The 72,089-nt window shown below is 32.9% G+C and overlaps 2 protein-coding genes, 1 long non-coding RNA gene and 1 other non-coding gene across 8 annotated transcripts; 3 read left to right on the top strand and 1 right to left on the bottom strand.

The window, feature by feature from the left end:
* Window positions 1–14,043: 14,043 nt before the first annotated feature.
* On the top strand, window positions 14,044–15,281 carry LOC121230273 (uncharacterized). Its single transcript, XR_005928244.1, has 3 exons — window positions 14,044–14,486; window positions 14,586–14,705; window positions 14,790–15,281. It is a non-coding gene; the product is annotated as an uncharacterized lncRNA (long non-coding RNA).
* Window positions 15,282–26,078: 10,797 nt separating this feature from the next.
* LOC107917873 (short-chain dehydrogenase/reductase family 42E member 1) lies at window positions 26,079–29,683 on the top strand. The gene is made up of 5 exons (XM_041114674.1): window positions 26,079–26,446; window positions 26,679–27,021; window positions 28,133–28,404; window positions 28,552–28,748; window positions 28,971–29,683. The coding sequence occupies exons 1-5, from the start codon at window positions 26,257–26,259 to the stop codon at window positions 29,409–29,411; spliced, it is 1,443 nt and encodes a 480-aa protein (XP_040970608.1). The 5' UTR covers window positions 26,079–26,256; the 3' UTR covers window positions 29,412–29,683.
* A 300-nt stretch (window positions 29,684–29,983) lies between these two features.
* On the bottom strand, window positions 29,984–36,631 carry LOC107917874 (AT-hook motif nuclear-localized protein 10). Of its 5 annotated transcripts, XR_005928230.1 has the most exons (7): window positions 36,381–36,558; window positions 35,168–35,801; window positions 34,089–34,141; window positions 32,457–32,588; window positions 31,373–31,534; window positions 30,738–30,893; window positions 30,513–30,557 (listed from the first exon to the last, which is right to left on the bottom strand). XR_005928230.1 is itself a non-coding variant. In XM_016847247.2 (6 exons), the coding sequence occupies exons 2-6, from the start codon at window positions 35,679–35,681 to the stop codon at window positions 30,324–30,326; spliced, it is 1,095 nt and encodes a 364-aa protein (XP_016702736.1). In that variant the 5' UTR covers window positions 35,682–35,801; window positions 36,381–36,631; the 3' UTR covers window positions 29,984–30,323. The 5 variants fall into 5 exon arrangements, 4 of the variants coding, with proteins under 4 accessions (XP_016702736.1, XP_016702741.1, XP_016702738.1 ...); XM_016847247.2 differs by lacking the exon at window positions 30,738–30,893 and having other exon boundaries at window positions 29,984–30,557; window positions 36,381–36,631; XM_016847252.2 differs by lacking the exon at window positions 30,738–30,893 and having other exon boundaries at window positions 29,984–30,557; window positions 35,168–35,694; window positions 36,381–36,535.
* Window positions 36,632–69,094: 32,463 nt separating this feature from the next.
* Window positions 69,095–69,201, top strand: LOC121207556 (small nucleolar RNA R71). The gene has a single exon (XR_005902632.1). It is a non-coding gene; the product is annotated as a small nucleolar RNA R71 (small nucleolar RNA).
* Window positions 69,202–72,089: the final 2,888 nt, after the last annotated feature.

Raw genomic sequence — 72,089 nt, 5'->3', positions numbered from 1 at the left:
ATACACAAATTTCAGCCATGGGTATTTTTCCAAATATGAACCCTAGGTTGAATTATTGCTAGAATAAGCTTAATCAAGTTACCGGACTCCAAAACGTAAAGATCATTAAAAACGGGGCTTGGAATCACTTACTATGAAGCTTGAAAGTTGAAGAAACCCCAGCTATGGAGGAGAGCAAAAATCGGCAGAAACTAATGAGAAGATGACCATTTTTGTGTTATTTTTCCCTATTAATTCATTTAATATCCAAATGACAAATTACCCCTCCTTGCTAAACTTCAAACATTCCTTCCATGTCCTAATTTTTGTCCATGAACTTAAAATTGGTCAAATTGTTATTTAAACCCTCCTAATTAATATTCCAAAGAATTCATACTAAAAACTTCTAGAATGCAAGTTTGCAAATATTCAATTAGCCCAACCTCAACTTAAGCACTTTATGCATGGAATTTCATCACGAAATTCACACAATCATGCAATCTACCATAACCTTAAATAATAATAAAATAAATTTTTCTACCTCGGATTGTAGTTTCGCAACCACTATTCTGTTTAGGCCCTATTTGGGATGTTACATTCTCCCCCTTTTAGGATTTCGTCCCGAAAATCTTACCTGTGAAGAGATTTGGGTACTGTTTTCGCATAGCCTCTTCGGGTTCCCATGTAGCCTCATCTACCCCGTGTCTATTCCATAGTACTTTCACAAGTGCAATACTTTTATTCCTTAATTGCTTTACCTCTCGAGTTAGAATCTTTACCGGTTCTTCACCGTAAGTCATGTCTGCTGAATCTCAACCTCTGTCTGAGAAATCACATGTGACGAATCTGAACGATAAGACGTAGCATAGACACATGAAATACATTATAAATCTTCTCTAATCAATCGGCAAGCTAACCGATATGTAATGGTCCGACTCTCTCAATTACTCAAACGGTCAATAAACTGACTTGTTTGCCTTCTTGCCAAATTAGAACTTTTCACGGGATACTTTCAAAAACTTTGTCACCAACTTGATACTCGATCTCTTTCTTTTTAAATCTGCATACGACTTCTGCCTGTCTGAAGCTGCTTTTAAACAATTTCTGATAACTTTCACTTTTCTTCTGTTTCTTTAACTAGATCAACCCCGTAAATCTGGCTTTCTTTAAGCTCTGTCCAATATAAAGTGTACGGCATTTACGTCCATACAAAGCTTCATAAGGTGTCATCTTCAAACTTGACTGGTAACTATTATTATAGGCAAACTCTACCAATGGTAAGTATTTTCCCAACTACCTTGAATTCTAATACACAACATCTAAGCATATCTTCAAGTACCTGAATAACTCTCTCTGACTGACCGTCGGTTTGAGGATGGAAGCTATACTAAAACTCAACTTTGTGCCCAAAGCCTCTTGTAATTTCTTCCAAAACCGTGAAGTAAATCTTGGATCTCTGTCTGAAATGATCGATAATGGTACCCCATGTAGCCTGACTATCTCTGAAATATACAATCCGCCAACTTTTCAAGTGAATAATCCATACGAACTGGGATAAAATAAGCCGACTTCGTTAACTTATCATCACAACCCATACTGCATCTTTCTTTCTCGGTGTAAACGGTAATCCTGTCACAAATTCATAGTAACTCGATCCCATTTCCATTTCGGAACTAGCACAGGCTGCAATAATCCTGAGGGTACCTGATATTCGCCTTTACCTGTTGACAAATCAAGCATCTAGAAACAAACTCTGAAATATCTCTTTTCATTCTACCCACCAATACAATTTCTTCAATCATTATACATTTTGTACTGCCTGGATGAATAGATAAAGGACTGCTATGTGCTTCTTGTAAAATCTTCCGAATAAGCTCATCATTCTTTGGTACACATATTCTGTCTCTAAACATCAAACAACCATCAGAACCAATCCAGAAATTTGATTCTATGCCTGACTCACATTGAGCTCTTTTAGCTTGTAACCCATTATCATCTTTCTGAGCTCACAAATCTCTTCAAGAAATACCGGTTTAGCTCTCAATTCAGCTAAAATAGAACCATCATCTGACATGGCTAAATTGGTATTCAAAGCTCGCAATGTAAATAAAGTTTCCTACTTAGAGCGTCAGCACTACATTTGCCTTACTGGGTGATAATCAATCACTAACTCATAATCTTTAAGCAATTCCAACCATCTTCTTTGCCTCAAATTCAAATCTTTTTGAGTCATCAAGTATTTCAAGCTTTATGATCGGTAAATATCCGGCACCTTTCACCATACAAATAATGTCTCCAAATCTTCAATGCAAATACAATAGCAGCTAGCTCTAATCATGTGTCGGTAATTTTTCTCATGTGGCTTCAATTGTCTAGAGGCATAAGCAATTACCTTTCCTTCCTGCATGAGTACACAACCGAGCCCATTCAAGGATGCATCACTGTAAATCACAAATTCTTTACTCGGTTCCGGCTGTACTAAGATAGGAGCTTCCGTCAACATGCCTTTAACTTGTCAAAACTTTGTTGGCACTTCTCAGTCCATTCAAACTTAACATCCTTCCGTAGCAGTCTCGTCAACGGGGTAGCTATCATGGAAAATCCTCCACAAATCGTCTATAATATCCGGCAAGACCAAAAACTTCTAACTTCTGATACATTTCTAGGAGGCTTCCAATCAACAATGGCTAAAATCTTGCTCGTATCAACCTTAATACCTTCACCTGAGACAATATGTCCAAGAAAACTAACTTCTCGTAACCAGAACTCACTTTTGCTGAACTTGGCATACAACTGATTATCTCTCAGAATTTGTAAAATTGTTCTCAAATGCTCTGCATGCTCGTCTCATCATGAGAATAAATCAAAATATCATCAATGAACACAACTACAAACTTATCTAAATACGATCTGAAAATTCGGTTCATTAAGTCCATGAAAATGGCAGGAGCATTAGTCAAGCCAAATGGCATCACAAGGAACTCATAATGACCATACCTAGTCCGAAAAGCAGTCTTCAGGATATCTGACTCTTAACTCGCAACTGATAGTATCCGGATCTCAAATCTATCTTGGAAAACACAGTAGCTCCCTTCAATTGATCAACAAATCATCAATTCTAGGCAATGGATACTTGTTCTTTGCTGTTACCTTGTTAAGTTGCCGATAATCTATGCAAATCTCATCGATCCGTCTTTCTTTTTCACAAATAGCACTGGTGCACCCCATGGTGAACTACTGGGTCTTACCAAGCCTTTATCTGTTAATTCCTGCAACTGAGCTTTCAATTCTTTCAATTCCAATGGAGCCATTCTATAAGGAGCAATAGAAATGGGCGTGGTACCTGGAATCAACTCAATACCAAACTCAACTTCTCTAACAGGAGGCAAACCTGGTAGTTCTTCCGGAAACACATCGGGAAACTCACATACCACAGGCACTGATTCAATTTTCATTCTGGATCTTTAGTGTTTAACACAAAAGCAAGATAGCTTCATACCATTTTCTCAACATTTCTGAGCAGACATAACAGAAATTATAGGAAATAAACTATCTGACTCTTCTGAATTAACCCGAAGAATTTCACCATTTTCACACTTCAACTCAATGAATTTCTTTCCACAATTCACTATCACATCATGTGTAGTCAACCAATCCATACCAAGAATCACATCATACTCATCAAATGGCAATAGCATGAGATCAGCCGGAAAACAGTAGCCTCTAATCATTAAAGGATAATTTCTACATACTTTATCTACTAATACATGTTGCTAATGGATCGATACTTTAATCACAAATTCTGTAGATTCTATAGGCATACTTATACTAGGCATCAATTTCATACAAACATAAGAATGAGTCGAACCCGGATCAATCAGAGCAATGACATTAATATCATGTAGAGAAAATGTACCCGTAATCACATCGGGGAGGATGCTCTTCGCGTGCACGAATAGCATAAGTCCTTGCAGGGGCTCTAACATCTGGTCTCACAGCCGAATCTCTAAAGGTACCTCTGTTACTTGCTCCTACTCCCGGTTGCCTCGGTGATCTGCCTCTAGTAGGAGCATTTTCGGATCTAGCACTCTGTGTTACTTCTGGCTAGCCACTTCTGGACATTCTCGTACAAAATGATCTGGAGCACCACATTTATAGCAAACATTTCGCCTGCCCGACAAGGCCATAATGAAGTCTACCACACCGTGGACACCCTGATCTACCCTGTCTGACATTACCTACACTCATAGTCGAGGTGGTCTGAGCCTTCGGATCCTTAAATCTGCTACCTCTATTCTGACTAGATTGCTCTGCCGAAAAGCTAGATCTGGTAGAAACTCTTGGGCCTCTTGGATGTAGCCTGAAATGATCTGCTCATTGTCTCTTCTTTGTATCTTGTGTCTCTATCTCAACTTTGCCTTTTCTTTTTAACAGCTCCTCTGCCTTACAGGCTCTCTCAACTAAATAACGAACTCTTTTATTTCTAGGACACCCACTGACAGTCGGATATCATCACTTAACCCATCCTCAAACCTTTTACACATGATAGCCTCTGTGGACACACATTCTCGAGCATATTTACTAAGCCTGACAAATTCGCGCTCATAATCGGTCACTGTCATAGTACCTTGTTTCAATTCAGGAATTCCTTTCTCTTCTGGTCAATAAACCTCTGACTGATGTACTTTTTACGAAATTCCTCCTGAAAGAAATCCCAAGTGACCCTCTCCTTTGGTACAACTGATACAAGTGTCTTCCACCAGTAGTAGGCTGAGTCTCTAAGAAGTGATACTACACATTTCATACATTCCTCGGGTGTACAAGATAATTCGTCAAAGACTCTGATAGTATTTTCTAACCAAAATTCTGCTCTTTCTGCATCATCTTTTGTTGCTCAGAACTCTTCTGCCTCTTGTTTCCTGATTCTATCAATTGGTGGCTTTTCTCTTACCACTGTACCTGTGACTGGGGAAGCTTGAGCTACATGGGTAGCCTGAGAATCATGAGGGGGTGGAGGTCTAACTGCCGGATTCGTACGAACGAACTCGGTAAACAAATCATTCAAAGCTCGGAAGAGAGCTTCTCGAGTCACTCCTCCCTGATCAACTATCACTGGCCTATTCTCAGATGGCGCTGCCCCTTCTGTGGGAGCAGGCACATTACTTTCTACATCATCATCACCAGTTCGTCCGGGATCCATTACTATAAAACAAAATATTTAAAAATCGTCAGGAGTCGTCACACTATCAAAATACAAGTATGGCATGTATAGCTAGACTTTTTCTCACACTAACTGTTCCGAGAACCGACTAAACCTGCTCTGATACCAATAATGTAACACCCCCACGCCCGAAACCATCACCGGAGTCAAGCTTGAGGTGTTACTAAACTTATCTTACCTTTTAAACAACTCTAAACCACTTATTTAATTTTTGGAATAAACTATTTTTCTGCGTCATGGTTGCTTAAAAATTCATTTCTCGAGTTTCAAAACTCAAAATTAGATCCGTAAATTTTTCCTAAACTAGACTCATATATATATCTACTAATTTTTTCTAGAATTTTTGACTTGGCCAATTAGTACAGTTTATTAGTTAAAGTTTCCCCTGTTTCAAAACTCAACTACACTGACCTCTTCTTACTACGAGCCATGTTTCTTCCTGTAAAAATTCATATGACTAAGCCGTTTGTTTTTCTAAAACTAGATTCAACAAGGATTCTAACCATATAAATTAAACCTTCTAATTAGTTTTTACAATTATGGTGAATTTCAAAGTTGAAACAGGGGATCCAGAAATCGCTCTGACCCTGTTTCACTAAAACTCAGATATCTCATAAAATAATACCTTTACCTATTTGCTTATTCGATAAGAAAATATACATAATAAGATTTAATTTCATATATTATTCATCTTCAAACTATGTTTCTACAATTTTAGTGATTTTTCAAGTTACGTCATTTCTGTTACTTGAATCTATTTTTAGGTTACTTTCACATTTTCATAATTTTCATGTGATAATCATCAATCAATCATACATATTAATAATATGTATATCATCGGCTATTTTATTAGCTAATCACTAGCAAGTATTTACACATCATTCATTGTTCATATTATACCAAAAGTAGCTAAGTTCTATACATGCCATACCCAAAACAAAACGTCTAATTATACCGAGTTATTTCTTTGATAGTGTGATCGGCCTCTGACGTTTCCTTCGATCCCCGAGTGACTAGATAAGTACTATAAGAAGAAGAAAATAAAGAGATTAAGCACTAGGCTTAGTAAGCTTACAAGCAAATAAATCACAACATTCAACATAATGGATAATTATGCATAATATCATCTAACATCATAAATTTCTTTACTTCTCAATTTCTATCTTCTTCTTTATTCCCTTACCTTCTTTCTTACCTGATCTTTCCTTTTTCATAAGTATAATCTACTTTTCCTTTGCTGTTAATTCACTGTAATTTAACTCGTATCCTGACCTGTTGAACCACTCGGAATACTAAGGATACTAGGGTCGTTCCTGTCTATCAATATCCTGCCAATGCCATGTCTTTGACATGGACTTACATGAATTATTCCTGTCTCCAATGCCATATATAATATGGACTTACATGGCTCAATCCTGTCTTCAAAGCCATATTTCTAATATGGACTTACATGACTCATTTCTGTTCTGTCCTGTCAACCCTAATATCCTAACATTCCTAGGGTTCAACCGGGGCTTTCTAACACTTTTCCTCTATCACTCCATCTTAAATTCGACTTTACATATTTTCATAACATAAGTATATAAATGCTGGAAATTGACAATAATAATGTAAAATAAAAGAATATTGCATTTATTTACTGTAACTTACCTTGATACAAAATGTGACTAAACTTTACAATTTAGTCCTTTACTTTTTCTTTTACCCGATCTACTCCCGAAATTCGTTCTTCTTGATCTATAATAGCAAATTTAACTTATTTAATATTCACATTTATTAAAACAGTCCTTGACCCAAACTTTTGCAAAATTATATTTTTACCCCTAAACTTTCACATATTTGCACTTTTGCCCCAAGGTTCGTAAATTAAACTTCATCCTATTTTCTTATGTTTTATGACATGCTGATCATTTTTCCCTTCTATGGCAATATCAAAATCACACTCTAACATATACTTATGACTATTGGTATTTTTTTCTAATTTAAGCCCTTTTACTCGTTTTCACTTAAAACCGAGTAGCATAAGTTGTTTAACATAATTTAAAACCTCATATTCTATCACAAAACACCAAAATACACAAATTTTAGCCATGGTTATTTTCCAAATATGAGCCCTAGGTTGAATTATTGCTAGAATAAGCTTAATCAAGTTACCGGGACTCCAAAAACGTAAAGATCATTAAAAACGGGGCTTGGAATCACTTACTATGAAGCTTGAAAGTTGAAGAAACCCCAGCTATGGAGGAGAGAAAAAATCGGCAGAAACTAATTGAGAAGATGACCATTTTTGTGTTATTTTCCCTATTTAATTCATTTAATATCCAAATGACCAAATTACCCCTCTTTACTAAACTTTCAAAAATTCCTTCCATGTCCTAATTTTGTCCATGAACTTAAAATTGGTCAAATTGTTATTTAAACCCTCCTAATTAATATTCCAAAGCAATTTCATACTAAAAACTTCTAGAATGCAAGTTTTGCAAATTATTCAATTTAGTCCCTAACCTCAACTTAAGCACTTTATGCATGGAATTTCATCACGAAATTTTCACACAATCATGCAATCATACCATGAACCTTAAAATAATAATAAAATAAATTTTTCTACCTCAGATTTGTGGTTTCGCAACCACTATTCCGTTTAGGCCCTATTTTGGGATGTTACATTGATCCTGACCCTCAAGTTCCTTCTTAGTAAGGTCCAGAAGAATTCCTTATTATAAGAAAATATAGACTGAAAGATTTAAACCTATCTCTTTTTTTTCTCCAATCCAATGACTCATGAAAGAGCATTCAATCGTAGCTTCTTAGCTTCAATTGCCAAGTTGTTAGGACAAATGGGTATGAAGAATTATTCCCTAGGAAGGTTTTATGAATGAAAGAATTAATGGAAAAAAAGGTGTAACACCCCTCGTGTAACACCCCCTAACCCCAAATCGTCACCAGAATAGGGTTACGAGGCATTACCGAACATATACACTATCATTTATACAAAACCGAACCATAACCCAATACATGTTTTAAAGTGGTTCGGGACTAAACTGACAACTTTGAAACTTTTTCCTTGAAGATAGGGGCACACACCCGTGTGGCTTGGAACATGGCCGTGTGGCCAACCCGTAGGGTTCCCATGGCCGTGGGGCCAGGCCGTGGGCAGATCTAACTTGCACATACGATCGTGGGAACAGCCCGTATGACATAAACAGAGAGCCACACGGCCTGAGCACACGCCATGTGACTTGGCCGTGTGAAAACATGATTTTGACCATTTTAAGTTATTTTCACATGCTAAACACAACTAATTCACACCCAAACATTTACTAATAGTTCTTAAATCAAATATCATTCATTATGTCATTCAAACTTAGTAAATATTCATTCATTCACTTCAATACCTCTTAAGGATTATGTACCACAATTCATATCAAAATTATACTACATTATCATACTAGTCAAACTCATGTAAGTTTAACTTCCAAAATATGCATATTTCATACCATGCTTCAAAAAATTTCATGATTATTCACTATCATGTACAATTAACACTTTAACAACCTAGGTACATGCCATTTACCAAAAGAAAGGTACTTCACCACTTTGAGTTCGGGATTGGCTTGGATGCTGAGTTCTTAGCTTTCTTTCGTACCTAGTCCTGTGCACGGAAACATACCGTACACTGAGTATACACTCAGCGGTATTTCGATAAACTAATACTTAAAACAATAATAAACCATGTATATACATTGTAACTTAAAGCCTTATACATTCATTTCATAACTCTTTCATGTAGTTAAGCAATTCATATTTATATATATGTATATGTATATATTTATATATTTCTTATCACTTGATATCTTTCAACCTTGTATACCAGTCACAGTCACATAATCAATAGGAAACAGTCTTCAGTACTTTCATTTACCCCTATTAACATAACTCGGACCTAAACGGATACGCGGATCCAACCCACACACCGGGGATAATATACAGTGTTTCATCGGCCGAAACCGAAATACACCGTAGGGTAACAGTAACAGTCATAGTCAAGTACGAAGTACCTCTTGGGAACGAATCCGGAACAGTCACAGTAGTCGACACCTATAGTGTCTCATCGACACACAGTCGGAATATCCCTGAACACTTCCAATCCTATGGCATGCCAATTGTATCCGACTAGCCCGACACTGTTAATAGGGTATTCAAATTGTTTCATTTCAATATAGAAACAGTAACAGTTTCCATCATATCATTCATTATACATTCTAACTATTAAAAATAACAATTACATTGTATTAAATCATTAAGCATAGTTTATAGAAATACAAATCGTAATTCTCGAGTTTACTCGATATTCTCGTTCTCTTTCTCTTTCCCCTTCTTTGACGATGTTTCCAGCACTACGTTAGCTACGAGTAAACAATTTAAAAATTATCAACATACTATATCACCTTACACATTTCAATTTCTACACAACTTTTGCTTAAATTCCAATTTAGTCCTATCATCATAACCATTCTTTTCTTCAAAATAAATCCTATATTTTCATTCAATTATCACTTTAAACCATTCCAACTCTTAAATTTTCAGCATAAAACATTAATTCTACAATTTAAACAATTTAGTCCCTATTATAACAAAACTTATATCTATCTTTACAATTTAATCCTTCTCCCACTTCTAATTTGAATTTCTATCAATTAAACCAATAATTCTTCCATTCATTCAACTTAATCAACATATAAAAATTCAATAAATTTCTAAATTTCAACATAACTCAAATAGTATTTCTTTCTAGGATTCCACAGACACAAAAATTACAAGAAAAGGGATTAAAATGACTTACCACTTAAAGCTTGAACCTTAAAACCCTATTTTACCTTTCTTTTTCTTTCTTTCTTTCTTTCTTTCTTTCTTTGTTCTGTTCGTGCCCTTCTTTTTCCTTTTTCTTTATGTTTTTATTTCTTTTATTTATTATAACTATTATATTATATCATTATTATTATATTTTAAATTATAATTATTATTTCTTAAATATTAAGTAAATACATATATATTCATACATTTGTACCAATTAAAATAATACACATGTATTTATACTTACCACACACTTGTCGCTTAAAGCTTATTTGCTAATTTAATCCCTTGAATTTTCTCTATTCTACAATTAAACTTTTACACTATATTCAATCTAGCCCTTTCATTAAATTAGCCTTAATTCAAGCTAATTCACTTAACCAAAGTCTAATTAACTACACTACTAGCTTCGTAAATATTTCTAATAAATATTTACGAATTCATTTTACGGAAATTATGACCCAAAAATTCAATTTTCCGATGATCTTAAAATTTGGGTCGTTACACCTCGTCCAACTCGACCTGGGGTTCGAACTACAAGATGCTACATCCATTGCCAGAGCAACTACAATCAATTCATAGTATAATAATCATTTGCACATGCAATTAAATGTCAAACACATTCATTTATGGTTAAACAATCAAAATCGAGTCTTAATCGAGCTCATGAAAGCTTTTTTGTCTACCCGAGCATGAAATAGGACCAAATTATAAAGTTTTAAAAATCAGGGCCGACATCCTAATGTCATATCTTCCATATCGTTACGTCACCAAAATAGCATGTCACGTCACAACCTCAAGCCACTTGATGTCGCAACATCACTTACTTTTGGCCGATGTTACGACAAGGTACATTGGTCGTCGGGCGTAAACCCTATTTTTGGCAAAAATGAACCATTTGGTACTTATTCAAATGTTTTGACCAAAGTCTATCATTACATACATTCATATATCATAATCATCTATGTAAAAACATATAAATTCAACCTAGAACAAATCAATAAGACATCAAGTATATGCTTATTCAATGGCATCATATGTATATAGTCAAAACTAAAACATGTACGATTCATCTACTCATTCACCTACCATCTCTTCTATATGTAGTTCTTAGCATATTTCAATGACATATTCAAGTTTAAATCATCAACTAAACAACATCAGGCATAGCTAATCCATACACCATTTATTACATACCAAACTTTTAAAACAACTCAATATTTGCCACAACCATCAAAACATGCCAAATTAACAAGATAGTGACCATTTCTTTAACATCTTTTCCCTATATACATAACACAATCTCAAAACTCAAGCTAAACAAATAATTATTGAGTTGGTAATAGGATAGTGTGAGCTTCAAGACGATTCGTCTTGACGAGTTTCGCAAGGTGATGATCTAGAAGGAAAAGGGAGAACAAACTATATAAGCATATAAGATGCTTAGTAAGTTCAAATGGAAACTAGAACATACCTTGATCATCTAGGCATAATTAACTAATCCATTTAGCAATATTTCTAACTATCCTTTGGCACATTGTGACATATCTATACATATAATAACATCAATCAAATGCATTAGATGCATTCTCAAATCATAAATAATTCAAACCCTAATCAAAGTCATGTAATCATCCATACATTAACATTGTCAAATACCATTTCATTTTCCATTCACTGGTTAAATTTCCATTTTCAAACAATTGAACATCGCCCAATAGAACTTTAGTAAGACAGACTCAGATACACAGGAATGAAATGCTCACATAAGCTGACAATATTTCAAGGTTGCTCACACAAGCTGACATTATAACCAAGTTAATCACACAAGATGACATTATATCGAGGTTACCCGTCCGTGCTAAACCTACAATATGTTTAACTCGAGAATCTGCAACAAATTTTAGATCTCATAATAACATGTAAATCCCTATTCAATTACGTGTATAACCCTAATGGCATGTCATACGTTTCCTAACATTTTACTAAGTTCACTCGGGCATCACTTTCATATAAATGTCATTATCCATCCTTGTACATGATTTCATTTATCAATACAAGTTCTATAAAAAATCAGTATTCATATTTGCACCCTGTACCACTTTGATACAACCAATACTTACAAGAAATTACAATTTATTCCTTTTAAGACATATGTGCCAAATTCCTTTAATTATACTCAATTTTAATATATATTAATTTAAAAATAATACATAAATAAAATAAAATAAAGTGGTAAGTTTCCATATGAGCTTACCTGGTGAAAGCACTAAACAAGTTGAATCTTCATGGACTAATCAACAATTTCAGCTTCTTCACGATTATCTCTGGTTTGATCCAATTCTTGATTGATACAATTGTCTCATTCAATTCATCAATACCAAACATTTTTACATTATGCTATGACATAAATGAACCCAAATAATCTCATTTTTGAAATCCCTAAATTTTTACATTTTATTCAATTTAGTCCTTAAAGTCAAAATAGCCATATCTTTCAATTTTAAGCTTTGGTTTAAAAACTGACTTCAGTTACATTGCTCAGGGGTCCTTTACGCTCTATTTATACCAAAACTTTACCTCAATTTCACATTTTATTCAATTTAGTCCTAAGTACAAATATATCAATCAAAATTTACAATCTAGTCCTTTTTCATAATCTATGTTTAAAATCTATCAATTTAACACCAGTGTATTCAAGAAATAAAAAAAAATAAAACTATTAAAAAAGAACTTTAAAAATTTTGCAAATTGTTACATGTGCTAGCTAAATTAAGTTTCCATGACCTCAAAAACATACAAATTACAAGAAAAGGACTCGAAAATACTTACCAATTAAGGACCGAATGTAAAAGCTTCAAAAATGGCTTTTTCTTTAGGTGTTTAAGCTTTGGTAGGTTGAAGAAGAAAAAGATGAACACATTTCCACTTAATTTGATTATATATAATTTAATTAAAGCCTTAATCACTTAATTAAATTAACTTAACCATATTTATATTAACTTAATTTATCATTAACAATTATAAGTGGAATCTTCCATCATCAAGCACTAATTCATATTAAAAAGAATAGCTTATGCATCATTTTGAACCTTTGACTAATTGTAATTTAAGTCCCTAATTCTTTGGTCAATTAAAAACTTATAACAATAAGACTTTTACAATTTAGTCCCTGCTCCTAATTTAACTATGAATTCAACAAAATTATTAGACCAAACTTTAATATACTTTTATACCAACTCTATAAATATTTATATTTAATATTTACGGACCCGGTTTTCAAAAATGATGTTTCAAAATTATCTTTTCCAATATCACTAAAAATCGAGTTGTTGCAGAAGGTCTATATTTTTAAAGCAGTTAAAGGAGTTTAAGGGATGGATGAGGAGCTTAGAAGATGGGAAAATTGGGAGTGAGGAAGGAGATGAAGTTGTGGAGGTTTTGTTGTGACTCAAGACGAGGAAATGAATGGTTCTTATAGTTAAAGGGATGGGAGAGGGTAAGGAAAGAGATGAAGAGCAAGAGGTGTAAATATTATTAAATTATATTTTTATTTAATTAAAATGCCTGGTTAATTTTTTAATGGAGGCTCCAATGGTTGAACTAAAAAGGCTAAAAAAAATTAATATTTAGATATTACTTCTTATAAAAAAAAGTACTTGAGTGGAAAAAGTGCAGGGTAATTTTTTATTTAGGCTTAAATAATAAAGTGATACTTAAATTATACTAGTTTTCTAAAATTTGTACTTAAACTTTTTTTTTATTAGAGCAGATACCTAAACTATTAAACTTTTATCCATTTTACCCAACTGTTAGTCTTGTTAAAAAAAAATTCGGCCAATTATAAGTTGTCACGTAGATCTCTTTTTATTTAACTTATTTTCTTATTTTTTTTTCTCATAATTTTTTTTACTAAATTTTCTTACATTTTCTCATCAACCAAATACTCAAAAGAAAATTTGTCTATTTCATAACCGAATAACCAAAAAAAAAAAAAGGACACCAATTTGTCTTTGGTCTTTTTATTGCATTTTTGAGTTTTAATTTCAATCAAAACTTGGTTCATTTTGGTTTAAAAAATGTCTTATAATCTTTCATCAACTTCGGATTACTCTTCCTTCAACTATAAAATTCCCGAAATGGTTTCCACTGGAACAATCGATTATAGCGTATTGTCTGATCTTCCCAGTTATGATCTTCAAGCTCTGTTGAACAATAAGGGAAACGAAGAAAACATAAATCAGCTTGAAAATCTGTCTTTATCGAATATACTAGTTTCCATCTCTGTCTTCTTATCGAAGTCCAAGGGAAAGGGTATGAAAATTTCGATTTTGCTTACAACGATGAAAATGTAGCAAAGTTCTTACACAGATGCTGCTTTGATGGCAATTCTTTGCAAAATTTTCAAGGTCCCGACAACAGCTTTTTTCAGGTTTGCTTCATATCTTTATTACCTTAAGTCCCCTGTTTTATTTTTTTTTGTACTCTGTTTTTTTTTTCTGAAATTTTATAACTCTATTGTGCAATAAAGAATTTGTTAATGGAGGAACCAGGCTTTAAAATAGGACGTTACAACCCAGAAGAGAGACAAGAGAGGATTTCAAATTATAGAGCTAAACGTAATCAAAGGAACTTCAACTAAACAATTAAGGTTTGTAATTATCTTTTTTTTTTGTCATTTTGTTTGATTTTGATTATGTTCTGAACTTCTAAAACATGTTGTTTGGGTTTGCAGCTAATTCATGGAAGCTTTGTATAAGGAAGCAAACAAATTTGTTTTGGGTGTTTGGTTGATGAGAAAATAAAAAGAAAATTTGGTAAAAATTATTTGATAAGAAAAAAATATAAGAAAATGAGTAAAATAAATAGAGTTTATGTTACACTGAATTTTTTTTTTCTAATGGAATTAACAGTTAGAGTAAAATGGGTAACGATGTAATAGTTTAGGCATCAGTTCTGACTAAAAAAAAATTAGGTACCAATTTAAGAAAATTAGTATAATTTAGATATCATTTTGTTGTTTAAGCTTAATTTTAAAAATAATATTTATTAATTTTGTAGAAAATTTTAAGATTTTTGCTAACTGGAATATCATTTCAGCATACTTACTTACATGTCAGCTTTTCACTGCTTTTGTCTACCCGTCAATAGTCAAACCAATCAATGATAGTTTTTGTTAATTGAAAGGACAAATTATTTTTTTAATCATTTAGAGATCGATTGGGTGTAATTTTTTCATAAATGCTTAATTAATTTTTTTATTTTTTTTGCTAAAAGTTCTTTTTATCTATAATATATATAAAAACATGAATTTGAAAAAACTTTTAAACTGACAAGTATACCTTTTATTTTCCATCGTATTACTAAATTGATATTTAAAAATAATTATAATCCAATTTTAAAAAAATTTAAAAAATATCGTAGTAGTCATGTTAAAACAAAAGTTGTGATAATCATAATAAATTTAAATTTATTTTTTGGAAAAAAAACATATAGTATAATAAAACAATTGTGATATTGTGAGCTTATTTGAATTTTTAGTTGAAGTCTAGGATTAAATTGAACTTTGATTTGATATTAAGGATTAATTTTAATTTTCATCTTTAAGTGAGGAACTAATTGTACAATTAACCTTTTTATTTTAATTTTTTTAACAATTTTATTATAGATTTTGATTATATCTGCTCTTGTTGACCCAATGATTATGACATAGGAGGATAATACGCTTCAGTACACTCGAACTCACGTGCTCTTATATTGACAATAATACCCATACTAATTGAGTTAAAACTCAATCGACAAGTTTAATTAAAATAGTTTTGTGCATGTGGGTTGGTGGGTTCTTTTATTATTATTATTATTATTATTATTTAGATTAAGATTTTATGCTATTAAATTTTCTTAGGATAATTATTAAATTTTATTATTAGAACTATACTAGGATGTTTATGGACTTTATTAATAATATTATTAATTAATTAGGATAATTAGGAGTTAGATGAATTAGTATTATTTTATATACTTATTTTCTTATTTTTCTTAGGAAAATTTACATTTATTTTAGATAAATAGCTTTTATTTATTTTTAATTTTTAATTTGTAGATTGGTTGAATTATTAAATTAGATTAATCTAAGATTCTTAAGTTTTTTTTTACTATAAATAGCGAGTTAATTCGCATGGAAAAGAGAAAAAAAATACAGAAAATCTCACTCAAAATCGGAGGTCCTTAACTCGCAATTTTTCTTTTTTTCTCTTTTTCCCTCTTCTGCCGTTGCACCATTCCTACACCATCATTGCTCGATTCGGTGAACCAAGTGCTGTCGTCCCAACTTCCCATTTTATTTCTCTCTTCCTCGCCTTTTAAAATTTCAATTTCAATCTTTGAGATTTTTTTAAAATTGTGTCCATCAAATCAATCTTTCCCATATTGTCGTAAATTCTGAAATATAGTATTTTATGTGTCTTGGTAAAATCATTTTTATTTTCAATTGTTTTTTAGTTTGAGTTTATGTATATAATGTGTATTGCTTTTTATAGATGTATGATTGGTATCATTAATATATTTATAATTGTTGATTGATAAATTTAATTTGATGTATTGAATTTATGTATTTATAACTCTTATTTATACAATGCATGATATAATACGACAATGATTTATGATGGTAAATTTTATTTTTTAGGATAATAAACATGATAATTTTTATGAATATATTGAGGTTAATAATTTTTTTATGTATTTTTTTATATACATTTATGCATAACACTGTGAATTATCTTATGTATTATTTTATAACATTCTTTATATATCGTCATATGTACTTCTATGTACATTTTATGGGTATTTTTACCTATGTAATTATGTATATTTTCACTTATAAATTTGTATTTATTTTTATGTATAATTTCATTTGTAATTTTTTTAAAAAAAAATTAAAAGTTGTTTATATTGTGTTAAACAAGTTCTCTTAAAACAATTTCTTTTTTAACTATGAATACATGAACTATTATTAAAATTGTTGCATGTTGATTTACCTTTTTTTTATTTTAAAAATATTATAATTTTAAATTTATATATTATTTAAAAATTAAAAGAGAATACAAATATATTAATTAAGAAATAAATGGTTGAAATAACATGCAAGCCCATGATCATTATAGAAGAAGATGCCTCCTATTGGTGTTGAAATAAATTGAAAATATTCTTACAAAATCACTCATTCTCCCCTGTTCCTTTTGGTTTTCATCATAAAAGGTATCCTAAAAACAGTATTTTTAATTATTTTACATACTAAATTCTCTTTAATTTAGGATCCACAAAGTTAAAATTTGAAATGTTTGAAAGAGTTGATTAGAAGAGGAAGCAGTGAAGAGCATGATAGTATTACAACACTAGAAAAATGAAAATGGAATGTTTGTCTCCAACTTCACTATACGTGACTATCAATACTTGTTTTTGAGTGTAGTGTTGGAGAGGATGGACGTGGCAAATGCATGTTGACATGAACAGGATGTATTTAGGTATAGAGAAACTACCCTATTTTACCAAATTTAACTAAAAAAATTTAATATTTATAAAAATGATTCAAGTTCAAAAACAATCTCTAAAATGATCTGAAATGAACAGTAGAATGAGATTTTGGGCACCCAATGGCCGGCACCACATAGTATTTTGGACCTATGATTGCTTGATGATTGTGTCCGACTAGTAATTTGCACCACACTAATAAATTTTTTTTTATTCTAGTCTTCTAATAGCGACCACTACACTAGTAAAAAAAGAAAATTTTTTTAGTTCTGACCTTCTAATGGTGAGCACCACACTAGGAAAAAAATAAAAAAAAAATGATTCTGGCCTTCTAATGGCCGGCACCACACTAGTAAAAAAAAATAGTTCTGACCTTCTAATGGCCGGCAATACACTAGTAATTTTTTTAAATTACTGGTTTGGTGTAGGCCATCAGTGTAGAAAAGTAAAAAAAAAATTGCATTAGGACACGAAAAAAGTCTCTGGTACCAGCCATTAGAAGGCTAGAACCAAAAAAAAAAATTGTTTTTAAAAATTACTGGTCTGGTGCCGACAATCAATGTAGAAAAATAAAAAAAATGCATTGGGACACGAAAAAAGTCTCTGGTGCCGGCCGTAAGAAGCCAGAACCAAATTTTTTTTACTAGTGTAGTGCCGGCCATTAGAAGGCCAGAACCAAATTTTTTTAAAAAAAAATACTAGTCTAGTGCTGACCATCAGTGTAGAAAAGTAAAAAAAAATGCATTGGGACATGAAAAAAGTCCCTGGTGCTATCCATTAGAAGGCCAGAACAAAAAAAAATTTACTAATGTGGTGCCGACCATTACAAGGCCAAAACTAATTTTTTAAAAAAAATACTGATATTTTTGTATACCAGTATGATACGATTAAAAAAAAATATACCCTAGTGTCGGTCATTGGGTTCCCAAAATAAAAAAAAAATCAATTTTTTAAAGCATGACACAATCATAGGGCCAAAATACTAGGTGGTCCCGGCCATTGGGTGCCCAAAACCTCATACAACTGTTCATTTCAAGTCATTTTAGTAATTGTTTTTGAACTTGAATCATTTTTATAAATATTACAAATTTTTTAGGTCAATTTGGTAAAATAGCCGAGAAAGTACAAGTGGTTTAAGACTTTTAGTCTGCTCACCGCCACCTTCACTTTATCTGCAATTTTTCATATTAAATGCTATGTCATAATCATTGAAGGTAACTATAATTGATTCCAAATTCATCTTTTCCAGACACCATGATTATTTTAGTTGGGTTTTGAATATCATTATCTCCCATATCTGCAACTACATGATTCATACCAGTAAGGACTTCAACTATCTTATCATAACTGCAGCTTTATCTGGTTCACTAAGAACGATTTGGGTTTATATTTACGGTAAGCAACTTTTATGTAGGTGACAAAGGTAGCATTTTGAATTGAAACTGCAACACTAACAGGATTTAGTTGAGCATAGGAATGAAAAAGAGACAAGATCTAATTTGGTCATTCCTTCTTCTCACCATAAACCATCTCCCACAAATGCTATCAAAACTGAAACTTTTGCTTGGAGTTTGTCATGTATCAAAACCATGAAATCTTTTAAAACTAGAGATTTTCATTCATGTTTCTATTTACACAATAATATTTGAAAGAGGGTATAAAAAAGCAAAACCCAATCATATTTTACGCTGCTCCATTTGTAGGAGAGAGGTGCTAATTATTGGATCCAAATTGGAGTTTTTTTTTTCTCAACGAACAAAATAAAACAATATTGAAGAAGATGAAAAAAATCTATTTTTATAATAATAACCTTTTTCAACAAAAAAGAAAAGAAAAGAAAAATATAACCACGTGTGACTTTTTAATTGGGGAAAAACTATTTTCAAACCTTGGTTAAAAAATAGTAAAAAAATATTTGAAGAGAGATTCAACATTTTTCAAAAAATTTGATGGATTTTTTAAGTTTTTGTGTGAATTAATACTGTAAAAAATAAAATGTCATTAATGACAATGTATCACAAAGAAAAGAGAAAGAGAAATAAAAAACACACAGAAAAAATCACTGGCAGAGGAGAAGATAATTTACTATGTCTAATTAAAATTTTTAATTACAAGAGTAGTAGACTATATCTATTTATAGGCTTGTAAAACCATATTCTAATAGGAGTGTAGTAAGGTTGAAACACATTATTTTAATCAATATCAAATAGATGAAGAATAATAATATTGAAAAATCCTATTCTAAAATAAAAGAAAAGAAGTGTAGTTCTATATAGATTTTACTTTTATTTTATTTTACCACTGTATTTTATTTAAATTAGGATTCGGGTCACTCAATTCTAACAATCTCTGCCTTGACACAAATTCTCAATGAACAAGTTTTTTATTGGAACTCTCAACGAACAAGTTCTCCATTTTTTCCATAAAACCCCTTAAGGGTTTTACTTCAACAATGAACACCAATCAAGTTTAAGCACTGCTCAAACTTGGTTATGGGAAGTGACTTAGTCGTCATATCTGTAGGATTTTCATTGAGTACTAATTTTGCTCACAACAATATCACCATAAGCAATAATATCACAAATAAAATGATACCGAACGTCAATATGTTTTGTTATCTCATGAAACATTTGATCTTTTGTAAGAAAGATGACATTTTTGCTATCACAAAATACTGTACTGATTTGAAGTTATTCATTGAGTTCACTAAAGAGTCCCTTAAACCAAATTGCTTTTTTATAAGCCTCAGTAATCACTATGTACTCAGCTTCAGTGGTAGACAAAGCAACTATAGTTTGCAAAATGGATTTCCAATTGATTGCAACCTTCGATTGTGAAGATATAACCTGTGAAAGATCTTCTTCTATCAAGATCTCCAGCAAAATCAGCATCAACATACCCAATGACTCCATCTCTAATTCTTCCAAACTGTAAGCAAACATCAGTAGTACCTCGTAAGTATCTGAAAATCCAATGAACTGCTTTCCAGTGTTCTTTACCAGGATTCGACATGTATCTGCTAACTACACTAACTGCATATGATAAATCTGGACATAAACAAACCATAGCATACATAAGAAATCCCACTGCACTAGAATATGGAACATGTGACATGTACTCAATCTCATCATCTGACTGTGGAAACAAAGCAGATGAAAGCTTGAAATGGGCTGTTAAAGGAGTACTAATAGGTTTAGCACTCTGCATATTGAACCTACCAAGAACTTTTTCAATGTATCCCTTCTGACTTAGGTACAATTTACTTGTTTTTCTATCTCTGAGAATCTCCATACCAAGTATATTCTTTGCTAGTCTCAAATCTTTCATCTCAAATTCTTCACTTAGTTGGGCTTTAACCTTTCTTATCTTTCATTTATCTTTCGTTGCTATCAACATGTCATCAACATAAAGGAGTAGATAAATAAAAGAACCATTACTGTCTTTCTTAAAGTAAACACAATCGTCAAAGCTATTTCTTTTGAAACCATGAGAAGTCATAAAGGAATCAAACCTCTTGTACCACTGTCTTGGTGACTGTTTCAAACCGTAAAGGGACTTTTTCATTAAGCAGATATGGTCCTCTTTTTCTGAGACTATAAAGCCTTCTGGTTGTTGCATGTAAATATCCTCCTCAAGTTCTCCATGCAAAAAATGTAGTTTTTACATCTAACTGCTCAAGGTCCAAATCATGAATGGCCATAATACCGAGCAAAGCTCGAATCAGACTATGCTTTACAACTGGGGAGAACACATCTTTGAAGTCCACACCTGGAATTTGACTGTAACCTTTTGCAACAAGCCTTGCTTTATATCTGGGTTTTTTAACTCCTAGAGTCTCTTTTTTATTTTTAGACACCCACTTACAACAAACAACCTTTTTACCTTTAGAAAACTTCACAAGATCCCATGTTCTGTTTTTATGGAGTGATTCATCTACTCTTACATAGAAAACATCTACTTTTCTAAGTCTTTACAACTAACCGTCTCAGAATAATTAGATGATTTTTGGTTTGCATCTATATCTTCAACCACATTTAAAGCATAAACAACTAGATCAGCCTCGACATACTTCTTTGAAGGTTTAATTTCTCTTCTAGTTCTGTTTTTGGCGATAGAGTATTATGGTGAAGAAGCAACTCTATTTTGAATTTCTGTACTGGCTTGAAGATTCGACTCTACTGTAGATTTTGGATTAATCTGATTCTCCACCTGCATTTGATATTCTTTATTGGAAGAGTCTTTAAAAGATAAGTTAGGTAGCATAACAGTTTCTTCAAAAACGACATCTCTACTAATCACAACTTTTCTATTTTCAGGATACTATAACTTATACCTTTTTACACCAGCGTTATAACCAAGAAAAACACATTTAATAGATCTTGGTTCCAATTTTCTATTATCAACATGAGCATACGTAGGACACCCAAAAAAATTTAAATTAGAATAATCAGCATGATTACCAGACCATACCTCTTGTGGATTCGTTTTCTCAATATAAATGGATGGATATCAGTTGATCAAAAAACATGCTGTAGAGGCTGCTTCGGCCCAAAATGACTTCTGTAAGTTAGCATTCGACAACATACATCGAACCTTCTCCATAATCGTTTTGTTCATTCGTTCTGAAATATCGTTTTGCTGTGGAGTATGACAAACTGTCAAGTGTCTTGTGATCCTTTCTAACTTACACAGTTCATTAAACTCATCAGAACATAACTCTAAGCCGTTGTCTGTGCGAAGATGTTTTATTTGTTTTCCCGTCTGTTTTTCAATCATAGTTTTTCAAGACTTAAATGTAGAAAACACATCGCTTTTCTACTTCAGGAAAAATGCCCAAACTTTTCTGGAAAAATCATCAATAAGTGTTATCATATAATTAGCTCCACCTCTCGAAGGTACTCTAGATGACCCCTACATATCAGAATGAATATACTTCAACGTTCCCTTTGTGTTATGGATTCCTCTAGTAAATCAAACTCTCTTTTTCTTCCCAAAAATGCAGTGCTCACAAAGCTTCAGTTTGCAAATTCCTTGCCTATTAAGAAGTCCTCTTTTGCTTAATTCTACCATACCATTCTCACTTATATGCCTTAGGCACATATGCTAAAGTCTAGTAACATCATTATTTGACAGGGAAGAGGAAGCGATAGCTGCATCACTAGTAACAGTAGAACCCTGCAAAACATATAACTTGGCAGTCTTTCTTTACCCTTTCATCAAAACAAGGGAACCTTTGGAAATATTCAAAACCCCACTTTTAACTGTGCGTTTGTACCCTTTTGAATCAAGAGCACGTAAAGAAATTAAAATTCTCTTCAATTCTGCAACATGTCGCACGTCACTAAGTTCTCTGACAACTCCATCAAACATTTAACTTTAATCGTTCCAACACTTGCGATTTTATATAAACATTATTTTCTATCAAAACAATACATTCAAACACTGTATCATAAGTTGTAACCAATCCTGATTGGGACTCATGTGGAAGGTACAACCCAAATCAAGGATCTACTCCTTGCTCACTTTAGAATTGTTGACAAAAGCGACTAGAACACTCAAATTCACTTTAGAATTGTTTCATAAGTTGTAAACCAATCCCAATTGGGACTCTTGTGGAAGGTGCAACCCGAATCAAAGATCCACTCCTCGCTTACTTTAGAATTGTTGTAGTCTTCTGCAACATCAACTTCACCAGATTTTTCTGGTTGTTTGCTCTTTTGATTCGCAGGCTTTCTTTTGATATTGTTCTGTAACTTAAAACACTCAGATTTAATGTGTCCCTTTTTCTTACAGAAGTTACAAGTTTTACCTCTGTTTGAAGACTTTGATTTTTCTTTAGATTTACCACGAGGATTCCGTTCTTATGTTCTTCCACAATCATCATCAGCATTTCGATCTTGTCTCCCACGAACAATGAAACCTTCTATTTGAGAGTCGAGTTTAACCATAAGATGCTTCATCTTATCATACGAGGTCAAAAAATTATAAACCTCATCAGCTGTAAGAGACTCGCGGCTATATAAAATCATGTCTCTAAAGGTTGAATAAGACGAGGGCAACAAACAAAGTAGAATCAACCCTAAATCGTCCTTATCATACTGAACCTCCATGGCCTCCAAGTTTGAGAGAATTTCTTTAAACACTATTAAGTGTTCGTGCACAGACGCATCTTCCTCTAAACGATAAGTATAAAGATGTTGCTTCATATGCAGCTTGGTAATTAGAGTTTTCGACATACATATTTGTTTCAGCCTCTTCCATAAAGCAGTGATGGTCTTTTTCTTCATCACATCTTGCAAAATTTCGTTAGATAAATGCAGATGTAACTATGTTAATGCCTTTCGATCTTTATGCCTCTTCTCTTCCTCCGTCAATGTTGAAGGCATCTTATCTATCCTTAGCAGGACATTCTCTAGATCCATCTGCGTAAGAACTGCCTGCAACTTAATCTACCACAATGCGAATCTGGTGTTACGATCCAACAGCAAAATTTCATACTTCAAAGACGTCATTACTGTGACTGAGATAAGCAACCTGAAAAGCTTTGATATTGACTTGTGAAAAATAGAATGTCGGTAACGACAATATATCGCAAAAAAAAAAAGAGAAAGAAAAATAAAGAACACAAAAATTTTTTATGTGGAAACCTTTTCGGAAAAAAAAACACTGGCAGAAGAGAATATAATTCACTGTGCTGAATTCGAATTTTTAATTACAAGAGAAGTAGACTATGTCTATTTATAGGCTTGTAAAATCATATTCTAATAGAAGGAGTGTAGTAAGGTTGAAACACCTTATTCTAGTCAATATTAAATAGATGAAGTATAATAATGTTTAAAAACCTTGCTCTAAAATAAAATAAAAGAAGTGTAGTTCTATATGGATTTTACTTTTATTTTATTTTACCATTGTATTTTATTTAAATAAAGATTCGATTAACTCAATTCTAACAAATACATTAATTATATAAAAGATCATGAGTATTGGAATAATGAATGATGATGAGATGTGAGTTTGATTTTGTTGTGGGCAATAACATTCAACTATTTGAGTTTCTTCCACCTATAACATAAGCCTGAAATGGAAGCTTTATTCATTTTTGTACCTTTTCTTTAATTTGCACTACTCTCACCCAAGTTTGCCTCTTCTTTATCGGCCCCCCTTACCACTGCAAGGAAAAGAAAGAATAAAAGAAAATTGAAGAAAAAGTTTTTAATTTCTAAGTGGATCTGAGATGAATAAAATAATCATGTTCCTCCTTTAAATGGATATATTATATTATATACGTAAAATGATTTATTTGGTCTTTCAATTTAAAAAAAATTATTTTAATTTTTTATTATTTCTTTTAGTCTTTTAAACTTGTCTTGTTTGTCAAATTATTTTAAAATAGATTGAAAAAATTAACGCTTGTTAACTTTACTTATATGACATCAATGTAGCAGTCCACACCATATTAATATTTAAATTTTTTAAAATTTAAAAAATATTTAATTGTTGTCGTAACATCTAGATGATAATTTATTTATATGTCAAAAATCAATAAAATGATAGTAAAAATAGGAAAATAACAGCAGCAAAGTAGCTATAAAATTGCAAGCTTTTTCTTTTTTACAAATTCGAGCTGGGGCTGGGGTCGAGGTCAAGCCAACAAAATATTGCTTGAGACTTAACCTATTTTTTAAACGGATCTTATTTTCTATCAAAACTCATTTTTCGAGACTATATTTTCATTCAAACTCTATTACTTTTAAAATAAGCCTTTAATTCAAATTGAGTAATCTAATTTATAAATAGATCTAGTGTCACGGGGCTAGACCTTTCGTCTAGCAATCCGTGCGGCCTTAGGTGATTCGCTCGTCCAAACTAGCCTAAGTCAGCCTTTACTCGAAGGAGGATTCCTTAAGAACTCCTCCAAGGCACCAACTCGTACAACGGAAGCAAACTTATGCCAAAAGAAGCAACTAAAGAAGAACAGAAAGGGACGCTCGCAAAGTGTTTGAGTAAATGCTCTCTATTCTCTTATTCACAAAAAATAATGAAACAATGAATGGAGTGAGTACAAATGAGGGGAGGCTCTCTATTTATACTTGAGCTCCCCCAAAACCGACGGTCAAGATACATTTACATCGACGGACAAGATTAACCATATCACATGATTTAAGAGATTTACAAGATATTGCTATATCAAATCCTATCTAATCTTTACAGGATATGATTCCATCTATCTTTAAAGATTAGTTACCATAGTTGTCTAAGTTGCCATATCTTCACTATCGGACCAACCAGGCTTCAATCTGACAGGCTTCTTCAACAGTTCCTTGAATCGGGCCAACTCACGTGGGCCAAATGATCCCCATAAGCAATAGACATCCATCAGATGCATTTGGTTTAATGGTCACGGGCTTTAAACTCTGGCCCGTGACACTAGTGCCGGACAATCATAAATTAAAATTAAATAAAGCACTAAAATAATTTGTTTAAAAGATGAAATAATTCATTATTACTGTGAGGAAAGGCAATAGACGTATGCAGCACCGGATTGACTAAAATTGCGCCCAGGCCAACCTCAGTACTTGTCTCCATCCATCGGTCACCGTTCCGATCCCTCTACTTATTCACCAAATTACCCTATATCTCACCCTAGCATCCAATCCAGCTACAGCAACAAAATGCACTTGAGCGAAAATGAAGGCATCGAAGGCAACACCTTCGTGGTCACCGGTGGTCTGGGCTTCGTCGGCTCTGCCCTTTGCTTGGAGCTTATCCTCAGAGGTGCTCGCCAAGTTCGCTCCTTTGACCTCCGCCATCATTCCCCTTGGTCCCTCCAACTAAGCAAACACGGCATCCGCTGCCTCCAAGGTTTCCCTTTTCTTCTTCTTCTTCTGCTACTACTATTATTTTCTTTCTGATGATCGGAAGAAAGTAACAAAAACTTAGAAACTTTAAAGTTTTCAACTTATCTTTCTTAGATGGATTTAACCATAAAGTTTGTGCTGTGTCTTTTTTTTTTTTTTAAATATGCGGGGGAGGCCTTCAATTTAGCATTTTGAGATGCTTATACCCATTGCCCTGAATTGTGTGGTTGCAACAGGCGATCTTACCTCGAAGAAAGATGTTGAAAATGCTCTTCGTGGTGCCAATTGCGTTTTTCACCTGGCTTCCTATGGCATGTCAGGGAAAGAAATGCTTCAGTTCTCTCGTGTTGACCAGGTGAATATCAATGGAACCTGCCATGTCTTGGAGGCTTGCCTTGAATTTGGGATCACTAGGCTTGTTTATGTCAGCACATATAATGTTGTGTTTGGTGGAAAGGAGATTGTCAATGGCAGTGAGGCCTTGCCCTATTTCCCTATTGATGATCACGTTGATCCCTATGGTCGAAGTAAATCAATCGCCGAGCAGTTGGTTCTTAAGTACAACGGCCGCCCTTTAAAGTAAGTAAATCGAACTGCCAGAATCCTCCTATTTGGTTATCTTTTCTGCTACTATTGTTTTAGGCTTGAATAAAATGGTACAAGATAGTATTAGTTTATATGTATGTGGAATAGTATGATAGTATTAGTATTAGTATGATAGTATCAGTACCATTAAATTTAGTCAGTTCCACTTGAGCGGGTTTGGGCTTGAACGGAAACTCTTCCCTATCAGAATCGTACTCAAGGTGCGATGGATGGCAGTGGTTGGAAGGAGATGTATGGTCACACTTGAATGTTGTTGTGGAATCAGTCAAAACCTTGGTTCCATCGGGAGGCTATCGTTTGATAGCGTGGCCTTACCTTTAATTAACTGCCCAAGTTGAATGAGTTGAGTACTAACAGCTTCCGTTTGATGCTTCATATCAACCATTGTTTGATACTGAATAGAAACTGTAGATTTGGAGTCTAGGGATTTAGTTTGTTGAGCAAGAGCTTGAGATTGTAGTTGAAAATCATCCTGAAGCATAGCCACTTACAGATCTAAGTTTGCCAATCGAGTACCATCAACCATGGTGGAGGAGAGTTAGAGCAACGAAAGCACCAAAAATGGACCAAACTGCAACCTCAAAATGAATTCCAAACAATACAAACAACTATAATAAGAAGTAGAGACCAAAAGAGGAGGAAGAAGAAATAGGAGAGTATGGTGAATTCAAGAGAAGAAATGGATCAGTACAAAGAAACTAATCCAAGCGAGGAGGCAGTAGCAGTCACGCTCTAGACAATTCCTTCGTACTTAGGTTATTTCTACTTATTTATAATAGATAGATTGTACTGCCCCTTTACAAAATATCCGCTGCCCTTAGGTCACATAATTCTTAAGAATAACAGATATGGTTTTCTTGCGTGGGGTCCTCCTGATGCGCACCTTGTTGGCTCTCCTTCAGCCGCTTCTACCACATCAGCTCATGGGGTCATCACAGAATATAATTGAATGACAAAATCTACTCTAGCATATTGGATAATCTAGATTAAATTTTTACTGAAGTTTGCCATTGAACATGCCTTCTCTTCACCCTTTTCTGTTCCAAAGGGAAATGAGTTACATGGGGGATTCTTTGCTGTGCAGGAATAATATTGGAAAATGTCTTTATACCTGTGCTGTTCGTCCAGCTGCTATATATGGACCCGGTGAAGAGCGACACCTCCCTAGGATAGTAACTATGGCAAAACTAGGCTTGGTGCCATTCAAAATAGGTAATGCTAATGTGAAAACAGACTGGGTTTATGTGGATAACCTGGTACTCGCTCTACTATTGGCAAGCATGGGAGTTTTAGATGACATTCCTGGAAAAGAAGGGCGTCCAGTTGCAGCTGGCCAGCCATACTTCATATCTGATGGTAATGAATAGTGATTAATGCTTTTCTTGTTTTCTCCCATTAGGCGTGCAAAACTATTTGCAGTAGCAGTTTTATCTATTTTGACTATTTACTGGATGAAGTTGACAATGTTTCTCAAGGGTATTTTTCTCTTATGACTTTTTGCAGGGTCTCCAATCAACACTTTTGAATTCATCCAACCACTTTTAAAAAGTTTAGATTATGACTTGCCAAAGTCCTGGCTCGCTGTTTCGCATGCTCTTTATCTAGCTAAGATTTTCTGGGCTGTATACTCAATGTTATATCCCTTATTGAATCGGTGGTGGCTTCCTCAGCCCTTCATTCTTCCTGCTGAAGTATATAAGGTTTGTTTAATAATTGGTTCCCCCTTTCCGTGCTCTGAGCCGTGCCTGTGATTCAGAACTTTTGCATAAAGCACCAAAAATAAATATTCGATCATCTGTTCTGCTTTTGATTTTGATAGGGTAAAATGTTGGTGTTATATATTGTGATGATAGGTTGTTGAGGTGGTATGACAATTTTCCTAGTAAAAAATCGTGTTTAATGAACCTGATGCATGTTTGTAGGTTGGTCTTACCCATTACTTCTCATACCTTAAAGCACAGCAAGAGCTTGGATATGTTCCAATGGTGAGTCCTCGGGAAGGCATGGCAGCAACTATATCATACTGGCAGGATAGGAAAAACAAAAGTTTGGACGGACCTCCAATATATGTATGGGGAATTATTTTGATTGGAATGATTTCACTTTTTGCTAGTGGTTGGTTCCCACCCATAGGACCAGTGCCACTCCTTAGATCTATTGGACTTATGTTATTTCGGTCGATGTTTGGAATACGGCTAGCATTTTACCTAGCTACTGCAGCACATATCGGAGAAGGCATGTATGCGTGGCGGTTGGCAAAAAGAGTGGATCCTAATAATGCAACAGGATGGTTCTGGCAGACTTTTGCACTTGGGTTTCCCTCTTTGAGGCTATTGTTGAAGAGAGCCAAAAAAGTTGCATGAGCGTTGCATTTGTGTTGGTGTACTTTAATTCACTTCACTGTAGAATGGTTTGTTAATGGCCACAAACGGGAAAATTAAACATTCAACTTTGTGAAATGACTTTACCCCCCTCCCCAAGGCCCCACCTCCCAAACAAACAAAATTGGAGAACTTCATCTCATCTAATGTAATGAGTACTCACCTCATTTCCCTAACAACTTGTGGTTCATGGTAATAACTGTTACACGATTTCCCTTGTACAGACAGAAATGTAAAGGTCATATTCTTTTCTATTTATATTTTAATTTCATCAGTTTTAATCTCAAACCTGTTCAATTAAATTTAATCTGTTTTTTTAATTGAATCGCTATAATATGTAAATACCAAGTTGAAAGTAATAATCTAAGACTAAAATTTTAAAATTCCATAAATACAAAAACTAAAAATAACCAAATTAAAATACATAAATCCAACAGCTTAGCAGAATTAACCAAAATGTAAATAAAATGAAAGCAATGGTATGAATGATGTATGGAGCATTGGGATTTGGCAAGAATACGTGTAAAAATAAATAAGACGTAAAACACAGCTAATTTCAACATGAGCATCATCATCTTCATCCATATCACCCTTCCACTAACGTAACTGTAATTGGCAACAAACTCAAACACAACACCTAAAAGACTAGAACACAAGTGCTTTCTCTCTCGCGTCTAACTTACGCCTTTACCTTACAAATGCATCACACTAACAACACTCCTAAGCCAAGACCTATCGGCCATTTCTAGCTTAGCAACCAAGTCCCAAGTTCAACAAAAACAGCAAATCCTGTACCCTTAATTCTACTTCAGATACACGATGCTTAAATTACAAAATGGTTCCCACTTCAACACTGGCTGACCTACTACAGACTACCCAGTTAAAAGCATGATTTTACTTCCATGGAAAGTTTGACATGCCTTGTGGGTTATTATTGTTGTTATTATTGCAGGTTCCCATGCTCTGGTTAACAGGGCTACCAGGTCCACCTGAGGATTCACTTAGAGTACCATGTGAAGGTGAGCTGGTAACCCCTGGAGCAACCTTTGGTGGGGCAGATAGGCCTTCCATCTGGTATGTTGACTTTGCTTCCTTTCGATTGTCTGTAATAAAACTACCCACAACCACCTGCAAGCAACATTGTAGCTCACTTCCAGTACCATAGACACGTTAAGTATATTACTTAAAATGAGATGGGCAGTAATGTATAGAACCAAAAGCCAATAGCAGCACTATGAATCATGTCAGCTTTACATAATTCTTCTAAAATATATCTAAATATTTGCATAAAGGAGAGACAGAGCTCACTGATAAATGCTAGGTGAGGCAGAGGCCATTTCTCCACCCTCCAAAACGCTCCAACGTTACATGGTTAACAGTTGACATATGGTAAACATCATCAAACCTAAAGGCCTAAAACCTATGTTTGCTGTAACTCTTCATGAAGGGAAAATATTTGGTATCCTGTCAGTGGATTTTAAAAATTCAACAAGCAAGGTTGGTTGATGACAAGTGTGTATAGTGTATAGTAAAAAATAAAAAAACATATATATATATATAAAAGAAATGAGAAATGTGGCAAATTTATAACTTTGTTTGGGGAGTTAAAAAAGTGCACTGTCAGTGTATCAAACACTCACCCTTTAAAATTTACATTTTTCATAATATTAACATTAAATGGAGTTCTTTATTGAAATTAAATGGATTATTAATAATAACATCAATCACAAAATATTTATCACTTTTGTTAGGTGGTAGAACTTCTAACATCATATTTCACTAGAGTTAAATCTAGAGAAACTTTCACTTCTCGTAGAGTGATTTTGGTTCATCCCTGTATACCACAAGATTCTGAAAAGATTGAAAATATGTGCAATCTGAAAGATACTAGAACAAAAGAACAATGCAGTAACGAAAATTTCAAATGAGAAAAGGAATTAAACCTGAACAGGAGATGCAGCTGTTAGAAGGCCTGCTACACCACCACCTAAAACACGACCATCTGGGCCAGACAATGACACACTTAACCCTCCAGTTCTGCTCCGCTGACCACCATTTTCTGACAGAAGAAATGAACCAGACAGTGATAGAATTTCAAATCGCCCCTGCACCATCAATGGAAAAGAAACATAATGCCATTAAATTAGATATTCGAAGTAAACCGGTGCTCTCTCTTTATAGGTTGTGGAATAAATTTGATATAATTGATTTTCATTATAAAGTTCACATCTGGCACATCTTTGGTGGTATAACAATGCTTCCAGAAGCAGAATAATCATCCCTAGAACATAGTAACTTCTGCTATATGATGACAATAAATCCACTTTAGCATATTTCTTCCCATGACAGCATCAGCTCCAGCTTTATGCTTAAGAATTGAGATTTCCTATTCAAACATCTTTAAATTCCCATGGCTGAATTTAATACAGATAGATGATTCTAACAAGCATCAAAAATTCTATTTCACTCTGCAACTTATGCAGCCATCATCCATTGGGAGTACATCACATAAATGGCGGCATGCATTAATAGATATTATATAAGATGTTTTCTTAGTTCAATATTTATAGTTTAAACAGGATACAGCCATCCATCTATTACGTTGATGTTAAACCTGACAATATCAGACACAGCACAAAAAGATAACTAAAACATGATATAACATAGGATACAAAAAATAACACAAATACAACATGAATAAATGAATGTTTTGACATCTATATAATGTGAATTAGCGTATTCAATTTTACATAAATATGAAATATTTTAAACACAATTTTGACACTACAATATACATGAACATGATATAGATACAGAAATTGCATGATCAAATTGATACTCGAGGATCTTGCTGCCAATATGCACCTCCTTCTCACAGACCCTAAAAATTACTAGTGAAAATAAAAATAATATTTTGCCTTTAGCTGAAGAGATTTCAATTCCTAAAGCAGTTTATAAGAACAAATTTAAATCCTAAAACAGAAGGCAACAACAATAAGAATGCTAATACTTTGGCACATCACAAACCTCATAAGTTACAGTTCCACCAGATGTTGCTGGTTGGCAAAGAGTTACATTTGATATGGCTCCATTTGCTGAGAGGATGCAAACAGCTCTGGGACCATGCTGAGAAAATGACATTATTTTTGACGATACATCCTAGAACCAGGTAAATACATAAAATTTTAGCTTCAGATCACCCAATTAACTACAACTATTATATCACCAAGAGAACAACTCCATTGCATACACATGTTTGTATAAAGAAGCACAGTGAAATTTAGAGCGATGGATAGCTCAAAAGATGAAAATACTTCACATTGAGAAATAAAAGTATAAATAAAAGGGAAGGTATCTCTCCTTTACTATAACGGGGTGTTTGGTTAGGAGAATGTTTAATTAACTCTGGTAATAGGATTATCTCATATCTAGATTATTTAGCACATTACTAATAATGTTTAATTTTCTTGTTTGATTGAGTTGTTTGGAATGTAAGATTTTTTTGTTGAGAGAATATAAGATAACCTAATAGTATTAAATTGTCATTGATCACAAATAAGGACGAAAAAAGCTATTAAATTATGCAAACAGTGAAAGGTGACAACGAAAATAGATAAAAATAATTAAGGTAAAATGACGACCACGATGATTATGAAGACAGACAAGTTGTTAAATTTTCTCAACTAATAAATAATTAAAAAATGGAAAAACTCATAATAATAATTAATTGAAACTTAAGGTAATATAATAGACAAAATGCTAAGTTTCCTCAATTTATACTTATAATAATGATAACAGTAATGATAATGATAATAATATAATATAATATAATATAATATAATATAATATAATATAATATAATATAATATAATATAATATAATATATATAGTTGGAATTAAAGAATTGGAGAATTTGATTCATTAGCATATATTATTTTGTTTTAGTTTAAATAAAATGGATCAAAGTCAATAAAAATGAGTAAAATTGTCACAAATTTTAGATTACTGAGGTAATATAAAGATTACCTAAGAAATAGATGGTATTGAACCAAAGCTTATCATCAGTAAGATGACTATCCAAATGCCCCCTAGTTGTATGTCCAGTATATTTATAAAATTAACAAAAAAGAAATATATCTTCAACCAAATAAAGGAATGGAGTTCATAAAAATATTCATCAAGATAATGTTATTCATTCACATAACTTCATTCTAAGTTGTGTATACATTTTGAAGTTGCAAAATCACAAGCATTATCAAAATTTTAATTTACTCCATTAGTTCTTTGTTGTTTTCATTGATTTTCATTGTCTGAAGAGGAATTTTGGGAAGTAATCCATTGCCCCAATTTGACCTTTTATTTCATCACATGCAAAATGCAAAAAACTAATGACATAACACTTTTCTCCAGAGTCAATATGGTTCTAAAGACAACAGTTGACTAAAAATCTTTACGAAGCAAATTAAATGAAAGAAGTTTCGGCAACTTATGACAGGCATATTTGCATCAAGCAAGAAGATGAACATGCCATTTATTAATAAATGGAATAAAAATGAATTTTCAGAATGGTTGACTCTAGCATATAAGAGCAATAAGAAAACGTTTTCCACATAAACCAGGAAAAGTGGTAAGGGAAGTTAAAAAGGAAAAAAGAGAAACCTCTCCCACTTTAACAGTGATAACATGGGGCGTAAATCCAACTCTGGGTGATCCTGCAAAAAGAGAACAATTTAGTGAAATATGTCAGCTACAAAGATAGCTCAGGCTTCTAAGAATCTTCTTTAAAAAATAAAATAAAATAAAAACTTGATAGTCATAGAATGACTATGCTTCATATTGAAAAAGTAATTGAAGGAAAAAAACAAAAGGAAAGAAAAGAACAAAAATCTTGTAATAACAAGAAAGCTGCAATCCTTCAGTATTATTCAAGAATGTTTATGTACATATTATATATATTTATAAAAGCACTCTTGGTAGATGTTAATTGCTAGCTAGCTGCTATTGACATAAGAGAGTGAAGATATAGAAAAACAAGAAAGGGGACACAGAAAAATGAGGCAAGGGCATGGCGGCATGCATATAAGTGATTTGGGAAAGATAAGAATCTGAAGTCTAAAGTCAGATAGAACAGATCCCAAGTCTAAAGTTAGAAGTCTATCTTACAATACAGACAACAGATGCAGATGTGATTCCACAGCATCACAGGTATTTACGTGTTGATATTTGGAATATTAGTTTGATTATCCTTATATAATCTCTTTAAGACTTCCAGTCTTCTACTAATTAGTGGTAAATACTGGTAAGTACTACAGTACTATTAATATTTATTATTACTCAGCAAAGCATCTTGGGTTCCATCCTGTCAGAAATCAGAACCCAGAATCGAGACTACTCCCTACAAATCATCACCAACACCAAAAACATAAACATAAACAAAACTAAAACCATCACTCCTTTATTATTTTTACCGCACTACCCATTTGTTCTCCTCACCTGCCATCCACATCCCACCCACGTGTGTTTGTCTATATATAACACAAAACAGAGTAAAAATGAAAAAGCAGGGAAATCAGATCCTTCCTCTTAGATCTTAATTCCTAAGTATAGTGGCATTTCGAGAACAAGGTAGAAAACAGAAAATGTCGTGCTTTTACCAATCCAAAGCAAAAAAAGACATTCATCAAATTAAACGATTAAAATGCTTTATTCGCGTATCAACTATCAAGAGAAAAGAGTACCCAGAGCTTCAAGTTGATTCTTCTTATTGCAGGAACCACGCGGTCTTCCCCTAGCTTTCTTTCCTGAAGTTGGTGAAGAGGCTGATCCTCCTGAAGGAGGTGGCGGAGGAGTTGGTGAGGGGAATCCTCCTCCACTATTAGATTGGGTTACGCTGACAGAGGAAGGAGCTGGTATAAGAGACAACGGCATGGTACTTTCCGGCCCATACTTCCTGGGCCTCCCTCTCTTCCTCTTCAAGGGTTCGCTCCCCATGCTCATGCTCATGTTCAGAGCTTGCCCTTGTTCTTGAGTGACCGCAGGTCCACCAGCGGACCCCTCGGCCCCACCATCGCCGGAAGCTGGCTGATATGTGAGTGAGGCGGAAGTGATGGGCTTGTACACAGCTGTTCCGTCAGACCTAAAGGCTAAACGCATGTTCTGTATCACCGGTTGTGACGCCACCGGACTCTTCTGTTGCATGCCCAAGCTGTAGGGCTCTCTACTCGCCATCATTCCCGTCTCAGATCCCGACATTCTTCTCCTTTTTCTGTTTGGTGTTTAAAATTGAATTATATATGCTTTTTCAGTTCTTTCCTTTGCTCGTTCCTAAGTAATTCATTAGATCACGAAGCAGCAGCAACAGCAGAGAAGAACCTAATTTTTTAAACAGAAAAATATAATAATCTCAAACATGAAATGCTATACTCATGCTGACTGTTAAGAATTATTGTTCAAAAGAACTCACTCACTGTTTGGTGCACTGAACTCTCACTACTTGAACTCGAACTCGAGAAGTGCAGATTTTTGAAAATGTTTGTATAAATTAAAATGGAGTTTCAAATTTCAACTTGAGCGAGGAACTGTCAGTTGATCAAGCTTTCAAAATTCACTGAAAAAAAAAATTGAGCCTAACAAGCTACCTTGCTCTTAAATCCCAGGTGAAAAATCTATATGCAAAAAAGTAGAATTTACTCATCGCCAAATTTAAACCCTAATAACTGTTGCAATCCTTTCAGTTTTAGTCCCCAAATCTACTCAATTCCATTTTTCTTACAAAGATGAAGCTACAATTTTTTTAATAATGGCTAAAAAAACCCAGGAATTTCTGACCAATTTTACGGACAATTTTCAGAATTTTCGAAAAATTACAGTTTTATAACAAATATATAATCTATTATCCAAAAAAAACAGGAAATAGGAGAAAAAATACAAAAAAAAATGCCAATAACTTACCAATAAATAGGAAATTTTCAGAGACTAAGAGACGGATGAGAAAAAAAAAACGTAGGGATTCTGAAGGGAAAAGGCAAAGTAGCAGCAAACAACTTTTTCCAAAGAAATGCTAGAAATCTGAAATTTTTAGGCGCTGTATTTACTATTTAGTAGTATATTTTATTTCAGATATTTTTATTTTAAATATTTTAGTTTTTCTCTTTCTTTTTTTTTAAAGTAAATTTTTTGTTCTCTTTCTCTGTGTTTTTTTCTATTTTTCTTTTCTTTTTCCCATTACTTAAAGGGCTTTTATTTTAAAAGTAGACAATTAATATATAATTTTTTAATTCAGAAAAATAATATACTAAATCATTCTGTTTGTTATAGTCATAGTTAAGTAAACAGAAATTTATACATTAAATTCATTAAAAATATAAAAAATTAATAAATTATAAGGTAGAGTAAAAATATTTACATATATATATTTTTATGAAAAAAAGTCATTATTCTCTTTAAAAAAATTGGCAACGTAATTTTAGTGTAGAGTACAACTGTACAAGCTTTAATTTGCATTTACTCCAAGTCTCCCACGCCTTGATTAGAATTTAGAATGATAACGCGCTCGTTCCTTCTGTGTTATCTGTTGTAAACTAAAGCCTTCACTCTATGCTTCCTCACCTACTCGACTACTCGCTTCTTTCAAATTGCCACGTAATTTACGGCTTTAAAGATCCCCTACTTTCTTAGTTGTAAAGCGAACAAAGTACTGTAACCCGCTTTTGGCTCCAGTTACCTCTAATATTTTAAAATGATTTTCTTGTTTGAATTTTGAAATTATATTTTTAAGGGTAAAATATCGAGTTCTTCAATTTTCGGATGCTTTCATTTTTTCATCTAAATAAAAATAATTTTAATTTAATCATTATCATTAATAAAAATTTTCACCTATAACAAAAAATCTGATTTTACATACTAAATCTCACTCTAAAATACTTCTTTGATCAAGTCAAACTTGTTTGTCAATCACAGTTTTCTTTCATTTTTCTTTTTCTTGTATTTTGGGTCTTATTTATTCTTCTTCTTCTTCCCTCCCATGTCCGTGCTTCCAACGTCTAGCCCCTATAAGACACGGTACAAATTCCAACATACAGATATCCGTTGTTGCGCAAAGTACAATGACGATGGTCATTTAAATCATAAATTTTCGAATTCGTACATGTAGGCGTCGGTTTTATTAAAACATCTCTGGTTTTGGCACAAGGCTATCTTGGAAAGCTTCTCCCTTGATGCTTGTTGCAGGTAGAGAGCACATACAGTTTTTATGCAAAGTTTTGGATCCTTGCCAAAGGCCACGAGCATCTCCCCCTCAAATTCCCGATTCGACTTATGATTCCTTTTCCTTTTGAGTTGAGAGAGAATCATATCGAAGTCCACTTCATCATTTGAGTTACTTGAGACATCTTGTTGTTCGCTACGAGTATTATTGCAATCGGAATGTTCTTGCGACTCACTACAACTATAGTCACAACTGGTAATGTTGAAGCCCTCAACGATAAAACCATTAGGACTATCATCATCACTCTCATTGTCTGACCCAATCTCATCTTCAACACCCTCAGTTATAGGGCTTCGTTTGCGGAATTTACTTTCATCGTTCTTCCTCGAAGAAATTTTTTTTATTTCTTCTCCTTTAGATTATCTAAGTTGCTTTTGAGGGAATTAAGAAAGCAGTCATCTCCCTCAGGCCTGTTTAACACATGAATTATATATCATTTAGCATGTTGTAATTGTTGGTTGTATTTTGTTTTGGGATTTTAAACTTTTATGTTTTAATAAGTTTTTTTCATAAACTCTAGATTTTCTAGGCTTTGAAAATTTTTGGGTGTTAGAAGCAGTGAAGGAAAAAAGTTGGTTAGGGAAGAAGAAGATTGAATATGACCCAAAATAAAAGAGAATGAAAATGAAAGAAAATTTTGATTGGTGGAGAAGTTTGACTTGGTCAAAGAAGTATTCTATAGTGGGATGGGTTAGGTGATTAAAATGAAAAATTTCTCTAAGGTGATAAATTATAATTATTTTTATTTAAGTGATAAAAAATGAAGGTGCTCAAAAAACTTGGGTGACCAATTAAATAGTTTACCCTATTTTTTATTAAATAGTCAATACAGCTGATGCACGTATGAGTTATTTAAATTTTGTAGTAATAGTTTTAAGATTTAATATTAATGTGATTAGAAAATTAACACATAATAATTTTTATTTACAAAAAACACATAAAACTCAAAGTAATATCAAGTTAATCAACATCACATATAATATAAAGAAATATAAAATTATATTTACGGGAGATGAGTAAGATGGCAAACGTCTCTCCTATCTTAATCAGTGGTCGAGGGTTTAATCCTCGCCCTAGGTATAGAATAACTTTAAAATTTGTGGTCAACATCTACCCCTTAATAGGCTTAGAGAATACGAATGATTAATTAATAGGCTCGCTCCCTTAGATACCTTGAGAAATAAAAAGAATTATTACAATATATGTAGTAATTATATTTTGTCCGAATTAAATTTGGGTTGAGTTCTGATTGAGTGTGAATCTCTTTTTTTTTTATAGTGTTATCTTTAATATTTATTTGTCATAGATTTTATTTTTAAATATTATTTAAGTAGTGAATAAAAAGCCGACTATTAATTAGATTTTAGTGTAATTGATTGTAATTACACAAAACTGACATGTTTGGGTAACCGTTGTAATTGATGAGTATCACAGAATGAATGTAATTGGAACTCCTTAATTGCACCTTTCAATTCTTAGGGGTGAAAATTGGAGTAATTATACAGATAATTACATTCAAATTTAATTTTAGAAAATTAATTTTTATAAAATTTCTAAAAATTATATTATAAGTATGAGCAAATATGAATATTTGAGATAGTTATAACAAAAAATTCTTATATTATAAATCCTAAAAAAATACTATAAAAATAATTTATATATTTTATAAAGTTATACCAAAAAATTATATTATTCAAAATCTATTTTTTTAAATTTATGGGAAAATTATTAGAATTTTTTTTAAATGTTATAAAAGTGTTATAAAACATTTATTTATAAAATGTTATGGCCAAATGTGAACATAACTTATTTATGTGTCCATGCTATATATTATAAAAATAGTATCCTTATTCATAAAAAAAATGTTATAGGTTTTTTTATTATTATAACTTATTTGTAAAAAAATAACTTTCTAGAGTTATGACAACAAAAATATTGTTTATAAGAAGTGTTATGAAAGTATTAGACAATTTATAAAACTTTTTTTATGAATGTTATATATTATAAATTTTATATTATTTTATATTTAATTTACATATCATAGAAAAAGATTTAATCTAACATAAGTTATTCTCTAAATTTAATTTTTATAATTAATGCTATACAGTATTTGGACTAAGAAACCAAATATTATAAGGTAGATGCTAATATGCAAATAGAAAATGTTTTTTTGCACCTTATTGTGAGGATATAATACTATTAGAGAGAATGGTGCCAGACACAAACACCATAGATAGCTTGGAAACTTTTTAATTTGAGACATTCAAAGCTTCGAAATGTGGTTGAGAATACATTTATTGTTCTAAACAATATTTCTTATATTAACATCACATTATAATATTTGTTATTATATTTTTAAAAATATAAATTATGTAATTGTGTAATTACAATTTGTACTACCAAACATAACATAGGAAATTACAATGTAATTATACTATGCCATTCAAACACGTTTAGAAAATTATAATTCTTTGTAATTATTGTAATTACAAGAGAGTGTAATTACTAACCTAGTAATTACGCTTTTATTCAATTATTTTGTGCTGTCCAAACATACATTTATTATTACTTAGATAAAAAAGGGACAACAAGGGAAAAAAAGAGGTAAAAAAAAGAAAGAAGTTAAGGGGAAGATGGTTTTACTAGGAGAGTTAAAAAAACGATAGGGGGACTTTCAAAACTTTTTTTTTTACAGATATTGATAATCTTGAGGTTCTCTAGAGAAAGGAAAAAATCGATCTAACACTCAAGAATAACCTTCATTGTTCATAACTCATCATTGTCAGTGCCTCCTCTTGAATCTGAGATCTACATCGAGCCCTAGACCTACAAGAAGGTGTGAAAGCTTCAGTAAAATAAGAAGATAAGGAAAAAGGAGAGAAGAAACTCACAAAGAATAAGGGGAAATTCATTCGACGATACTTGTGATTGAAGAGGCAACCAATGTTGGTGACAAGTGGAGATACATAAGATTGCAAAGGACTTTCAAAACACTGTAAGTTACTGTTCAAACTCACTGAAGTGCATGTCCAAATCTCGCTTCTCTAGCTTTTGGGGTGTATTGATCTTAAGTTCTTATATCGTGCGTTGTTTTTTCCATCCTCTTGATGTGTTATTATTTTATTTAGGCTTAATTGAACAAAATGCCCTTAAATTATGCTCTTTGTTTGAGTTACGTACCTAAATTTTTTTGACCAAACCAAATAACTAAACTTTATTCCATAAGCAAAGTTGGCCCCTATGTCACGGGACACGAATCAAAGTCCGTGACGATTACACAAAGAGTGTCATATGGAGGTCAATTGATTAGATGGAGCTTATTCGACCACTTGATCTGGCATGATTTGTGGAACTTTCATGAAATTATCGAATGATATGCAAGTGTACATAATCGTCAACAAGTAATAAAGTAGTGAGTAAAGAGTATTGTCTCCACAGAGACTGTATATGCAACGCAAATATTGTGAAATTATAAATTGAGAGTGATGAATGAACTAATTAATCTACCTAAAATTAATCTAAGTATGCAAGACAAAATGCAACATAGAATATTAAGCAGGAAACTTTTAAGAGTTAATCACAATGACATGCATGAGTTAGAATAATTACTTTACCTTAACTTAGAATTATTAATAACAATGCTAAAGATGTTATGGTGTTCCTGTGGCAATTTGGATATTTACTAATTCTTAATTTATAAGTCTCTTTAGCATACTTCTATGTTTAATTAACTTAAAGTTTAATAAGTAGACATTGTAACACCCCGAACCTGTCTTCGTCACCGGATTAGTGTTACGAAGCACTACTAATCAATCAGAAATCATTTAACATCATATCATTCAATAGATTAATCTCATCCAAAATCATATCAATCATAAGCATTTTTTCCCTAAATCGAGCCTTTGAGGCCCTAAAAATAGCTTAGAAGCAATTCAGGACTAAATTGAAACAAAACAAAAGTTTTAAAAAAAAAGTTACAAAAATTGGAAAATAGGGGTCACACGGCCGTGTGGCTAGGCCGTGTAACATTCGAACAATGACACACAACCATGTCCCAGCCTGTGTCAATCACTGAGTAGGGTCATACGGCTGTGTCGCAACCCGTGTAACTCTCTGAGTTGCCACACACGGTCGTGTGTTAGTCCGTGTAACTCACTGAATTGAAACAATAGAATTTTACAAATGACACACGGTGGTATAGCTAGGCCGTGTGTGTCACACGACCTTGTGACAGCCTGTGTCCCAAGCCATGTGAACCCAAAAATTTACCTAAAATCAAGCCATGTCAAGTCCAATTCATACCTAACCATCCATACCATTTGGGCATAAATTCAAGGGGTCTAAACATCACTTAAAAACACCAAAACATGCCATTTCAAACATCCTAATTTGTAACACCCCTTACCCGTATTCGACACCGGAAATGGGCACGAGGTGTTAGCGGACATAAACTCACACAATCACACAAAATCGAGACATGAATTTGCGTTCAAATTTAAAACTTTTCATTCACATGCATAACGTCCCTTATAAGGGCCCTCGAGGCCCAAAACATACATTGGGTGTGGTTCGGGATTAAACCGAGAACTTTCAAAACTTTTACTACACTTAGAAAATTTTCATAATTTGGAGAGTCACACGCCCGTGTGGCTTGGGACACGCCCGTGCCTTTAGCCCGTGTAACTCTTTGTTTATGATGTTAGCAACAAATTGAAGTCACACGGCCAAGTCACACGCCCGTGTGCTTAGGTCATGTCCTTCACGCGGTAGAGACACACGGCCGTGTCTCTGCTCGTGTGTTTACTACTGGGCATTCTGTTTTACCTAATTAGGGTGCAGGGGACACACGACAGGCACACACGCCCATGGGGCAGATCGTGTGTCACACACGGCCTAGACACATGCCCGTGCGTCCTACCCGTGTGGACAAATTTGAGGCTATTTTCCAAGCCAATTGCCACCCTTATTTGCACAAACACATACATGATTTCAAAGGCAATTGACATGGTATAATCTAGAACTTAAACATACACAAACAAGACATGATCATGATCATTCCATCATCAAACATCCATAGCCACAACACATTTTGTCACATTCACACAACAACCAACCACATCACAATTGTTTAGGCACATGTATGTATATATGATTAGGTTTACATCCCAATAAACAATATGAGCTACATCTCTTGGCCATATACAAAATGAATCACCAAATCATTATAAGCCAACACACTTAGCCAAATTAATAATGACACAATTAATCAAAAGACAAAGTCCCTATACATGCCATAAACTTAAAATACTTGCGTTCACTTATACCCAAATGATAGCTTGATAGTGTGATGGCATCTTCGGCGGTCTCTAACCCAAGTTAGCTAAATTAACTTATAAGAGATGGGAAAGGAAATAGGGTAAGCTTCAAAGCTTAGTAAGTTCATAAGCAAATAATAAACAACTATTAACATTCATTTATTTTACCCATTCATAAGAATGTTATTAATACAATTTGCATTAAATCTCATGATTACCACTTACTCATTCATAATGCTTACTCTTTATCTTACCAACACTAGCTGCATGTCTTGACATTAGATTAACAACGATGATCTCCTCATTATAGCTAATCACATTATTTAGCAAGTTATTTCAACTCTCTTAACAACATGCACGTTATTTATGAGTAATCATAATTTCCACTTATAGCTTAACAATCTTTCACACATCATTTGAATCATAATTTCCACTTATAGCTTAACAATCTTTCACGTTATTTATGAGTAATCATAATTTCCACTTATAGCTTAACAATCTTTCACACATCATTTGAATCACAGCTTAAGTATATATATCGTACTACTTCACAATTCGATTAAGCTCATATACCTAACACATGATTATTATCAAATCTTATCATGCATCCATTCATCATAAATGTAGATAATTTGTCACAAGGTTATCAATGTTTCACAAGCATAACTTGTTCGTGCACATACCTGTACCTCAATTAGTATAGTCACATATTTTCTCGTATGCATTCTTACCACATTTTCATAGTATACCCAATCTTTTACTCGTGAGTCATAAGTACATACCTGTACTAACTCGCAGCACATTCTCATATTTCTTCATCGTTGACTTACTTGTCGAATTACTCACTGATTTACCCGTTGAACACTTGGAATACTATCGGATACATGGAAAGCTTGCACATAGTGCCTCATATGTAGCCATTTGCTACCTCATATCACAAATCACACATTGCTCGCTCTCGAGCTAATCACGGGCCTGCTCACACAAGCTGACAGGTACCCACAACACATGCCAGGCTACCCAGCCACCAGTAGAACGTACAAAACCAACACCCAGATTCACATAGTCACATATACACATAATCTTATAAGCTCATAATCACATAGTTCCTAGTGACATGTCACTTGTATCCTATACTATTCCTAAGGTTCAAACTGGATTTTCTCGACGTCTCATCTTTGTCGAACTCATTCACAATGTCATTCTCATTGACCATAGTATCGTTCATAAACTCATTGTAACAATTGAACATAGAAATTCATACATTAATAAAATATTAGAACATGATATATCATTGCATTATTTACACATGAACTTACCTCGACACCAAAATGGCAAAAGGGACTTAATAGTTAATTTCTCGTTTTTCCCCCGTTCTAGGTCAGAACCTCGTTTTCTTTGATCTATAATATCACATTTAGTCTATTTATTACTCACATTAGTCAATGTGATCCAAAAATCATACTATGGAAGAATTACGTTTTACCCCTAAAGTTTGTCATAATTACACTTTTGCCCTTAGGCTCGTATAATGATTTTCATTCAATTTCTTTGCACTTTAAGTCTAGACGAACCACTTCGGTAACTATAACAACCAACAATTCCACTAAATCACACTTTTTGACAAATTTTATAACTTTTACAAATGAGTCCTTTTTAGCATTTTCACCGAAAACTACTTAATAAAAGTCGTTTAACAGACAACAAACATTCATATTCCTCCATTAGACATCAAAATACACACATGTCACACATGGGTAAATTTTTAAACATAAACCCTACTTCAAATCAAGGGTAGAAATAGGTAAATCTTGTTACGAGGATTTCAAAAACATAAAAATCATTAAAAACAGGGCAAGAACGGACTTACTATGGAGCTTGGAAAGCTTGAACAAAACCCTAGCCATGACGGTCTTCAAAATTTTGGCCAAGGGTTGAATATGACCAAAATTTTGCTTTTATTTTGTTTATTTAATCATTTCATTACTAAATGACCAAAATGCCTCTAACTTAAAAATATTCTATTTCATCTATTTCATATCCACTTTTGTCCAAAAAATTAACCAATGGTCTAATTACCATTTAAAGACCTCCAATTTAAAATTTCATAACAATTAGACACCTCTAGCATATAGAACTCAAGTTTTGCTCTTTTTACAATTTACTCCTTTTGACTAAATTGAGTGCTCGAACGTCAAAATTCCAGGACGAAATTTTCACAAAACAATTCCATAGAATTGTAGACCATAAAAAATATAATAAAAATAAATTTTTACTATGTCAGATTTGTGGTGTCGAAACCACTATTCTAACTAGGCCCAAAATCGGGCTGTTACAACTCTTCCTCCTTTAGGGATTTTCGTCCCCGAAAATCTTACCAGATGTAATACCCTGAAAATTTTTACAGTAAGATATTATTCTTGATATAGTAAAATAAGGAAATAAAGTGACATAAAGGGAAATTTTGAGTTATGTCAATATTAAGAAGTATATTATGATATATTAATTCAAGAAAGGACTAAATTGTAAAAGTGAGAAAAGTTTTGTTGCACAAGAGTAAATACTCAAAATTTAAGGGGTTAAAGTGTAAATATGAAAAATTTGAAGGACCAATAGTGTAAATATTTTAAGAGTGGAATGATCTAGAAACTAAGGAAAATGGATGAATTAGGACCAAATTGAATAGGTGAAGAACTATGAGGGACTAAATTGCAATTTTACCAAAATTAAATGATGACTCAAGGATGGAATTTTAAAAGATAATAAAGGGCAAAATGGTCAATTGGAAGAGAGAGAAATCTAGAAAGTAATGATGATGTTGATGATATTTTATGATTATTTAATTAGATATATATTATTTTAATGAGATATTTTATTATGATTTTATTATTAATTATTTAGTATAAAAGGAAGGAAAGATGAAGAATTTTCATCATCTTTCCATGCATGCAGCCAACGTTAGAAGAGAAGGAAAAGAAAGAAATTTTCTTTTCTTTACAATTTGGTCCTTCCACCAAAAATTCACCATTTCCACCTAGAAATAAAAAGAATTTCCATTGCTACTAAGAGAGAGAAATGTTAAGGAGGCCATGGGGAGTTAGAATATCAAGTTGGATTCAAGAAATAGAAGCTGGAGGAGAGAGAAAATCAAGTTAAAGATTAGTATCAATAGAACAAGGTAAGTATATCAAGATTTCAATATGTTTTTAAGTTTGCTATTATTGATAAAACATGGAAATAATGTTATAGTAGAGTTTTATTACATAAGGTCTTATGTTCTTGATATGTTAGTGAAGAGAAAATAAGAGAAAGTGATGAGAAATGGTGTAGAAAAAGAAAATAAGGATGTTATAACATGGTAATTAATATCTTGTACTAAAATAGTATTGGACAGCAACAGTAGACTAACTTTGAAAAATCACCATAAATTGTATAAATCGAATTAGAAGATGAAAAAAATATGAAATTAAATCTCATTGAGTCTAGTTTCTCATAGAAGAAACGGTGTAAGCAATAGATTTGTAAATCATGAGATATAATAAATTTTGTGAGACAACATCAGAATGATTTCGGGTTCCCCTATTCTGACTTTGAAAAATCATAAAAAATTGGATAATCATAATTATGGGCTTAAATTTATATTTTTAGAATCTTGAATGAGTCTAGTTTCAATATAAATAAACGGTAACATCATTCGAATTCTGTACGAGAAGATAATTAATTTTTAGTGAAGAAGGGTCACAACTGTCAGACAGCAGAATAGGGGTAACTTTAAAGAATAAACTGTACTTATTAACTGAACCAAAAATTCTGAAAATTTTATGGTAAGAAGATATATGAGTCTAGTTTCAGGGAAAATTATTGGATATTAATTTAGAGTTCTAGAGCTCCAGATATAAATAATTTAGTGACTATGACATAGATGGACAGCTTGAATATTCATAAAAGTAAATAATAAAAATTATGGATAATGTTACTTACAAGTGTGTTATCTTCATTAAGGATGTGGAATGGAGAGGAGGAGGAGGAAAAATATGTATGAATATTCATCTAGCATGGCTAATTTGCATATTTTAGGCTCAGGGACTAAATTGAATAAAAATAAAACTTTATGGGCAATTTTGTAAAAATGTCAGAAATGACCAAATTGCATGAAATGGATTATTTTATTATTTAAATTACAAAATTGAATGAAATTATTAATTTAGTTCAAGATCGGGGGAAAACATGTTTTAGGGATTAAATTGAAACGTGTTGAAATTATGGAAAATTTTGATATTTTATAGAATTCATGGACTGTTTTCAATATATATATATATGAGAATAATAGCTGGAAATAAGGATTAAATTGCAAGAATTTTATTTTCCTGACCCTAAGGACGAAATCGTCATTAATTAAAAGTTAGGGGCAAAATGATAATTTTACCTAGAGCATTAATTAAATGCATTAGAATATGAAATGAATGAAAATGATGATCAAATTTATTTATAAAGATCCGGACGACTCAAATATGAGACTTGATCGTGGAAAAGAAAAGATATCGGATTAATGAAATTATAAACACAAACAAGCAATGAGGTAAGTTTGTGTAACTTGAATTGTATTTTAAATACTTGAAATATGTGATTATGTGATGAAAATATGATTTGAATGTTCAATTCATGATATTTGATAAAATGTTGATAATACTCGATATAAATTGAAAATAAATCCCGGTTGAATGAAAGGAAAATTCGATGGATCTCTGAAAAGGAATTGACGATAAAAAGGATCTAGCCCGGACGGGTGATCCTATCCTGATATAGCCCTCCCGAAGAATACGTGTAAATGGATTTAGCCCAGACGGGTAATCCGAATTAGGGTCTGAATTTAGCCTGGACTGGTAATTCAGATCCAAGCTCATTAGAGTAATTGTCGTTGCAGAGGATTTAGCCTGGACTGGTAATCCCGACAATACTCTATGAGTTTATATTACAGGGGATTTAGCTTGGACTGGTAATCCCACTGTAAGGATGAGGTTCGCGAGAGTGTGCTCTCTGGTATGAAATGTGTAAGACCATGGTTGAAAGATACCATGGCAACCTGATATGAAATGTGTAAGACCATGGTTGAAAAATACCATGGCAGCCTGATATGAAACGTGTAAGACCATGGTTGAAAGATACCATGGCACCTGATATGAAACGTGTAAGGCCATGGTTGAAAGATTCCATGGCAACATGACGGGAAATAAATAAGACCATGGTTGAAAGATACCATGGCAGCGTGACATGAAATGAATAAGACCATGGTTGAAAGATACCATGGCAACATGACAGAAAATGAGTAAGACCATAGTTGAAAGACACTATGGCATCATGTCAAAGATAAATAAGACCGTGGATGGGAGACGCTGTGACATCTGTTGAACAATTGATATTCAGGTAATATGTATCAGATGACGAATGGTTATATGAAATAATTATAAGGATAGATAAACGAAATAAGTATAAGTACATGGAATATAATTTATGTTAAGTTTGATATAAACTATTACCAGAATAAATATACATAAAATATATGGAAATGATAGAGCATGAATATTGATATAATGAAATGAATGATATATGCTTATGAAGAAACGGTAAGAGCATTATATGTTTCATGACATGTACATATATGATTATCTTTGATATGTTGATACAAGGAAATTATGTAAGTTGAGACTATTATTAAACTCAAGTGCGATATGTCGAGAAAATAGATATATCAATGTTGAATTTATATGAGATATGTGCAAGTATACTAACAATGCTGTTGTTTGATGCTTATACAAGTGTCAAAACTGTTGATTGAATGATAATATATTTATTTATATGATGCATTGAATCGGTAAGTATTTAAATTTTTTTTAGTGATCTGTAAATGGTAGTAATGTTCTGAAACCCTGTTCTGGCAGCGGATACGGGTTAGAGGTGTTACACCAGAAGAAGTTGCTTTCAACTCTCCTGAAACAACTTCACAAATTTCTCAAAATCACAAACCGAATTCACCTCGTATATCTCTTTCTAATAACCTTTGAACTTTAGAACACAGTGTCGGAACATATTGTCAAAGTTCTAAATTACTCTCTTAGGAACACATAGCTTAGTTGATCTGTCAAATAAGAACTCTGTACATACTGGAATGATCACACGGATCTTTCTTTGTCAAATGATCAACCACAATCCAATTAACATCTCCCTTTTTCAAATATATAAAAATCTTGATACGAAATCTATAGCAATTCTACCTCATAACACACTAATATTAGCAGTGACTGCAATAATCCTGAATGCTCTTAATGTTTGGCTTACTTACTTAGGAATAGATGTTTGAACACAAATTCAAAATATTATGTAACATTCACAATTACCAGAACATCTATTTCATATGACTGCACATTTTATTACTCTTGAATAACCAGACAAGCCACTATTGTGAACTTCGTATAAAAATTTTTGCATAAGCCTCAGATTTCTTCGGTACACAATTTCCATCTTGGAATAATAATAACATGAATCAAGTCCAACCTGAAATTCAGAATAGAAAGTTGTTCCTTACTGTACTCATTTAGCTAACCACTCACTAACACATTTCTGAGTTTCTCAAACTTGTAAAGAAACATCACTTTAACTTTTAATTTATCTGAAATCGAATCGTCATTAAATAAGATCAATCATGTGACCAACATTCACAAAATAATCAAGATTTTCCATTCAAGCATCCGTAACTATATTTGTTTTGCAAAGGTAGATCGACAATTACTCACGATCTTTCGATAGCTCAAGTCTTTAATACTATCTTAACTTCAGATCTTTCTATGAGATTCGATGTTTTAATTTTTGAAATTAGGGGACATGTGACACTTTTCATCAAACAAACGATGTCATCAAATTCACAACACAGTCATAAAAGTGGCCATTTCCAAATCACTAGTCAAATAGTTCTTTTTAATGTGACATTTATCGTCAAAACATGAACTATCGCTTTACATTCTAACAATAAAACACATTCCAATCCGTTCAGTAGTGTATCACTGAAAAATCATAAATTCCTTACTCAATTCAAACTGAACTCAGAACTAGAGCTTCGTTTAATAATGCTTTCAACTGTTTCCCACTTTTTTTATTATGCACAAATCATTCAAGCTTTCATAATTGTAATAACTTTACCAATGAGAACAACTTTAATTCGTAATAACATCATCCGATTAGAACAAATCTAATAGATATACCTCTGTATCATACTTTCAAGAATATCAATTCTTCATTCTGATTGTTCCATCCATACACAGAATTCATTCTCTTATCTGAGGATAAACTTGAATACATATAACCCAAATCACATTTCAATTGACCAGTTTGTTCTGGCAAAACAACTGAGTTGATTTCAACTATTAGATAATAACTTATCAAAATGCTCCCTTCTTCATGCTATTAAAGCAAATCAAACACATAATCTTCCAAACATTCTTTTATCATGATAATTAAGACCTTTACAATCATATTAGCTCAAAGAGACAAAGATATCCCGATTGAATGAATTGACTTTAATTAACTTACTTGAGAAAAAAAGTCCATCATACAAATTGGAGCTTGTGATTTCACCACTTGTACCTTTGACGATGTCAATTCCTTACACGGAAATTAGAGAAATCCAGATACTAGAATCACCACGTTTCTATGATTGAACCAGAAGCATATTCATAATAGACATAGTTATCACAAGTTGAAGAACACACTTTAAAGATAAGCCATGGTTGATAATTCACAAAATAAGAATGATAGAAAAATTGAGATAAAGAAATCCAAGATACAATACCATACTGGAAGTCCGAGAACATAACTCACAAGAGGATAATAAAGATCTTGATAATTCCCCAGAGAAAGCCAGAAAAAAAACACCGCTTACCGACTCTAGACTTCCTTTATAATAGAGATAATATATTTCCTGCATATATAAAACAAAACCATAATCAACAGAAACATAAGAATAGTCTCACATAAGTTCCATCATCAACTTTATTCCAAACATAATAGAATAGAATCCCAAAGAAATAAGGAAATGCCGGTTATAAATCAAATAGACCATCAGTAATTTCATCTAACATTAAAGTCAGCCAATATACTCATGTGATAAGAATTCCATCAGAAACTGAACAATCACACACATATTTCTGAGAATAAGGAATACATAGAACACCTAGAAAAGATCATCATATTCATTTCAACTGTAACTGTCACACACAGATATCTTTACTACTCAATTATCATTTCTCTGACTAATTCTGTCATCATAAACCCCGTATTATTCCATTCATTAACGAAAATCATTTCGGGAGAGATTTCGATAAATACGTATTTTAGACATCATATCTGAATAAGTCAATTAGTCGAGACTAACTTATTCTTTTAACCATATCATTGCATAATCTGAATAATCTCTACAACAATCTGATATCTTTCAAAACTGTTTTCACTTTCCAAACTATTATCATCTCTGTAAGCTTTACTAATTATTTCATCACCAAACTCTTTAGTTCCTACTTATGAACGTATTCAACATAATTCTTGCAAACTCTCATCACAACACAACTCTGGTAAGGGGGTGAGGTCGTAAAACCTCTAACTCGACTCTCATAAATACACACATATGACTTAGCATTCATCATTAATGTCATATCATCATAATCACACAGCTTACTCCAAGAAAATTATCACACTTATTCATTTTATAATTGTTTTCTGTCATCCATAATCTTAAACAATGAATTTACTTACTTGAGCTCAATATTATTATCTAAGTAAATTTCAACACTTAGTTTGAATTTTACTTACCAACATTTGTCAAATTAGAGAACATCTTATGCGTTTGAGTACGTTGTTAACTTGACACCATAGTCCAGCTATGGCCTTACACATATTTTGCCATGGCCGTGCCAGGGTCTTACACGTATCATAATGCCATAGCCCAGTTATGGACTTTTCATTGGAATGCCATAGCCCGGCTATGGCCTTACATTCCATACTTTGCCATGGTCCAACCATGGTCTTATCCGTCAATTCATCATCAAACGCGTACTCATTTCTTGAGTTCTACTCAATTTGATCTTTCAATTCAATTTTCATACCATTATAATATTTAGGGTTCCACCACAAAGTCATAAAACAAAACATTATATATTCTCTAATTTAACAACTAAACATGAGATTCATCTATATGGACATACTGATTATGTATTATTCAAACAAGTGTACACACACACACATTCCGTCCATTGGGTAAGTTTACTTATCATATTCACTTAATCAAATATTTTGGGCACATAACATCATATGCATGCCATACAAACATGATGGCTCATCACAACATAAACCTTCGTTTCATTTCACCTTTCTGCATTTCTCAACTTATGGTTATCTAATTTCGTACATCAACACATGCATATTCATGAACTTCTATTCATACCTTTCCAAATTTCAACACATCGTAAGCATATTTCATTCATCTCAATATCATTTTTAGCATTATCAAAAATAGCTTGCTTGGGAGTCATCTTTGTCTTAACAAAATAATTTCGTTAGAGTCGAAAGATATCACACTATCACAAGTAGTAATATGGCATGTATAGCTAGACTCACATATGCTAGGTTAGCACGAGAATCGACTAAAACATAACTCTGATACCATTAAATGTAACACTCCTTACCTGTATTCGACGCTGAAAAAAGGTATGAGGCGTTACCGGATATAAACTCACATAATCATACAAAACCGAGACATGAATTCGCCTCTAAATTTAAAAATTTTCATTCACATGCATAACGTCCCTTATAAGGGCCCTCGAGGCCCAAAACATACATTGGGTGTGGTTTGTACTAAATCGAGAACTTTTGAAACTTTTACTACCTTAAAAAATTTTCATAATTTGAAGAGTCACACGCCCGTGTAGTCACACACACTCGTGTGGCTTGGGACACGCTCGTGTCCTCAACCCGTGTAAATCTCTATTTATGACGTCAGCAACAAATTGAAGTCACACAGCCAAACCACACGCCCGTGTGCTTAGGCCATGTCCTTCACACGGCTGAGACACACGGCTGTGTCTCTGCTCGTGTGTTTACCACTGGGCATTCTATTTTACCTAATTAGGGCGCAAAGGACACACGGCTGAAACACAAGCCCATGGGGCAGACCGTGTGTCACATACGGCCTAGACACATGCTCGTGTGTCTACCCGTGTGGGCAAATTTGAGGCTATTTTCCAAGCCAATTGCCACCCTTATTTGCATGAACACATACATGACTTCAAAGGCAATTTAAATGGCATAATTGAGAACTTAAACATACAGAAACAAGACATGATCATGATCATTCCATCATCAAACATCCATAGCCACAACACATTTCGTCGCATACACACAACAACCAACCACATCACAATTGTTTAGGCACATGCATATATATATGATTAGGTTTACATCCCAATAAACAATATGAGCCACATCTCATGGCCATATACAAAATGAATTACCAAATCATTATAATCCAACACACTTTTCCAAATTAATAATGACATAATTAATCAAAAGACAAAGTCCCTATACATTCCATAAACTTAAAATAATTGTTTTCACTTATACCCAAATGATAGCTTGATAGTGTGATGGCATCTCTAGGGGTTTCCAACCCGAGTTAGCTAAATTAACCTATAAGAGATGGGAAAGGAAATAGGGTAAGCTTCAAAGCTTAGTAAGTTCATAAGCAAATAATAAACAACTATTAACATTCATTTATTTTACCCATTCATAAGAATGTTATTAATACAATTTGCATTAAATCTCATGATTACCACTTACTCATTCATAATGCTTACTCTTTATCTTACCAACACTAGTTGCATGTCTTGACATTAGATTAACAACGATGATCTCCTCATTATAGCTAATCACATTATTTAGCAAGTTATTTCAACTCTCTTAACAACATGCACGTTATTTATGAGTAATCATAATTTCCACCTATAGCTTAACAATCTTTCACACATCATTTGAATCACAGCTTAAGTATAAATATCGTACTACTTCACAATTCGATTAAGCTCATATACCTAACACATGATTATTATCAAATCTTATCATGCATCCATTCATCATAAATGTAGATAATTTGTCACAAGGTTATCAATGTTTCACAAGCATAACTTGTTCGTGCACATACCTGTACCTCAATTAGTATAGTCACATATTTTCTCGTATGCATTCTTACCACATTTTCATAGTATACCCAATCTTTTACTCGTGAGTCATAAGCACATACCTGTACTAACTCGCAGCACATTCTCATATTTCTTCATCATTGACTTACTTGTCGAATTACTGATTGATTTACCCGTTGAGCACTTGGAATACTATCGGATACACGGAAAGCTTGCACATAGTGCCTCATACGTAGGCACTTGCTACCTCATATCACATATCACACATTGCTCATTCTCGAGCTAATCACAGGCTTGCTCACACTAGTTGACAGTCAGGACGTAACTACACGGGCTGCTCACACAAGCTGACAGGTACCTACAACACATCCGGGCTACCCAGCCACCGGTAGAACGTACAAGACCAGCACCAAGATTCACATAGTCACGTATACACATAATATCATGAGCTCATAATCACATAGTTCCTAGTGACATGTCACTTGTATCCTAAACTATTCCTAAGGTTCAAACGAGATTTTCCCAACGTCTCATCTTTGTCGAACTCGTTCACAATGTGATTCTTATTGACCATAGTATCATTCATACACTCATTGTAACAATTGAACATAGAAATTCATACATTAATAAAATATTAGAACATGATATATCATTGCATTATTTACACATGAACTTACCTCGACACCAAAATGGCAAAAGGGACTTAATCGTCAATTTCTCGTTTTTCCCCTATTCTAGGTTCGAACCTTATTTTCTTTGATGTATAATATCACATTTAGTCTATTTATTAGTCACATTAGTCAATGTGATCCAATAATCATACTATGGAAAAATTATATTTTTGCCCCTAAAGTTTATCATAATTACACTTTTGCCCTAGGCTCGTATAATGATTTTCATTCAATTTATTTGCTCTTTAAGCCTAGCCGAACCACTTTCATTGCCATAAAAACCCAAAATTTCCACTAAATCACGCTTTTATGACAAATTTTATAACTTTTACAAATGAGTCCTTTGTAGCATTTTCACATAAAACTACTTAATAAAAGTCGTTTAACACATAAAAAACATTTATATTCCTCCATTAGACATCAAAATACACAACTGTCACACTTGGGTAAATTTTTAAACATGAACCCTACTTCAAATCAAGGGTATTAATAGGTAAATCTTGTTATGAGGATTTGAAAAACGTAAAAATCATTAAAAACGGGGCAAGAACGGACTTACTATGGAGCTTGCAAAGCTTGAATAAAACCCTAGCCATAGTGGTCTTCAAAATTTCGGCCAAGGGTTGAAGATAACCAAAATTTGGCTTTTATTTTGTTTATTTAATCATTTAATTAGTAAATGACCAAAATGCCCCTAATTTAAAAATATTCTATTTCACCTATTTCATGTCCATTTTTGTCCAACAAATCAACCAATGGTCTGATTACCATTTAAGGACCTCCAATTTAAAATTTCATAAGAATTGGACACCTCTAGCATATAGAACTCAAGTTTTGCACTTTTTACAATTTAGTCCTTTTGACTAAATTGAGTGCCCGAACGTCAAAATTCCAGGATGAAACTTTCACAAAATAATTCCAGAGAATTTTAGATCATAAAATATAATAAAAATGAATTTTTACTATGTCGAATTTGTGGTCTCGAAACCACATTTCTGACTAGGCCCAAAATCGGGCTGTTACATAATTCATCTAACCAATATGTCATTCGAAGGCACCGTAATCGTATCAAACATTATTGTAAAATCACATAATTACAACCTATTTCCATCAACTAATAAATGTACTCTCTTTGGTACTACATGTAAATAATCAAACAACCTAAACACCAACACAATTAAAATCCAACCATTTCAAATATTATATATATGCATCACTTATCATATTTACTGGCATAAACACCAAAATATCAAGCTGATCTTACAAACATCAACAAGACCATTTATAACATTTAGTTCCGCCACAAAATATCATAGTACCATAAGACTCTTCTTAATACATGCCACTTTTAACCAAATTCAGAACAAGCACAAAATGACTACCAAGGTATAGATGATAGTATGTGAGTTTCCAAGTTGATCCAATCGATGTTACGATCCCATGTGTCCTACAAAATCAAATTAAACGAGTTAACATTTACTATCAATTACCAAATTTCCAAAGGACGTTAACATTTATTACACAAGCTCAAAGCCTGCTAAGCACTAAGCCTGAATAACACCGACACTAAGCCTACTAGGCACTAAGCCTGAATAAAACCGGCACTAATCCTGCTAGGCACTAAGCTTGAATAACACCGGCAATAAGCTTGAATAACACTACATTTGAATATATAATACGATTCAACATTTAAATAATGATACAAAATAGAACTAAAAGATTAAATCATTAACAAGGAGTTGAATATAACCATGCATATACATAAAACAAACTTACTTGACTGGTTTGCAATTATCGCAAAAGCACACGAATTACTCCGCAATCTTTTTTTTTCTACGATCGTCAAAAACCTCGTGATCTAAAATAATATTTTCATTCAATTAATAAAATCAACAGCCAAAATCAATCATTCTATACAATTTAGTCTTTTATTAACAATTTACAAAATTTCCCTCAACTTTTCACCTTTATTCAATTTAATCCCTAAGCCCTAAACATGAAATTTACCCATTTTCTTTTACACTAAAACCTAGCCGATTCTTTCATGGCCTCACACAAGCCCCTACTTGCATTTATTTCATTTCAAGTACAAACAATTTCATAATTTTAGCAATCTAGTCCTTGAACATTAAAATCATCAAAAACTACTTTACAAAATAGTCTAATCTAACAAAAAACTTGAGAAATCTTTCAAAATGTTCAAGAAAACAACTCAACTCAACAATGGCAATCCACATCGTTTGACATTTTTACAAATTAATCCTTGGGTTTGCTAGATTAAGCTAATACGAGTCTAAAAACATAAAAATTGCTAAAAACGAGCATCAAAACACTTACCAATTGAAGCTTTAAAAATAATAGCATGAACCCTAATTTTTTTTCTTTCTCTCCTTGTGCCTTGGAGAAGATGAAGAAATAAGCCAAAATTCCTCTTTTTCTTTTTTGTAATTCAAAATATATACTTAGGCATTTTTGTAAATATCTCAAAGTTCTTAATTAAACATTAATTAACCACAATTTACCTTAATTAATCTTATCCATGTAAATAAATGGCCATGTTGATTCACCCATTAAATATTTATTGGCTAATTTATTCATTTAGCCCTCTTAATTAATAAACTCTAATTTTATAGCTTTTACTATTCAATTCTTTTTACCTAATTAACTATCTAAATGCTATAATCTTTTAACCAAATTTTAATACTACATTAATGAACTCGTAAATATTTTAAACTAATCAATATTTACGAACTGGCACATCAAATTTGTGGTCCGAAACCATTGTTTCCGTCACCATTAAAAAAGAGAATGTTACAACTCTCCCCCTTTAAGAAATTTCGTCCTTGAAATTTCTTACCACTGAATAGATTTGGATACTATGAACTTATCAAATCTTCTGTCTCCCACATAGCCTCTTCAACTCTGTTACGATTCCACAAGACTTTAACCAATGGCACTATTTTGTTTCAGAGTTCCTTTACATCACAGGCTAAAATCTTAATTGGTTCCTTAAAATATGATAGATCAGGCTGAATCTCCACTTCATAGGGAGCAATTATATGTGAAGGATCTGATCTATATCGCCTCAGCATCGAAACATGAAAGACATTATGAATCTTTTCAAGCTCTGGAGGTAGAGCTAATCTGTAAGCTACAGGATCAACTTTTTTAATGATTTCATACAACTCGATAAACCTCGAGGTCAACTTCCCCTTTTTATTGAAACGAAGTACCTTTTTCCATGCTGAGATTTTTAAGAATACTTGATTCCCAACAACAAAATCTATATCTTTTCATTTCAGATTAGCATATGACTTCTGACGATTCAACATTGCTTTTAAACAATCCTGTATTACATGAACTTTCTCTTCAGTCTTACGAATCAAGTCTGTGCCAACTAGCTTGGATTCACTCAACTCTGACCAATACAATAGTGTTCTACATTTTCTTTTGTATAAGGCCTCAAACAGTGCCATTTTAATACTAGATTGATAGTTGTTATTATATGCAAATTCTACCAGCGGTAAATACCTCTCCCAGCTACCTTCGAACTCAAGAACACAACAACGTAACATATCTTCCAGAATTTGAATTACCCATTTTGATTGCCCATCTTTCTGTGAGTGATACACTGTACTAAAATTAAGTTTAGTATCAAGAGCCTCGTGAAGCTTACCCTAAAATCTTGAAGTGAATCTTGGATCTCTGTCAGAAATGATTGATGACAGCACTCTGTACAATCTACCAATTTTAGATACATACAACTCTGCTAACTTCTCAAGTGAATAATCAATACGTACCAGAATGTTATGAGCTGATTTCGTAAACCTGTCAACTATAACTCAGATAGTGTCCTTTTTCCTCGGAGTCAGAGGCAAACTTAATACAAAATCCATCGTAACCCTCTCCCTTTTCCATTCAGGAATATTGATATGCTGTAATAATCCTGATGGTACTTGATGTTCAGCTTTTACCTGTTGGAAAACTAAACATTTAGTCACAAATTCTAAAATCTCACATTTCATACCTGGCTACCAATACATTTCTTCAAATCATTAAACATCTTTGTGCTACCCAAATGAATGGAGTATGTGCTGCTATGGGCTTCCGATAAAATATCTTGTTTTAACCCAGAACTATCTAGAATACATAGCCGGTTACGAAAATACATCATACCATTATCACTTATAATGAATCCTTTAGTTGAATCACTCTGGATCAGCTTCCTTTTGGCTACTTTGGGTCATCATTTTACAATTTCTAAATTTGTTAAAGAAATAATACCCTAGCCCTAAGTTCAGTTATAATAGAACCATCACCTTCCAAAGATAAATGTGCATTCATTACACTTAAAGCAAACAATGATTTACGATTTAAAACATCTGCAACTACATTTGCCTTCTCAGGATGGTAAGCAATCACAAGGTCATAATCTTTCAATAGCTCTAACCACCGTCCCTATCTCAGATTCAGTTCCTTCTATGTTATCAAGTACTTCAAACTTTTATAATCTGTGAAAATGTGACACTTTTCACCATAAAGATAATGGCACCAAATTTTCAGGGCAAAGACATTGGCGGCAAACTCTAAGTCATACGTCGGGTAATTTTTCTCATGAGGTTTCAACTGACAAGAAGCATAAGCTAATACTTTTCCATCTTGCTTCAGTACACATCCCAATCCACTAAACAAAGCATCACTATAAACAAAAAATTCTTTTCTAGACTCAGGCTATGTCAAAACTGAAGCTTTCGTTAACATTCTTTTTAACTGGTCAAAAATCTAATGGCACTCGTCTGACCAAACAAACTGAACATTGTTTTGTAGTAACTTGGTCATCGACGTAGTTTTTATAGAAATTTTTTTAACAAAATGACAATAGTAACCTGTCAGTCCCAAAAAACTACGTACCTCAGAAACATTTTTCAAAGCTTTCCAATTTATAATGGTAGAAATCTTACTCGGATCCATACGGATACCCTCTGCGGAAACCACATGTCCAAAGAATCCAACTTCTCGTAGCCAAAACTCACATTTACTGAATTTTGCATACAACTACTTTTCACGTAAGGTCTATAATACTGTTTTCAAATGTTGAGCATGTTCAGTCTCTGTTTTGGAGTAGATCAGTATATCATTAATAAAAACATCCACAAATCTATCTAACTGAGGTTGAAAAACCCTGTTCATACAATCCATGAAAATCGCTAGGGCATTAGTCAACTTAAAAGGCATTACCAAGAATTCATTGTGTCCATATCGTGTCCGATAGGCAGTCTTTAGTACATCACAATCTTTTAACCACATATGATAATATTCAGATCTAAGATTTACCTTTGAAAATACTATTGCATCTTTCAATTGATCAAGCAATTCTTCAATATGAGGCAATGGATATTTGTTCTTTAACATTACCTTGTTCAGTTGTTGATAGTCTATACATAATCTCATCGAACCATCTTTCTTTTTCACAAATAATACTGGAGCTCCCTAAGAAGATATACTTGGCCAAATGAAACCTCTGTTTAGTAATTCTTGCAACTACACTTTAAGTTTTTTTAACTCAGTCAGTGCCATTCTATACGGTGGAATTGATATTAGTGTAGTCCTGGGCATTAGATTAATAGGTAATTCAACTTCCCGCTTGGAACGACGGAAATGTGCAGGTGTACACAATCGCAACAAGTAATAAAGTGACAAGTAAATGTCGAGTTGTCGTACCCACAGGGATTGTGAAAAGAATTATTTATGAATGCTATTTAAAACACTTCGGTGTAGAAAATTTTTTTGTTTCAAGAGGGTGATTAAAAACCAAGATTTTAAACTAAGTAACTAAATAAATAAATCTCAAATGCACGATTTTAAAATACGAGTTTAATCAAGATGACATAATTGTGTTGGATTAATTACATTTCTTATCTTAGAATTATAAAACTCATGTTTATATTGTTACGAATAAATTCACGGCAACTCGGTAATTTGCTAACTTATGAACATACTCACCTACCAAAATCCATTCATCTCTTGGGCATATCCCTATGTCAATTCAATCAATTAAATAAATCTTAATAGGCAAATATGTTATAGCGCATACATACTTATTAAGTTTAAATAATCTCTTAAACATATCCCTATGTCAATTCAAACAATTAACTCGATTTAATAAGCACATAAAAGACTATGTAAGGTAATAAAGTATTCTTACCTTGAAATAGTTTAATCACAATATTCCTACAAGTTATGCAAGACAATTGTATCGTCAGATACCGTTGCTAATTTAACCCTCAGCTACCTTAGATGATTAAACATGCACTGATTAAGTACTGTGTCTATTAATTACAATTTCAATCTGTTTAAATAATTAATTTATTAGTTACCTAACAATTGTAATGCTAGAATAACTTAGTCATGATTTTACTTAATCAAGCATCTTACCGAGGCCTATAACAACATAAACACAATTTTAACATTTTATGTAACACCCCTTACCCGTATCCGACGTCGGAACAAGGTACAAGGTATTACTGGACTTGAGTACTTGTAATCATTTAAAACCGAGACATAAAATTTCATCAATTTTAAACTTTTCAAACATATTCAAGACTATCTATATTAAATGACTTTATGCAATAGAGACCTTCAAATAACATAGGTCAGTATTTTAGGCCAACTCCTAGCAACTTAATAATAATTAAACGAGTCCCCATACATGTCAAAGACTTAAAAATACTTTAAAATGTTTATATATCGATCAATAGTTTGATAGTGTGATTTAACCTCTGGCAACCTCCAACTCGAGATAACATCTGCGACACTATAGGAAAAAGGAAAGGAAGGGAGGAAGCATTATAACTTAGTAAGTAAATATGTAAATATTAATAAACAATATATTATCATACATTAAACAAAGTCACAATATGTTCCCGGAACATTACCATCACAAACACACATACTTTCACTATTACAATTATAAACATGTTCAAAATAAGCTATCTAGCAGAGTACCAGCAGCTAAATTATTTATTTCTGGAGCTAAAAAACTCCAAATTACAAACTGTTAATTTTCCTGAAACTAGATTCACGTATATTCTTACCATAAAATTTTCAGAATTTTTGGTCTAGCCAATTAGTACAGTTTATTCATTGAAGTTACCCCTGTTTCACTGCTCAACTGCCCTGACCACTCTTCACTACAAATAAATTTTCTTTTTGTACAGAACTCATATGATGTTATCGTTTATTTTATTTGAAACTAGACTTATTAAGGATTTTGAAACATATAAATTATATCCCATAATTATTTTTTACAATTTTTAATGATTTTTCAAAGTCAGCGTAGAGGATCACGTAGTCATTCTGAACCAGTCTCATAGAAACTTAAATATCTTAGAATATAGAATTCCTTTGCTTGCTCTAGTTCTGTTATATGAAAATAGACTCATTAAGATTTAATTTGATATCTTATTCAGTCTCTGATTCAATGTATACTCTTTTTGGTAAATTTTTAGATTCTCATCACTACAACTATCCAGAACAGTTTTATTGTCAATTCTGATCTTTTACACTTCAATTGTATTCATCACTTACCCATAACAATCTTTCCAATTTCCAATCACATATCAAGCATATTACTCATAAGTTACACACGTATATACTTACACTTATCTTCACAAAGTCATACACAATTTCATTTAATCAATTTCCCAGTTGAACACTTCGGAATAATAACAGATACGCAATGGTATCGCACACAGTCCACCTTTAAAATCGAAGCTCTCTTGTACACATAGTGGCCTTCACTTAGCACCACTCATGTGACCTAGCTCGATTGTACACATAATTTTGGCTCTCTTGTACACATGGTGTACACATAGTATCACCCATGTGACCTAGCCACTTTATCTCGTAGCTCTCTTGTTTACATGGTGTCCTTCACCTGGAACCGCACATGCAACCTAGCTACATCTATCTCGTAGCTCTCTTGTCTACATGGTGTACACATAGTATCACCCATGCGACCTAGCTACCTCATAATGTCTCGTAGCTCTCTTGTACACATGGTATACATCCCGTATTACACATGTGACCTAGCTACATACCATCTGTATCTTTCGATTCTGAAGGTTCAAACGGGAAGTATCTCACTTTCTAATACTTTATTCCATTCTTCCAATAGTCAATTATGATTCAAAAATCAGCTACAATACATAAAATATGCTGAAATATAAAAACGTAATAAAGATAATGTATTATTTACATACGAACTTACATACTTTCTCATTTCCATGTCGAATTAATATTGAACATTTAAATCATTATAATTATACTTACTTTCAACACCTCGGCAATCATAGTAAATATATTAATTTTACATTGAAACATGCATAAATTAATGCTTATTATACATATGAACTTACCTCGATACTAAAACGGCCATTTTACCAACTTTCCCGATTTTCAATTTTTCTCCCATTCTAGGTTCAAATATCGTTTTCCAGGAATTATTGAGCTTGGAAAGCTTGAAAACCCTAGCCATGGTTTCCCCCATGCTAATTTCGGCCTCCATGAAAAAGATGAGTCAATTTTGGCTTTATTTTCCCTTTTTATTTCTTTTAATTACCAAATGACTAAAATACCCTTAAGGTCTTTCTTTAAAATTTTGTCCTATTCATGCCCATTTTTGTCCAAACGAAATATAATGGTCTAATTACCATTTAAGGACCTCTTCTTTAAAACCCCATTTCAATCAAGTACTTATGAATTAGAACACATATTTTGCAACTTTTGCAATTTAGTCCTAAAAGTCCAATTAAGCACTTTATCAGTAAAATTTCTTAACGATATTTTTACACAATATTTTAATCAATAAATAAACCTTAAAACTTAATCAGAATAAATTTTTTGACTTTGAATTTGTGGTTCTAAAACCATCATTCCTTTTAGGCCCTAAATCGGGTTGTTACAGCAACTTCTACAAGTAAGCCCTAATAGGCAAATTAAACATGCAATCTATAAAATTTCTTATCAATACTCTAACACATGCATCTAATCACTTGGTAAATCATAAAAAAAAATTAAACGAAATAAACTTTTCTATCTCAGATTTGTGGTTTCGCAACTACTCTTCCATTTAGGCCCTATTTCGAAATGTTACAATTTAAGAGGATGAAATGCAATCAACCTAACACGAATTAAATTCAAGCTAAATTGATTAAATTAACCATTCCAAAAACATAAATATTCATAGATATTTTCATCATAACAACAAAAATTAAAGAGAGCACTACGAACACTTCAATGTTTATCTAAAATGGCTGATGAACACCCCTTTTCCAAGGGAGGAAATCGGAAAGAGAGCAAGAGAATTTAGAATGGCAAAGAAAAGAGAAAGTGGAGAGAAAAGAGAAAATATGTGAATGAATTGAGGTGTATTTCAAATGACCAGCCTAAAGGGGTTTTTATAGCTGAAGAGGGCTGCTAAAAATAGCTAAAATTATCAGCCAAAGAGCCATACCTTGGCCGGCCACACATGTGGCAAGATTGATGGTTTCAACTTTGCTAAATTTGGCTTGGGGCATATCTACAAAGCCACGAATTGTGGAGGGGTTTGAATGCAACTCGAACAAGTCTTCAAGGGCCTCTTTGCAAGCTTAAATAATTAGTTAATAAGCTGATTTGGGTCAGCTCTTGGGATGGTTTTGGGCTGTCCATTTCTTGGGCGGTTCGGTTCACTCGGTTCTGTTCAATTGGACCATTTTTTGATAATTAATTAATAATAATCTATTAACCCAAATTAAATTAGATATAAATTAAAATTAATTATATTATGAATTAATACATATAAATTTGGACCATTTTAGACAGAAATTTAGTTTGCCTGGGTACTTGAAATTGCTTCTTGGTTTTGTGCTTCTAACAGTGTTTACCGAGCTATTTTTCGCCATTTGTGCAAATATGTCGAAAATAACCAAAATTCATCAAAATTAATTATAAAATTAACTAAAATTCAACATGTTCATATTTTAAGTGCACTTTAATTATTTTATAAAAATTTATTATTTTTCGACAAGAATTTTATCGAAATTATATGATTTTGAGTTACAAAAGTTCATGTAAAAATGCGTATATTTCCGTGTTTCCAGACCCCCAAACTTAATTCATTGCTCGTCCTGAGTAACGCACAAATTTAAAAAGAATTTCTTGGAAACATCTTTGAAAAATTCCTTCAGAGCAACATTCTTCCCAGAATTATGAATTTAACATATTTATGCTCAAAAACAAGAAATTTGATAGTTTTGCTTACTTAAGTATACATATCGTTCAAATTAATCTTAATCATTCTTATGATAGCCAAAAATTAGACTAAAAGTTTCCTAATAAAGGTATGTTACCCCTTACCTATTTAATTTTATTCCCTTATTCAAGATTAAGCTGCAATCATTAAGTTTAACATATGCCTTCATACGTAGCAATTTCTCTTCACTAATGTAGGTAGCATTGGAACTTGAATCAATAGGTCTTTAACAAGGTTGTAACGTGGCTGGGCTTAGGGGTAGGTAGAAGATAAATAATTTTAGGCTAAAAAACCCTAGACTCAGCTTGCATCGTACCTTCGAATTAATTACCTTCAATACATCAACTTTCTTTGCTTTCACATGCTCTTTTGTACATCTTATTTTAAGAACTCATGCTTTTTTTTTTCAACCGAGCATTTTACTAAATATACTACAATTTTAGAGCATTTGATACTTCTTTTCAACTCTCCCAAACCTAATTTCAAAGAATACTTTGAATAATACCGAGTCTAGTGTTTGGGACAATTTTAAGATAGTTAAGAGAGAAGTGATGGCTAAATTTGCAAGGGTTCAAATAAAATTAGGCCATATAGTCTTAAAGTTAGGTTTCAAAGGATAAAAATTTTATCATGGTTGGCTTGAAAGGCTCAAATGGTCCAAACAACAGTTGCCTAAATCATTTTCAGCACTTTATGCTTCCTAGGATTTCACCTCAAGAAACTACAAAGTCAATTCTAAAGACTTAAACATTCATGCATGCCTAACTTTCCTAAGGAACTAAAATTTTATGGTATGATTTGCATGCTTTATTAAAAATACATTTATGTCATTATTAAGCTAACATAACTATTATTGAAATAATCAAACTTTATTTATATTGAAGTTTAGCATACTGAGCAACATTTCAAATTATTAAACAAAATATAACCTAATCATAACTAAAAGAAAAATTTATTCTAAGTGGAAATAATTTCAATTTTTCGGTCCTCCTACTTAAGACGAACAATGTCCTCATTGTTAAAAGTGAATGATACTATACACCAAGTAGGATTCTAGAAAAGAGGAGGTGAGTCAAATTGACTGCTTAAGTACCAAGCTCTCTCTAGATCCAATCCTAGACAGGTATATACCTATTGCCACACTTTATGCTTTGCAACTTGTTCATTTTTATTTATGATTTCCATTTCTTGCTTTATTATGCGAAATAAAAATTCCTAATTAAACTTAATCCTAAAATGACCTAAGAACAGAAATAAAATAAAGTCAAGATCCCCCCTTTTATTTATTTGAAGATCTTTCCGAATTTGACTCATCTTTTGCTCCATCATTATTGCCTTTGCATGAATTGCTTCGCTACTTCTTTGATAGTGCACTCCATGGTTCAAATATGATATCTGGAAACTCAGGCACAAAAAAAAATGGGTTATGAAATATATATTTAAATGCATCTCTGATTGAGTCATCCCATATTTTTGAGTATATCTAGTAATCTTGTTGCTGTAACTACATGTGTTGCAGCATAGCCACTATACCAAACTGTTCACTTCATGGAATGGTGCTAGATAAAAGGGACTCTTAGCGTCGAACTTAGGAAATCTGTTAAGGGTGGTTTCAATTTTAGGCAGGTGGGTGAGTAGCTAAGGGTAAGGTTTAGAGTTGAAGAGGGTGGCGGTTTTAAGGATAGTTTAGGTGCGGTAGTTGGTGACTTTGAATGAAGGTTTTTGGGGTGGTGATTCAGGGAGTTAAAGGCTGCAACATTAAGGGGTTAAGTGAGATGCACTTTTGGGCTACTTAGGAGTGGTGGTGGACCAAGGTAAGGGCTATAGGTTTGTGTGGAAAAGGGTTGAATATTTCCCTTCTTAGTAGTGTCTTGAGCCCAATGACAACTCCTTTTTGGATCCTAAGCTCCTGTACTAAAAATAAAAAAAAAACTCAAAGAAATTAGGGCTTGGTTAAAAGTTGACCCTTTATTTAGCAAAAAAATACTTAAATTCTTTGGGGTACTTAGGAAAATATTTTTTTGAAAAATTACATTAAATTAAACTCCTAGGAAAGACTGGAGGGGTCATGTATAGTCCCGCTTAAGTCCCAATCTCTAGACAAAGTTTTAATTAATGTAATGAACTAAAGAAAATTTTATCTAAGTTTACCATTTTATCCAAATGAGGAAAAAAATATAAAATAATAATAGAGAAAGTGACGATAACTCCCTCCATTTTATTTAGGACCGTCATTGACCATGGTGGTGTCAAATGGCCATTTGTCATACCAACCATAATCATCTAGAAAGTAATCATATTCTTTCCCATCAAATCTTTCCAACATCTTATTAGGGAAAGAAAACCCGTAATGACCTTTCCTGGTAGCCTTGTTTAACTTCCTATAATTCTTACAAATCCTCCAACCCGTGACTCGAATATGTGAAATAATCCATCCAGTACCCTTCTTGTGCCTTTCCAAAATCTCAAGTTCCTCTTCTTCTTGATCTTTGGTGAACTCAACTGAAATAATGACAGGAAAAGTCGAAGACAGACCCAAATAGTCATATTTCAAACAAGGAGACAAAATCTTCAGTTCCAATTTAGCTGACTCTTCAATCAACACTTTTGGTTGTGTGTACTCCCGAGATAATAACTCCAATGATTCCAGTGGAACTTATTGAGTGAATCTCTTTGTTTTAACTTCTAACAAAGCCAAATATTCCTCGTCTTCATTATCACTTAGCGAATCCGCTAGCAGAATACATTCTAACAGATCATCTATAGAATTGAGCTCCAACTCTGTAGAAGCTAGCGATTCCATCTTGGAAATAGTAGAACAGTCTTCAACTACATTTAGGGATTTAACAACATCGAAGTCATTAAAAGTTACCTTGTTATCAAAAATTTCTTTCAACTGACTATCTCGTTGCTACTTCTGGAATCGTTGAGGATATGGCAATGGTGGAATCTTAGCTTTAACCGAACAACTCTTCTGTGGAAATTTTTTTGCATCTGATAAGGGTGTTAGATAATCAGAACTAACTAGTTTAGAGTTTACCTCATCAAGGATCACTGAATCTAACTTCTATGATACAGGAGTTTCAACACTTCGTTGAACTTCCTTTTTTTCTTGAGCTAGAACAGGCTCATCTTGAACCTTAACCACATTGGGCTCCAATGTCTTTCCACTTGGCAAAGAGACTGTTTTGTAATGTTCTTTGCCCAAAATTTTTGGATTTTCTGTGTTGGCCAAATGCCTTAGGGTTTATTTTGAATTTCATTGGTTAGTTGACCCATTTTATTCTCCAGATTTCTTAAAGTGGTATCATTCCTCGCTATGTATACCTTCAACAGATTCTCAAGATCACTTGAAGATTTAGTTGGTGGGGGTTGTTGCACTTGTTGAATATATTCCGACGAATAATTTGGTAGAAATGGCATAACAGAGTTGTTATGGTCTGCCCATTGATTACTCTATGCAGAAATTGGATGATTCTGCCATGAAGAGTTGTAAAAATTTGATTGCGGACCATTCCAATTCTGATTTCCCATGTAATAATTTGACTCTTGATTTGATGGGCAATTTTCAAAGAAATGACCATCTCCACAGTATTCACAAGAAATATTCTCGAATTGGTTCAATTGCTGACCTGTCAGATTACCATTGAAACCATTAATAGTTATGTTCTTAAGCATAGAAGACATAGAGGATACCTAGGCTGCCAAAGAAGCAAGTGTGTCTGCTTTATGTACTCCTGCTGCTCGTCTTTCTGAGGCTACTCGGTTGGTTGGCCACTGATAGTTATTACTAGAAATTCTTTCAATAATCTCTTAAGCATCATTCTAGTATGAATATTGAGACCAATATAGAAAGTCTCCATTTGAACGTAGAAAGGAATGCCGTGATGAGGGCAATTTCGTAGTAACTCCTTAAACCACTCCTATGCCTCAGATAAAGATTTTCCATAAAGTTGCTGAAATGAAGTGATTTCATTTCAGATATTGGCGGTTAAAGATGGAGGGAAATATTTCATTAAGAAACGTTCAACCAACTCTTGCCATGTAGTTACAGAACCGGATGGTAGGGAGTTCAACCACGCTCGTGCTCTATCTCTTAAGGAGTATGGAAATAATCTCAGTCTTAAGGCATCCTTAGTCACCCCGACTAGTTTAAATGAGTCACTCACTTTCATGAATAGCTGAAGATGAAAATGTGGATCTTTAGTAGGAATCCCACTAAATTGACTCATATTTTGCAACATTTGGAACATGACCTGCTTTAGCTTGAATTTTTGTGCCTCAATATTGGGTCTCCTAATACTCGTATTGAGCTTGTTGAATAGAGGAATGGCATATTGTTGAATGGCACAGGTTTTATCATCAGCAACAATGATCAGATTGTAAGTATTATAAGCGAATGTTCCTTCTGGATTTTGGTTTGGAATTTCGAAATTCATATCTTCGGTCCTTCTTTGGTTCACTTGTCTTCTCATTTGTCAAAAACTCCTTTCAATTTCAGGGTTTACGGGAAGTAAGTCAATAATTTGATCAATACTCATAAACACTTGAAACAAACACACACAAAAAAAATCGAACTAAAATTTAACAAAAAAAAGACCAAAATGAAAAATTAACAATTTCACAAATAATGTCTTCTATAACAGTCCCCGACAACGGCACCAAAAACATGGAACGACGAAAATGTGCAAGTGTACACCATCGCAACAAGTAATAAAGTAACAAGTAAACGTCAAGTTATCGTACCCACAGGGACTGTGAAAAGAGTTATTTATGAATGCTATTTAAAACACTTTGGTGAAGAAAATTATTTTCTTTGAAGAGGGTGATTAAAAACTAAGATTTTAAACAAAGTAACTAAATAAATAAATATCAAATGCACGATTTTAAAATACGAGTTTAATCAAGATGACATAATTGTGTTGGATTAATTGCATTTCTTATCTTAGAATTATAAAACTCATGTTTATATTGTTACGAATAAATTCACGGCAACTCGGTAATTTGCTAACTTATGAACATACTCACCTACCAAAATCCATTCATCTCTTGGGCATATCCCTATGTCAATTCAATCAATTACACAAATCTTAATAGACAAATATGTTATAGCACATACATAATTATTAAATTGAAATAATCTCTTAAACATATCCCTATGTCAATTCAAACAATTAACTCGATTTAATAAGCACATAAAAGACTATGTGAGGTAATAAAGTATCCTTATCTTGAAACAGTTTAATCACAATAATCCTACAAGTTATGCAAGGCAATTGTATCGTCAGATACCGTTGCTAATTTAACCCTCAGCTACCTTAGATGATTAAACATGCACTGATTAAATACTGTGTCTATTAATTACAATTTCAATCCGTTTAAATAATTAATTCATTAGTTACCTAAAAATTGTAATGCTAGAATAACTTAGTCATGATTTTACTTAATCAAGCATCTTACCGAGGCCTATAACAACATAAACACAATTTTAACAATTTAAAACGACAAAATGCAATCAACCTAACATGAATTAAATTCAAGCTAAATTGATTAAATTAACCATTCCAACAACATAAATATTCATAGATATGTTCATCATAACAACAACAAAAATTAAAGAGATAGGGAACAAGAATCAAATCCGGTATTTTTCCGTGGCTTGACTAGCTTGCTCCATTCTTCGTTCTTTGTTGTCCTTGTTGATCACAGCTGCTACGAACACTTCAATGTTGCTCCAAAATGGCTGATGAACATCCCTTTTCCAAGGGAGGAAATCGGCAAGAGAGCAAGAGAATTTAGAATGAAAAAGAAGAGAGAAAGTGGAGAGAAGAGAGAAAAGATGTGAATGAATTGAGGTGCGTTTCAAATAACCAGCCTAAGGGGGTTTTTATAGCTGAAGAGGGCTTCTAAAAATTGCTAAAATTATCAGCCTAAGAGCCATAACTTGGTCGGCCACACATGTGGCAAGGTTGATGGTTTCAACTTTGCTAAATTTGGCTTGGGGCATATTGACAAAGCCACCAATTGTGGGGAGGTTTGGATGACACTTGAACAAGTCTTCAAGGGCCTCTTTGCAAGCTTAAATGATCAGCTAATAAGCTGATTTGGGTCAGCTCTTGGGATGGTTTTGGGCTGTCCATTTCTTGGATGGTTCAGTTCACTCGGTTCGATTCAATTGGACCATTTTTTGATAATTAATTAATAATAATTTATTAACCCAAATTAAATTGGATATAAATTAAAATTAATTATATTATGAATTAATACATATAAATTTGGACCGTTTTAGGCTGAAATTTAGTTTGCCTCGGTACTTCAAATTGCTTATTGGTTTTGTACTTCTAGCAGTGTCTGCCGAGCTATTTTTCGCCCTATGTGCAAATATGTCGAAAATAACCAAAATTCATCAAAATTAATTATAAAATTAAATAAAATTCAACATGTTCATATTTTAAGTGAACTTTAATTATTTTATAAAAATTAATTATTTTTCGACAATAATTTTATCGAAACTGTATGATTTTGAGTTAAAAACATATGTAAAAATGCATAAATTTCTGTGTTTCCACCGCTCTGGCGGCAATCTCAGTAGCTCTTTAGGAAATACGTCTGAGAATTTGCATACTGTTGATACTTGATCCACCTTCTTCTCTGGCACTTTAGAGTCTAGAATGTAAGCTAAAAACGTATCACAACCTTTCCATACTAGTTTCTGCGCGTTCACTGCCGAGATCATACTTCAAATACCATCGGTTTTATAAAATCTAATAGGAATTATCTCACCATCGAAACATATCATATCAACCCTTTTCCATTGATAATTAATGACAGCATCATGTAAATTCAACCAGTCGATTCCTAAAATGACATCAAA

The sequence above is a fragment of the Gossypium hirsutum genome, chromosome A01, assembly GCF_007990345.1.
Source record: "Gossypium hirsutum isolate 1008001.06 chromosome A01, Gossypium_hirsutum_v2.1, whole genome shotgun sequence".
Lineage (NCBI taxonomy): Eukaryota > Viridiplantae > Streptophyta > Magnoliopsida > Malvales > Malvaceae > Gossypium > Gossypium hirsutum.
The sequence above is the reverse complement of the archived record's forward strand: the minus strand, read 5'-3'. Positions and strand labels throughout refer to the sequence as shown.

Bases quoted from the DNA above. Each gene is read 5' to 3' on its own strand.
- LOC107917873 (XM_041114674.1), top strand. From the start codon at position 26,257: ATGCACTTGAGCGAAAATGAAGGCATCGAAGGCAACACCTTCGTGGTC. The intron at 27,022-28,132 runs GTAAGTAAATCG...TTTGCTGTGCAG, and splicing joins TACAACGGCCGCCCTTTAAA to GAATAATATTGGAAAATGTC. The intron at 28,749-28,970 runs GTTTGTTTAATA...GCATGTTTGTAG, and splicing joins TTCCTGCTGAAGTATATAAG to GTTGGTCTTACCCATTACTT.
- LOC107917874 (XM_016847247.2), bottom strand. From the start codon at position 35,681: ATGTCGGGATCTGAGACGGGAATGATGGCGAGTAGAGAGCCCTACAGC. The intron at 32,589-34,088 runs GTTTCTCTTTTT...ACCTGGTTCTAG, and splicing joins TCACTGTTAAAGTGGGAGAG to GATGTATCGTCAAAAATAAT. The intron at 31,535-32,456 runs GTTTGTGATGTG...TTGATGGTGCAG, and splicing joins GTGGAACTGTAACTTATGAG to GGGCGATTTGAAATTCTATC.